A 70,885-nucleotide genomic window follows, 5' to 3' on the forward strand; every position below is an offset into this window, starting at 1 on the left:
TAGGCAAGTATGTATGTTTGTAACAATTGCACCCCCTTTGATTCCTCTAAAATTGTGTTAGGTATTAATTAAAGATATAATATTAATAATTCTCTAGAAATATTATTGAACTTTGAGTGTTCTATTAAAAAAAATATACATGCATTACTTATAAAAAATAACTAATTAATTAACTAATTTTTATTTGAAATAATACATGTATTTATCTATTAATAAATAAATATTTATTTTTCTTTGTAAAAAATATATTTTATATAATATTTATTAATTATATATAATATATTTATTTTATATAATATTTATTTTTAAAACTAAAAAAAGATTTAAAAGAAATATATATTATTTGTTATAATTGGAGAGTATAAAAATCAAATCCGAAAATTCTTACACAACATTGGTTTAAAAACTACTTTAGATGGTCTTATTTATAATTTGAAAAAAAAATAAAGATTTAAAAATATCAATAAATTTCTTTAAAATAATTTTTTATTAATCAAGTTATATTTTTTAAAAATATAAATTTAATGAGTTAATTTTAATGTAATATTTTTTATAAATAATTAAAATAATTAAACTGAAATTTTTTGTTATTATTTTTAATAATTATAAATATTAATAAATTAATATTTTTAATTTTGAATAAATAGTCTTGCTTGTAATCAACAATGCTTATTCTTTATCATGATTCTAAGTATATTCGTTTAAATAACTTAAATTAAAGATTTGACTTAAAAAAATTCTTAATTCAAGTTTATATATAATCTTATTTTAATTACGACTATGATATTTTTTTTCTTATTAAATAGTATAAGAAATGGGTGTAGTTCATATGTTATTTTTTCATTCTATTTTCTCTTCTTTCTTTTCTATTGCAAGGTTTGATTAATTTCTTCAATCTTTAAGCTTTTTCAGTTATTGCTCTTCTTAGCATTTTTTAGTGAAAATAAAAACACAAAAACCCTCCAAGTGTTAATTTTCTATAAAAATTTATTTAATATTGTATTTGAATAATCTTTATTTTTTTTCTGCATAGCTCTATATTTGGTATTTTCTGTTAATTTTAAGTAAGGTCAGTCTTACAATATAATTAATTAAGTTTGATCAAAATTCTAATTCTCTTATAAAAGATAGAGTAAAAAAATCATATATATATATATATATATATATATATATATATATATAATACTTGTATTAAATTATTATATAATTAATTATTTTGTATTATTATTATTTATAAAATAAATAAATAATTCATAATTTAAAAAAATTAGAAAGATTGGTTTGATTTTAAAATCAATGTGCTTCAAGTAGGAGACACTACATTTAGGATTTTATTTTATGAAATATTTAGTAGAAGAGAAATAATGGCAAGTCATGCAATTGATACACAATTAGCACCAACATAATGAAATCTTATTGAGCATGCTCAAAACTTGACCATTTTGTTTTTTTGTTTTTTTATTGTGTATGATTTTTCAATGTTTCTTTACATGTTTTAATTACATTCTGTAACATATATTTTTTCGGCTGTTTTTTGATAATTCAATATTCTATTTTAATCTTTAAAGTTTATAGTACGACAAAAAAACTCTTTTAAAGCCTAAATAAATCTTTTTTTTCATTGTGTACTTAAGTTCATCTGTTAAGACCAAATTCTACTTCAAAAGATTCATAAAAATGTATTATTAGTACACACGATGCTTTGTTAGGCCTGTAGTTCTAAATTCGATCTCTTCATGTTTGAATTAATTTCCATTAAAATAAATTATTTTATAATTTAGATTTTTTTTTTCTTTAATTCTATAAAAATCCTTAAATTTATAGTACCATAAGTCAAAATACCACAATCTTTATTTAAGAATCTAAAAAAAGCTATAGCTTATATTAATGGTAAGCCTACACAAAATAAATTTAAAAAAATCAAAAATCAAAATGAATTTCTTGGTGATAATAATTTAGTATAGAAAACAGAAAATAGTTACATTCTCTTCCAATAAGTTGTATATTATCTAAAAAATAAATATAAAAAGCATAGATCACGTATCTCCCCAGTCAAAAGCCTGATTTGCCTGGTTGACATCTAATCTTGAAAACTTTGGGTCTAATTGAAGCTTTTGGTGTGCACACGTCAACCATTCGGAAGTGGATTGGACAAACATTGGCGAGCATTCTCCATTGCTGGGTTTCATGTTCGTGGAGCAAGTCCTGTCACCGACGCTTTCGAATAGCTGAAAGATGGGACTCAATGAATCCGGCAAGAGAATGGACGGTGATAGAATGAGTGAATGATGCTGTGGTTGTTGGAGTCCACGAGCGAGTGTCAGCTTTTTGTATTTAGTAGCGATGCTTTCCCGGAGAATGAGGCACAGGCTCTGCTATAGCATGTCGTTCGGAAACGGCGAAACGCCAGCACAAAGACTATTGGATTCGTGTAGATACACAGCTGGATTCGAGCTACTCAGGATCAAAATTGAATTTTTATTGGCGTATTGAACTGACGAGCTCTATCTGTGAGTCGAGAGCAAGTTGGGCACAAAGCACTTCGATTCTGCACAGAGCATTCAGTCACGTTTTTTGTACATGTCACATGCTTGCTCCGGGAATTAAAAACAGAAAAAGGAAGGTCAGAGCGTGGGATGCGCGAGTTTACATCGCATCATGACTTCCACTCTAACAACAATTTAGTGAACGGTGATTGAGTTTGTATGCCTGACCTTTACAAAAACAAAAATAATGGGTGAAAATCGAGCCAATTTCAAAGAATCGACGTCGTGTATCAGGTCAAGTTAAATAATCAGGTGAATAATTTTCACAGGAAAAAGTCTCAGAACAATTTTGATTCCACGAAACGGAGAAGGATCAGAAGACTAGCCGTTTATTGTGAAAGGAACAATCAGGATAGCAGACGACAGGCAACGCTACCTGTTCAAGTATATAGGCTTGGTGATGTTCATAGTACGGTGTTTATACTTTCCCTTGCGTATTGAATATTTGGAGGGTGGTTTAAATTGTAGATTTCCAACCTCTGGCTTCTCCTCACTGACCTGCAGCGAGAAATCAACGCAATCCGAAGCAAGTGCACCTCGATGGAAGGAGTGGTCGCCGGTTAGTTGCCTTCCTCCAGCTGCTAAACTTCTGACGATGCATGGCTCAATATCCTATCAACGTTGCACCTTATGCACAAAGTTTGTAGAATCATTCTTGTTGTCAACGTTTTTTTCGTGCAGAAAGGTCAGTTCTTACTGCTAATACCTCCCTCTCTTTCGTTTGGGCCGTATCGACGTGTTCTTAGTGTTGAATTTACCTATGGAGATACTAGCCGGTGAAAATTGCGCTATTATTTTGCTGCGCTTGTATGTGCTTCTGATTGCCACGGTTGTCAAATTCGAACAGATAACCCTTTGGAACCTTCTCATATTACGTCTGAAGGCAAATGGGCCGGCAGCCTCAACGAGTTTCCGTTGGATTGCACTCTATACGCTGCATGGGATCTCTTCTCGGACTGGTCACATTGGGATAGATTTCGCTCTGGCAAAATCGTTGCTGAGCTGCGTGAAGGGGAGAACAGAAAGCCAGGCGCTGTCCGCTTCCATGATTACCCAGACGACGGATTCTGGATCACAGAGCGCTTATTGACAATCGACGAAGATGAACACACTTTGTCGTTCAACATCGAGAATCATACATTCCTCGGAGGCGCAATGACAGGCTACAACGGATGGGTTAAGGTGAAATCTGAAACAGCGACCTTCCTTGTTATTCACTAAACTGATACAATCTCTGATCACGCTTCAAGCACAGAACACGAACTGGCTCGATCCCACGCGCCATCATGAGTTAGTTACTTGCTCTGACGTGCAGAATCTGAAAACTCTAGGGTATATTGGCCCTAAATCGCGATGCCTGTGTTGTGCAGTTCAGAGAAACGGAGGACAAGAAGGCTATGCTGGAGTACTGGAGGTATGAAGTGAACCCAATTCAGATGGAGAACCAGTCTCCGGAGATATTCCATGCCACTGTGATGGGCCTATACAAGAGCTTCCTCGCCGATCTCGTGAAAGCAGGCCAAAAACTACCTGAACCTGATGCGGTGCCCACCGCTGAAGCTACCGCGGTGCCCACTGCTAAACCTGCTTGCTAGCCTGGCATTGCAACAGGGGGACCGTTGAACTCACGCTCTGCAGAAATGGCTTCTTAACTACGCACTCACTCACTCACTTCGAAGCCCCGCAGGCACTTCGGCGCTAGAAACGTCGGTGCTAGAGTCAGAGCGTTGATATTAATATTGTGAAAATTCCATCAATAAACTGAAACTTTTTTGCGATCATATCCACTCTATGTTGTTGACACTATGTTGTCTGTACTTGCTATCCTTTGACAAAAAATTCATGAGTTTTGCAAGGATGTGACAGGGCGTTTTGATAATTGAGAATGGATTGGAGAAAAATGGGTAGTAAATAATGCGGTGAGTATGCTGTGTGTGAGAACATCGAAGAACACAACATGTTGCGGTGAAGTGGGTGTCGGTTTTCTTGAAACTAAAGTTGGCATCTTTTCTTAGGGAGTGATCAATTCTAAAATCCTGCAACGACAATTTTTAAGGATTAAATCATGAGGGGGATACGGAGTGTTAAAAACGGGTGTAAAAAAATGATAAAATTATTTTGAAAAATTTGAACTGTAAGTCTGACTTTTTGGAATATTTTAAATTTTCAGTTCATGCCTCTCTTTTGACATTTCGACGATAATTTAATAAATGCGATATACAAAACTTCAATGAAAGCTGTACAATAAAGTCAAACTGCATTAACAACTCATTTTGGAGTTGCAACAAAAAGGACTAATCCATACAAAAAAATTAAATAAATCGTAGCGTGAAAGGGAATAAAAACATGAACGGTAAAAAGCAATTGACATACTGTTCCAAAACATACTCATAGAGTAAATGTTATTAATAAAATAATGTATGTACTTAGTCAATATGAAATTCTTTTGAAGGTATAAGTTTTTATTTTTGGCTTTGGTAATCAATCAATTTCATCCATTCACTGCCCCATATATTATGTGATTCCTTACCCCAAACAGTGCGTCCTTAGATGCAATACACTTTGCTAGAAGGTGGAATTTATATTTTTGGTATGGTCTTCCAGTCAATATTGTCTGCAAATGATACTATACGTCATGTAATTCCAAATATTATGTAATTCAATTATCACGTAATTCCAAATATAATGTGATTCCATGTATTCTGTGATTCCTATAGAATGTGATTCCGTCTTTGAAGGCATATTCTTTAGAACACCGTCTATTGTAATATGCTAAACAACTCATGATTGTTCATGGTTTAGCAACTTTCAAAAGTTGTTCAATAGTTTCTTTTGAAAGTTGCAGTTCCAAAAGAAACCCATGAACAACTTTTAAAATTGGATTAGCCAAACCAAAACATTACCAAAATACTTTTAAACATGTACCAAACTTTAAATTCATTTCTTTGTCTGAAGTTCATACCAATATTACAAGAGTAATTTATTTTGAAGTATTTTCTTTTCAGAAAATTAGAAGAAGAAAAAAAGGATTGGAAAAAAAAACAAAACAAAAACAAACAAACAAACAAACAGAACAAAACAAAACAAAACAAAACAACAAGAGAGAAAAAAAAGAAAAGAAGAAGAAAAAAAAACCTTCTTGGTCTATTTTATATATTAATTTGAAATCTTCAATATTTCATCTTTTTAAAACATTTAATAAACATACCTTATTTTTTTCTTCACATTGTCACCAAAATTTAGATGCAATAATTCAAAATCCATTATTATCTCAACAAAAAAATTTCGAAGTATCACAAAAACTAAATTCTGAAATTAAATTTTAATAAATATCTAATTTTTTTCAAAAAATATCTAAGGTTCAAGATGTATAAGATGTTATACTAGAAAAAAATTTAAATATGATATTAAAAATAAAGAAATACTAAAAAAAATTAAAACATATATTAAAAATATTAAATATCTTTTTAAAAATTAGAAACTATAAATATGGCTATTTTTATTATAAAAAAAGATATTTTAAAATTTAATTAAAATTTAAAATTAATTTTTTAAAAAAATTTATAAATTTTAAAGAATTCACATGATTTCAAAATAGCTCGAAAATAATCCTAAAAGCTTTTAGAAGTCTAAAATAGATATTTAAAAACTTTAAAGAGACATTAAAAGGTTTTATGAGATTTTAGAGAATTTACAGAAATAATTATAAAAATAATCAAAATTCTTTAGAATTTTCTACAAAACACTTAAAATTTTAGTTTATTTTATATTCTTAGTAACACTTCTTATTTTTAAAATTAAATATTATAATTTTAGATGTATATATATATATATATATATATATGTGTATGTGTGTGTGTGTGTGTGTATGTGTGTGTGCCTAAAATACATATGACCAACTTCTTGAAGCATAAAAAAGCTTTAGAATAATCTTAAAGATTTTTTTATCTCAAAGTTAATTGTAATAAGACTCATATTTATTAATTCATATTTGAAAGAATATACTTAAGCTTAAAATTAATTAAATAATAGAAAAATACTAAAACAATGGTTTTTATTGATATAATAATTGCAACAAATCAAATTAAGTTTGAAGATTTAAAGTTCCATTATGTTTTCACTTGATGTATCAATATTATAAAGAGAAGAAAAAGAAGCTTAAAATTTTAATACAAATATACACATAAAAATATTTTTTGACTTGTAATTATTATTAAAATAAAAATTTAATTTTATAAAAAAAATATTAAAGATATTTTATAAAAAATATTTATATAAAAATAAACTTTGAATTTTAAATACATTAAATATATAATTTATAAAAATATTATTAATATAATTAAATTATTTATATTAAGATCTTGATAAATTTTAATAAATTGTATTAAAAAATTAAAATAATATCATATATTAACTATTAAATTAATCTAAAAATCTGTTCATAAATCAAATTTTAAGATTTTGATAATTAAATATTTGAAATATTTTTTAATTAAAATTAATTTATTTAGTATCTTTATACTTTAAATTTTATGAATTATAAAAATAATAATGTGCACAATATATTTATATAATATTCTTAAAAAAAACCATATCAGTAAAAATCATATACTCTATCCTTAATGGATGCTTATATGTTTTGGAAGCTAAGGCACAACTATGTACTCTTCAAGCTTATCATGACTTTACAATTATATCACATATTAACTACATGATATTTAATATAATATAATTAATATCATGATATTTAAGATATAATAAGATATTGGAATTAATCTCAAGAAAATTTTGGTGGCCTAAAATATGGAAGAAAGTCAAACACTTTGTATAATCATGTAATATTTATTCAAGAGAAAAAACTCTTTGATATCAGTCTTAAAAATATTTAAAATCATAATTAATACTGGAATAGCAATAATCTTCTATTTCTATGCAATTTATCAAAAATCTCTTTGTGTCAAGTTATTACAATTCTATATTTGTGATAGTAGATTGTTTCACTAAAATAGCTCATTTTGTACCATATATAAAATCAATCACATGTAAAGAAATAGCTAAAATAATTTTCAATATTTATTGCTATTATGGATTTCTAAGAGATATTATATTTGATAGACGAACATAATTTGTATCAAGGTTTTGAAAAATTCATTTTAAGATTTTGAAAGTAAAAATAAAATTATCTTTGGTGTTTCATCTTCAAATTGATAGATAAATAAAACTTATTATTGTGTTATAATACATCCATAAGGTCAAAAAAGAAAAAATTACATATATATATATATATATATATATATATATATCTTATAGAAGAGCTTAAATGCAAATATTTTAGCAAATTATCTTAGAAATATAGATAATAGACAAGAATGTAGTAAAAATTAATAAGTGCTAATGTTATCTTTTGTACAAAAAGACTTCTATTTACTCTACAAAATTATAAATGAGATGGATCAAAGTAAATAAAAAAAATAATTAATAGAAGAATTTTTAGAAATAATAAGAATATTTTGTAATAAAAATTATCTTAAGAAACTAAAAATTGATACCCAAAAAAAAGTAGCTATGAATCAAAATAAAAATTAGTACAAAAAAAACCACTTACAATAATTTAGGAATTTTTTGGTTATTTAAATTGTAGGTTATAAGAGCAAACTAGAAACAAGTTCTTTGATTATTAATTTTGAGTGATTTGAATTTGTATTAACTTATTAAAGACTTTATAAAATTAGGATTGTTTTAGGATCACTTTGGGCTTTGAAAAATATAAAGAATTTTTATTTTAGAGAATTTTATAAGATTGATAAATAATCTATAGGTAAATATTTTTGATTTTGTGATCAATGGTTTACTTAATGTATATTATAAGTTTGAGCTTGATCTAATAGTTTCATGAAAATATATTAGGATCTCAAGAATTAGAGTTAGATCATCAATGAAGGTTTCTAAGATTTATGTCAATCCATTTATTGAATTGAATTAAAATTTTATAAAATATTAATTGCCATAGTTTGAAAAAATTGTGCAAAGTTTTAAAACCATTGAGTAGTAAAATTAAGAGATATTGGTATTGGAAGAATAGAATCAAGATTGGAAAAAGAAGTTAGCCAATACTTAAGCAGATTTTAGGATTTATCTTTTATTTGGTAAATTTTATATTCAATTTATTTAATTTTTACCTTTATAATTAAAAATATATGTAAATTTTGAACCAAAATTTATAGTTAGATTATTAATTATTATTTTTTTAATTTATTTTAGAACTAAATAAGAATTTATTTAAGATTTGATTAAGATTTTTTTAGTATTTTTTTAGGATTTTTATAAAATTATTTATAATTATATGTATTTTTTTTATAGATTTCTCAAGACTTTAATTGAATTTTGTTAAGGTTTTATTTGAATTTTTAAGTTTCATTTGAAATTTGTACATAATTTTATTAGAATTATTAAAATCTTTTTATTGCAATTTCTATTTTACCTTCCACAATCAAGTGTTTGGTGCATTCTCAAGCAAGTTTTTATATAATATAATAGTATGAATCAAGTTTATATATAGTTTTTAAGATGTATCATCAATTAATATTAAGGTGATTGAATTCTTTTGCCATTGTCAAAATTTTGTTGTATTAACTCAACACCTTATTTTACTCAATCATCACCTTTCTATACTAATTACGGTTAACATCGACAACTTGATACTCTTGACTTCTCAAGAAATTAATAATCCTTTAACAAAAGGTTTGACAAATTATTTTTCAAAGCTACATGCAACAATGAAGGCACAATTAAAAATAACTCAAAGGCGTCAAAATATCAATGCAAATGCCTATTGCATAGAACAACTTCAATTTTACATTGGCAACAAGGTATGATTATTTTGTTATAATATTAAGACTAGTTGCTATTGTGTCAAGTTGAACTACCGTAGCCTTGGGCCATTTTTTAATTGTAAATAAAACAATCATGTTACTTGTTGATTACATCTTTTAGAGTTTACAAAGATCTATTCTATATTCTATATCTATCTTGTTGAGCCGTACAAGATAGAAGATTCATAAAGATAAAGACAAATATCTCTTCTTTCTATAGAAGTGGACAACAATCAAGAATCTGAAATTAAAGAACTCCTAGACTTAAGGTAAGTCCAAATGTGTTGGAATATTTGGTACATTGGTATGGATGTAATATTAATAAATATATATGGAAGCCAATAAAGTATCTTGCAAATGCATCAAAGAAGATTAAAGGTTTTCAATGACAACAACTATCAAAAATAAGATATAAAATGATTTAACGAAGTTTACATTCTATATTTCTTTACTATAAAAGAAATATGATTTAACGAAGTTTACATTCTATCTTCTATCCTTGATATATAATTTCTTTGTATTTATGGTATTAATAAGATAAAAAAAAATATTTAACCATAGATTCAATGTAAGAGCTATTGTTTGTTGAGTTACCGAACAAGACATTACAATTGACACAACCTTCATGACAATGTAATAGAAGTGAAGATCCTCGAAAAGAACATGCTTGTCTTCAAATAAATGGAAAAAGACAATGTATTTGGTATTACAACCTTAAAAGAAACTTCAAATGTTTGGTAATATTATTAGAAGTAGAACCTACTCCTAATGGTTTTTTAAATATTTTGTTAGGATAAAGTTATAAAAATCTCAACAATGATTAAATATCAAGATGATCTTCCCACCCTTATATGTGATACTATCTTAATTGAAAAGGCCTATTTATTACTTTTGAAGAAAATAAAGATTACAATATGTGGCAAATATAATTTGTAACATCGTAGATTTTTTTAACATGTGATCACCTCTCCTTGTGAAACTTATTTCTACAAGGGAAGAGGGATAATATCACAAATATACATATTTATTTCAATAATTATCTTAATAATTTTTAAAATTTGATTTTATTTTTAAAAGAAATAATATAGTTTTGATAAAAATCAAAAAAATAAATAAATTAAACCAATACATATAGAAGTCATAGATAGTTGTCCTTTGTCTTTTAGAGATGTTATCAATAGAGCCATTTGTATAGAAGTAATAACAAATAGTCATAATAGCTTTGTATTATCTAATATAATTAGATCCCTTTTTAATCCAATAATTTGAAAGTTTTTGTAGTTAAAAAAATATAACCTTTTAGTAGATTAAAATTATTGAAGTCTTGATTATTTTTAGAGTATAAATAATGATATTTTTAATCAAGTAAAAATTATTAAATCTAGTACAACTAAATCCTTATTTCTAGATGCAAGAGCTTTTATGCATGCTACTTAAGAAGAGTCATCTTGTGTCATATAGGATACACTCATTTTTGATAGTAGAAAGTCTTTAAGTAGTATTTGAAGCTAATATTGAGATTATCAAGAAGTTTTTTAAAAAATAAAGTTAATAATCTTCTAAAGTATTATCTTTATGATTCTTCAATAAGTGTTCAAAAAAGAGCTTAACTACCATTTTGACTAATCTATAGCTTATTACAAAACAAGTTGGCTAAATTCAAGAAGCACATTGATGAAAATTTGGTCAAAAACTTCATATGCCATTCAAAAACTTTGAAAGGAACAAAGATTAGAGTATATGGCAATGACAATTTGTCGCATCTTAGACTTCTTCAATATATAATTACCACTCTTTATGAAATTCATTTTTAATAGGGAGGGAGGGAAAAGAAATAATTTCTCAAGTATACATATTTATTCAAATAATTATCTAAAGAACATAAATAGGTAGAAATAAACTTGTGAAAAAAATTCTTAGAAGCTTCATAAATGTGGCTTTGTCTTTAAACGTGTCTATAGGTAATTAATAGGTTGAAAACTTGGCCAACAAGTTGGACACGTAGCACATATATAGGAAGCTTCTTAAGCAAATTAGATATGTTTGTTGAAAGTTAGACATGTGTCAAAGGTCTTATAGAACATCACCACACATCTTGTAACTAAATAGTATATAGAAGAAAGAATGAAGTTATCTTCACTCTTGTCAATTCTTTTCTTGCTTATAGTCTAACTTCAAGAGTTTCTACTTTTCTTGTTTTTTGGCAGTAGTCATTTTAGTTTCTTCTTTAATATAAATATTTACTTATTTCTTTTTGTCAGCTTATTTTAAAAAACATCTAAGTTGTTTATTTATATTCTTTATATTTTTGTTCTTATTGCTTCCTTTGATATATATTACTTGGTTTTGATATTTATATCTTGCTAAAGTAACCAATATTATGCCATAGATGTTTTTTTATAAAGTCTTACTAATTAGATCAACTTAATGATGTAGAATAATAAATAAACCAAGTTAATTAATCTTTTTTTAGTTGATTAATTTTACAACCGATTGATTAAAAAAATTAAATAGAAATAATTAAAAAAATAATAATAAATTTATCAAAAAGATACAAAATAATAAGAAAAAAAATATGCATATATATATATATATATATTTCTTTTTTCTATTTATTTCTTTTATTCGAGGGCATAATTCATATTTAAATGTATTCTTCAAATTTAATAATAAAAATTACTAAACATATGTTTAAAAGTATAATTATAAAGATTCTATAGGTACATTAAGTAATAAATGATTTCAATTGTGTTTTTATTAAAATAAAAGAATTTTATAATTAAAAATTAGAATAAAAATTAATTCATATTTTATAGATCTTTAAAATATAATTCTCATATCTTTAATTAACATAGTTTTTGATTCTTAAATGATTGTAATTAAGCTTTTGTACTAATCTCTAATAAAAATAAAAATAAAAATCACAATATGTAAAATTATTAAAGAAATTTCTTCCAACTATATAATTTAATACCTAATTATTTTTTATGTTTAATATGGCTGTAAAAAAGTTATCATGTTATTAGCACATTATAAAATACATTCATAAATATTTGAATAAAAATAATTATTTTTGTACAAAACCTATTAAAAAAATAATGTATAGATATTAAACTAACATATAACTGTATATAACTGTATATATTAATGTATAGATATTAAACCTGTTTGTATACAAGACTAGAAAAACTGTTTTATTGATTTTTAGATTCTTTTGTTATAACTGTATATAACTGTATATAACATACTAATATCTATGGTTAAGCAACAAATTAACCTTAAAATTGGTGTAGGTTCGTAAACAGTGAAACTAAAATGGTGCATTTTATAGGTCAGTAGACTTCAAATGAATCACATATAAAGGAGATCAAGATTTAAAAGATTCCTCAAGTTTTAAAAGCATCAATCCACATTTATATATTCAGAATGTCTAAATAATTATAGAACGTTGTGTACGGATCCCATGGATTTGAAAGTAAAAATAGAAATATTGTCAAACTCGTGTAAGAATAAGCTTGGTCAAATGAAAAGATTTTACGTGCCATTTGGACAAAATCTTCATTGACCATGGGAGATTATACTGGTCACAATCCCAGAAGAAAATATCAGATTCCCCACCCAAAGAAACTTCCATCGCACAAAACTTTGATACAGTTTGTACCCAATATTAGGCTTTTTGTAGTAGAGTAGCTATCGAATATACTGGAATTTATATACTACACCTCCTTTAGATCTAGATTTATACCAACTGACAGTGATCCAGAGCTGATATTTGAGGCAACACAGAACCAGCTGTTGACGATTGCACTAAAATATCATCATGTAACAAGCAGCTTGTACGCCCCATGTTATAAAAAAACAATCAAAGAATTAAATGAGATCATGAGTTCAAATAATCAAGTAAGATTCGAAGTGGCCATTATTGACGGTTTAAAGCGCTAGAAGTTAAGGGTACAGGCACTGTTCAATTGGAACCACTTGTGCAACGATCTGACGAAAAGATGAGGCAGCAGAGTTCTGTGGGGTTTGAATCGGAAACTAGAGGCCCAGATTGTCGTAGAGCGAAGCTTGCTGTTAGTTAGAGCCTCTCCTCCATTGTGGGGTCCCTTTTTTTCTCCTCTGTAGGAAAAATGGTAAAACACATAAAAAGTATCGGTGCGGTGGCGAGCTCTCGGCGTCTTGGAACCCATGTGAGGTTCATGTGCAGCGATTCATCGAACCTCACAAGATTTCACCCTCCCGGACATCGCAGAGACTTTCATTGTTGTTGAAATCTTCTGCATGATCCGCTATGAGGTTGTGGATGACAGGCAAGTTCGAGCTAGAAATGCCATTTTCTTGTTCAGCGTTGTTTGACGTCGTGTCTGGTGAGATACTGGAGTAGAATGGCACTTGATGCCGGCGGTAGTCTTAGCGGGAGCCACCAGGATGCAGCGCTAGCAGGTTAGACGCCTATCCCTAGCCGCATTGTGCTTGTGCAAACTTGTGCAAACTAAGGCCCAATTTGAGGAATCGCTGTCATATTTGCTAGCGATGTTCGACAGAATGGATGTGAATCCAACGGTTTGAAGATAGCTTGGTTGAGTCTTAGTTCTCCTCTCCTCTTGCCCACGAAATCTTGTTATTGATGTGCGAGAAGAACCTCTGCTGAAATCTAATGTTTTTTCTAAGAATTACTGGCTGCTCTACAAATTTTTCTGAAGGTTGGCGTCCATTTTCAACTCGAAATGTGGGGCCTGACTTCCTCTGCAGCATTCTGTGATAATTGGGAAACTTTGAGATCACGGAGTTTGAATGGAGTGTCAGTTGTTTGGTGGTTGTTTTGAACTTGTTTGAATCATGTAGATTGACTGTAGATGTGCGCCGGGTGCTTCAGTTGCTTGTCCTTTGTATGGTCGGAATTCGCTGACATTTGGCGGGCGCAGAAGTAGCGAGCACTTCATGTGTGTCATCCGAAGGCAAGTGGACTGGCGGAATTACAGGCATGCTCTTGGATTGCCCGGTAGAGGCTGCTTGGGAGCTCGCTTCAGACCGGGTAAACTGGCATGGATGGTTTCCTGGAAACTCCAAGTTTGAGCTGCGTGAGGGAGAGAATAGAAAACCAGGATGTTTACGATACATCGCATCAATTTCTAACGTCCCCAATTACTAGGGCAATGAACGCCTTCTGGCAATCGACGACGAGAATTACTTCTTATCTTGTAATCTTGAGGAGAATGAATTATTTGGCGGACTTGTAGATTACATTGTTGAAGCTCAGGTAACCACTTTAGCTCTCCTTGAAACCGCCGTCTCCCATAATGTGTTTTTTTTTTTTTTTTTTTTGTTTTTGTGTTATGTTGTCCCTTCTAATTTTATGCTTCTTATTGATTAGGTTGATCATTGGTGATCGAGGTCTAATGTGATGCGATCTGTTGGCAACCCTCCTGAACACATAGTTCAGCTTGTGCGAGTTGAATCAGCGTTTATAGGGTATCAGCAGCCGATCTGACATTCATATCAAGTTTTTTGGAGTGCACACATGTTGCAATAGAACATCAATGACTGCTCAAGAAACCTTGAACCTTGAACTCTAAACTTATCGTTTGTTTAATAGGTGTTGCAGCTGCGGGGAACAGGTGACGGGAGGACTATGGTAGAGTATTGCTCGTACGAGATTGGACCAGTGGAGGACCAAACGCCCGAGACATTCTCGCTTACCATGAGGAACGTCTACAAGTGATACCTCAAGAATCTCGAAAGGGGAGCTCAGAGGCTTGCAGCAGGTCTCGATCCGAAACCCGATTGTGTATCGGTTACAAAGGAATCCTACAGTCATTACGTAACAAATAGCCCCTGAATCCTTTTGGACCAAGCCAGACAACAAAATCCGAAGAGTGATTGAAAACCCGTATTTAGGGAACACAAATTCAAGGACCCTGCGGCAGCCAGGAGTTTGATTGTTACTCTCCGCTATTGCCCTTTATCTGTAGTGTATGTGGTCAACTTTGGTCCAAACTAGGAATGTTGTTAACAAAACTCAGGCTGTTGCTGTGACAGTAAGATGTGGCGAATATTTTTTTTGCAGTTGTTTAGAAAAACATTCCCTATCATCCCTTGGTTATATGACTTTCTAGACAGTATATCAAAGCCTTAAGTGGAGGGCATCTTACAAAGCTTCAAAACGTTGCCAATGTGGGGATAGGATAAGTCCGAAAATAACTTGCAAGGGGTGCAGTGAACGCTGTCATGTGATCTGTATGTTAACGCACTTCTCAGTCCATAAGGCACTCGGAGTAGGAAGATATATTAATTGTACACTTACTACCACCGTATTCTAGCTTCGAGTAGTCCATCTGCACGCTCAATTGTGTCATTTCAAAGCTGATCATAGTTCAAGCTTTCAGCTCCTCGAGAGTAGGTAACAACACTACACAGCAGGAGCTACACTGCACCGACCCACTACAGTTGCACACAAGTTCCAATAACAAGCTGTCTCATGTTGTGCCACAACATATCTACGTTATGTTCACTACTCTGAATCGTTCCACTATGGTTCCTTGGCATTGGATGCAGACGTACTGGTAGGGGATGTGATACCCCAATCATCTAATCGTCCAGGGTTACAACGGTAGCGCTCCCGAAAGCTACGAGATCTTGGATTCTTCATGTAAAGGTGGAAGCTTTGAGAAGTTTTTTCAACTTGGATGAAGCCGCTGCCAGTCGTGTAATGCTCCTTGTCAATGGAAGTCATGTGCTTGTAGTACTCACTTTCAGTGAAGTCTTCCATCACTTCCCCAGAGCCCGTTGTTTCCAAAGGGACACCATTAGCGACAAGTTGAAGATACTTCACCCGCTCAGGTGGGTCGAATTGGGTGGTGTCGTCGCCTCCGTCATGACCATTAGACGCCAAGTCATCAGCATCACTACGCGCAGGTTTCAGCTTTCGTTTGGGCGTATTTGCCTCCAAAAAGGCTCGCACCTTGCGTTCATGCTCTTCTTTCTCCTCAGGACTGACAGAATCCTCACTACGGTCCGGCTTGCTGAACCTTGGCGAATCGTCTCTCACCATCCTGCATGTCGTAACAATCTTTTCGACTTAGATCTAGTGATCCAACTTCGGATGCCTCGTTATTACTCTTGTCTGGAGCCTCATCATTATTATCATCATCATCATTAAGAATGCAAACTTTATGATAACAAAGAATTTTTTTCATAAGAGCACTGTCTGCGATCCCGAAAGTTGATGAATGTCCATCACAACCTTGGTCAGCAACGTGATGTATGAGCGGTGATCAAGGTTGACATCTATTCAGGCAATTTGGGTTGCGACTCAAACTGCAATCTCTAGATCCTGTTTGCTAACTGGTATGAAGTGCCACTGCTCAGAGAAATTGTTTCTCTCGGCAAACCTCGATTGTTTTAACAACCACCATCAGCAAAAATTAAAAACTAAAAGCAAAATTAAAAAAGGTATAGATCAGCCTTGGATCGAGGTAAGTCAATTGATTCAAAGGATACGTTTGCAGATAAGAAAGCTCGATAAAACAAAAAACAAAAAACAAAAAACCAAAAAAAAGACAAAAAAAAAAAAAAACAAATATTCCACAAATGTCCTCCTGAAAAGGTAGAAACGATACTAAAAGTATTCCCGTACTCCGTAACGCCACATGTTCTCGAATCCAACCTATTGCTAAAGGTGATCCTAATTTCGGTGCTTCACTGCTTATCAGCTAAAGAGGATTCAACAACGCAGTGAGAGTAAAATACAAATACACATATATATATATATATATATATATATAGCATGCAGTGTACAGGAAGGTTTAATGAAGATATTGCTTTAGGGAAGCTTTTTGAGTCTCATAGAGAAGGGATCTAGTTAATGTAAGTATTGGCAGCTAAGCCAGCGAAGAGGCTCCAAAACACTAACCCAATTACAAAAGCGATCCAAAGGCGAGAACAAGTATTGCATCAAGCTGCGCAAACCTCAGAAAAAAGAAGCGATTCACAAGCAGGAATCCAATCCCTTCACCAACACCCTTCTCTCCGACACAATCAACCCCGACCAATATCACACACAAGACACCCCCGACGACGACTGGAACCAAACACTGCACACCCCCAAAAAGTTGAACAACGGAAAAAATAAAAACGACTGCGATCGGTCTCGCTAGCTGGGTCCGAAGCCAAACAATCCAAGAGCCGCAAGCTCGCGATCATCCACCTCACCTTGACTTAAGCAACGATTGACAAACAACGAGCGATCATCAAACCGATCCGCGCGTACTCTTCTTCACCCACCAAATTTAAGCGTCTAGATGCTGTTTAGCCTGAACCAAAAGCTCAACCGAGCGGTATCTTAGAAGGTTCGAGAGGGCGAGTGAGTAAGTGAGCTGGAGATCGACGCAAGAATCATGCAGGCAGCACTCCGAGATTAGCATGACTTGCTCGCGCAGCATGGAGAGGCAGCGATGATAAGACCATCCACGCCCATGTTTGAATGTTCGACGAAGTTCGTCGCTTCGTTGATGCTCGGTGCTGAGTCGGCTTCGGCCTCCTTCGCCATCTGTCGATGCTTTTAGGGTTTCCCTCCCACACGAAGAATGTATCCACCGCAGCAACATCAACAGTTCACCCACTGAAAAGTTCACCCAAAATCCATGTTTTTTCCCACACATGCAGTGAAGCTCAGTTTGCTCATAACCAATGCCTTTGACTCCACATAAAGACTGTGACAATCTGCTAGAATTTCTGTAATTGTGTTGGATGTTGTGCGTGATCAGGTTTTTTAAACCATTTTTTTTTTAAATCTCTGATGTTGAAGAAGTAATTTGCTTTTTCTGCACACATAATGACTATGTAGGGTTTTGAAGAATGATTTTAAAATAATGAAAAGATGAACTTGGTGAGAGTGTGGAACTGTTGTGGACATGATTTCACACTTCAATCATGATTAGGTGTTTTATTGCAGGAAGTGAGATAATTAGTAACATGTTTGTGTGTATGTGTGTGTGATTTAACAAATACGCTAAGAATGTATGGAGATTAAAACCCACAATACACATATGCTTCAACATGAGAGTTAACAAAAGGGATGATAGTGTCAACCTTGCTTTCATTGTATTGCAAGAAAAATTAGAAGGTTTATGTCCAACCATTAAATAAATGGTTGCACAATGTATAAAAGGAAAAGTTGAAACAAAAATAAAATAAAAAAAATAGAATAAAACAAATTGTCATGTATGCTTGAATGAGTTTTATTTGAAAATTAGTAATATCTTCATTTTATAGAGTCTTTTGTTTTATATATATATTTCCATTGATCAGAAAAAGGAATATATATATATATATATATATATATATATATGAAGGTTTTGAAAAATTAATAAGAAGTTATTTTTGAAACAAAATTTGGCTGAAAATATTTTCATAAAGACATAAATTATATGAATATGACATACGTGTGTAATATCAACTAAAAAAAACAAAAAAAACAAAGAAAACAAAAAAACTCTTACTATAAAAGATGTTTAAAACAACTATCACTGAAAAATAATGTTGGTCTTTAATAAATATAAAATTTTATTCTTTAATAATATTTTATATATAATTTATTTATAAAAAAAATCTATACTAAAAAAATATTATAATCAACTAAGTGATATAAGTCATACTTGTAACTAATTTTGTAATATATATATATATATATATATATATAAGGTTTATTAAATTTAAAATTTTATTTCCTGACATTTCAAATAAAAATTAATGTTTTCTAAAACATTAACTGAAATTGCATATAATGGTATTACAGCAAATAATATGTTAAAGCATTATTCAAAAAATGTTTTGATTACCACTAAAATGATTAAATATTTTGTCTGTTTCTTTGTTTTGTTAAAAGAAAAAAATCAATATGTTAAATCTTTAAAAATTAAAAATAGAAAAATCTAGTTATTTTGGCTGCATGCTTGAGTAAAATAATTTCTGTAAACTAAAGTTGGTATAAGATATTAGCTAATTGTTTCAGAGCAAAACAAATTCTTCTAGTACAAAAATGAAGTGGTATTTTTTATCATGGAAAATTCAAATAATCATAATTAAATAGTTTATTTATTTGCCATTTTAAAGCAAGTCATTATTGGAAAATTTAGATTGAAATTTCTAATATTAATAAATTTACATCCAATTTCAATATGTATAATAGACCACTTCAAAACTTTTACCTTTGTGAGTGGCATATGGAAAAACAAGACAACAATTGTCTTTTGTCTAATTGTCTTGTTACTTAAGCCCAATTTCTCTTATAGTTTGCAAATCATTTTAAATGTTGTATAACTATTTAGTTATTAGATATTAAATAATGCTTCAAACAAGCTTTTAACTTTGGATATTTCAAAATTTAGCAGAAGTATGTTTATATATATATATATATATATATAGTTTTGTTTTAAATCAACTAAATTGGACAAAGGTTACAATGTCATTTATTATTATTATTATTATTATTATTTAATACACATAAATAACTATACAGAATAAAAAGACAATCCAAATCACGGTATATATTTTTTAAGTGTTCGGAATTAACAGAAAAATATGAAATTGAAAATATTTTTTCAGAATACTACAAACATCAAACATCAAATCAGAAATAAAGTCATGTTTGAATTAATTTAATACTAATTGTAATAAAAATAAAATGAAAACTGTTCTTTCCAACCATAATGAATAGAAAAATACTAGAATGTCAAAAAACATAAAAACCGGTCAAAACCAACCTAAACTTTAAAATCTTAAACAAATATACAAAATTAACCTGCTCAAATACTTCGTCCGTTGTCGGTCATGATACTGGGGCAGGCCGATTTGATACACAGCGTGCGCGAGAACGCGGGTATACTATCCAGGTATATGATGCGGGTACAATCAGGGTACGTTAAGTATCCGGACATACAAGGGGTATGGGAAGGGTATGAATATTGGCAGGGAATGTTCAGGGTAGGATTCCGCCCTCGTCGTCATTCGATACTACACGCTTCTTCTTCTCCACCGTTGTCGTTGTTGCTGTTCAATTTTGGCGCCGGAGCGGGTCCGTGGGAGGAGTTCACATGCCCCTGCTGCTGCTCCCGGTGGTCTCTCTTCTACGCTTCCTCGTATCGCTCCCGATGTGTTGGAATTGAGCGCTTAGCAGTTTGCAAAATGTGGGAGTGCGGTAGTTTTGCTTAAGGAAATTTCGCGTATGCCGAATAAAATTTCGAGGGAGTTGTGTGGGGTTAGAGAATGGCTGCATTGCAATGGAGCGGGTGTTGTAGCTGCTAGTGCTTGTATTAGGCAGGGGGGCGCGTGAATTTTCGATTGGATCAGAGGTTCGAGATTCGGAGTTTTCTCAGGTTTCATATGCGGTGGATTTAAGAGGTTTCGAGGATGAAAGAACCAGCTCCGGCGACAGGGGACGTAGTGTTGAGCAGTAGGAAGAGGTTGAAGCCTCCGAGTAACAACAATGGCCAGCCTTCGAGGCGACCCCGGGAGGAAGAATTAGGGAGAGATGGCTTAGTGTCCATACCGCGGCTCTTGAGGACTCCTAACGTGAACCACAAGTCGGAAAACTATGAGGATTTGGAGGACTTGGAGTATCCGGCCGCATTGTACAGTACCATGGAGCAGCATTTGCCGTCCAGCTTCTTGAACGCCCCGCGTGAAAAGAAGTTGGCATTGCTTGATAGGATACTGTCAAAGTATCGCCCCAATGGAGAGCGCGCAAAGGTAATTCTATTATAGGGTTTCGCTCCCTGAATTCTGTTTTGAGTTTTCTGATTAGACCGGACGCTGGTCGAACACCTCAGCGCGGATCATGAGAAAAAAATAAAAAATCACTGAGTGCACTGAGTGGGATAAGCGAAATGAATCCGAGTTGGAATACTTTCCTCTGAATTTTTGTTAGCCTTAAGACCTGGGTAAAGATCCGGTGCACAAATAGCTCCAGCACTTAAAAGAAAGGTCAATCAAGCTGTTTTTGGATGGAAAAGTTCTGTAAATGTTCCCTGTTTAAAAGTTGAAGTCTCCTTTAACCCTAATTTTCGAATCATAGCAATTTTTTTTTTCCCTCCGCGCTGGTCGTTGATATGGATCATTTCGCGTTATAAGCAGGTGGACAAAATTTTGTTATGCTCAAACTTCAAAGTCAATGTGAACAATTTTATGATCATAATTTCTCAAAAATACTGCACAAGTGGCCGTGGTCGCGTCTTAATGAAAAGGTCTATGCAGTCTATTTGGTGTCACCGCTGCTCATGTCTGCTTGGATGTGCATGCAGAAGCATCGGGAGTACAGGGAAAGGATAAAGCATAATTATCAGGTATGCCCTAATCTTGTGTTGATTATTGCTCATCAACGCTGGTACTCAAAGTTTATGGTCACACATGCATATGCTGAAGTTCAACACAAAAATCTTGCAGCCGTTGCATGATGAGCTCTATACTCTCGATCCTGAGCGATTTTTTGTGAAGTCCTTCTTGGATGCGGTGAAGGATGGCTCTGAGGTTGCTCTTCGTCGCATTCTGACCGAACACTCTTCAGGGGTTTTTACTTTCAGCATGTTGAAACCTTCTTTCTGTTCAAAAATGTTGGAGGAGGTATGTGACTGTTACATTTTGTATTTCAAACATTTGAAGTTGCACACAGTAAGAGTGCTGTCTTAGTATCATGATTGTTTCCATGGTTATATACGTTTTTTTTTTTTTTTTTTTTTTTTTTTTTTTTTTTTTTCTTTTGATATTGGAAAACACATAAGAGGATAATTGGTCCAAGTTCTTGTGAAGTGATACCGTAAAAGAACAATTTATTTTTTCTCATTGGCTCTAATATAATAGTCCTTAACGAGCACTGAAAGAAGTATGTGCATGAATCTTGTGTCGGTGAGATCCGTCCAGGTAGAGCACTTCGAGAGATGGGCACAGGAAGCAAGAGTAAAGGTGATGCGTCCAAACACCATGAACAACTATGGAGCAGTCCTTGATGATATTGGAATGGAGGTCATGTTGAACCACTTAATGCTTCGCTATCTCAAACCCATGGCTGCGGGTACATCCCTTAAACTTTTCAGCCTTTTCAAGTGTCTTCCTGATCCTTTCCTTATCGTGAGTATCCTCATTTTTTCCGCACTGATTCTATGATAACATTATTGGCAGTGTTGTTCCTCAACGTTGGTGGATCGTCTTTAGACACTCACCATGGTTTTGTTGTGGAGTATGCAATGGATCGTGATCTTGATCTTGGTGAGATCGCTTAGACCATTAACTTCTCAGTCTTACATCATCCTAAGGAGATAAGTAGCCTTATAATTCTGTTACATACGCTTTCTAGTGAAGTTTGCACCTCTTTCTCTCGCTCTCTCTATCTCTCTCTACACACACCCACACATGCACACGTCCACACGCACACAAACAATATTAGATCTCAATCTTAAGAGATTTGAACAATTTTTTTCCCATCGAAATATCTTATACTTGGCTTCATCAAGATGGCTGAGTATTTTCTTTTCAATTTTGGTGGATAACACAGGTTTTCATGTTGATGACTCTGAAGTGACACTGAACGTCTGCCTTGGCAAGAAGTTTGATGGAGGCGAGCTTTTCTTCCGTGGTGTTCGATGCGACAAGCATGTCAACGGCGAAGCTCGTTCCGAGGTACTAGGAAGCATGGCCCACAGTCAATTCTCCTCGTGCGGGCAAGTCGTTAGTATTTTGATTTCTACAGCGTAAGCTTTTAAATATGCTACACTTTGCTGAGAAAGCCGTCAGGTGAATGAGTAACTTGGGCATCTATGCTAAATATTAGCAAAGTTACATTTTATTTTTGCAGGAAGTATTGGAATATTCTCATGTACCTGGTGATGCTATTCTGCATGCTGGTCGTCATCGACATGGTGCAAAGGCCATTACCTCGGGTCAGCGGACAAACCTGATTCTATGGTGTCGCAGGTAAAGTCTTGTTTAAACTGGCCTACCTTTTTTTTTTTTTTTTTTTTTTTTTTTCCTCCTATTTTTTCACATAACAAATAGCATGATTATTCCCAAACAATAAACTAAGCTTGCAGTGCTTTTCTTTTATTAAATTTTCCTCCCCATCGTTTTCTTACGTATGTATGGTATCCATGTGTGTCATATTGACATAGTGTGGTATGTATCTTTGGAGCAGCTCGGAATTTCGGGAGCTTAAGAAGTACCAGCGTGATTTCTCCAGTTGGTGTGGAGAGTGTTTGCTGCGGAAGAAAGAAGGAAAGAAAGAAAGAGGTCGTCGGCTCTCTAGTGCTAAGCGGCAATTGTCGTCTTGATGTCTCCATCAGATTCACTTGGTACAGAAAGCTCATGTCATAGTTCCTGTAAACTACGTTGGTAAGCTTGCAATTAGTTCCTCTTAAAGGGGGCGTCACAGTAGTTCAGTTGGATAACCTAAAACTGTCTGTATAGTGATAAGACTACTTTTCAACCTCAGATTCCTGAACGTCATGGGGTACTTCTCTGTCTATTTGTTGTGATTTCTATAGAATATTTTTTGGGGGGGTCATAAAATTACTCTGAAGTACAGTAGCTTTGTCATGGACGGATACCAGTCATCTCTGTTTTTCGCAAATTTAATTGAAATCATTTCCATGTTTTCTTTCACTTAAAAACATCTATTTCATAAGCTGGCTGTTTATTTTCCTGCCTGCAGGATACAAAAAACAACAAATTCTTTAGAGGAAATTTTATACCTGGGCTTGGAAGATGTGGATGCTGGAAAAGCGAAATTTTGGCATACGCTATTATCAAAAAATTAGCTGCTATGACGCTTGAAATCATCTCCATACACACCCTACCAATAGATAGGAGGTCCTGGTTCAAATATTTATGTAAAGGATTCAGATGAAGATGAGACCAAGTTATAAAATCCTCAAGCACATTTGTTATGTGGTCGTTTCACAAAAATGTTAAACGCTCAGCATGACCTTATTTATATTTGTAACTTAATGCTCTAGTTCGTTTGGAATGTTGTAGTCGACATTCTGCATCGTCAGCTCTTTTAACAATCTTCCAGAGAGGTCCGACGACTGCAGAGTTTCTTCGTGAAACTCCAAAATTTGGAACATTCTCTTGTCATTTTAACACCATTCAATGTGAACTTGTCCAAAACCTCAAACTGAATCTTAATGCAGCAGGAGTCTGTTGATACGATCAAGAAGAGAATGAAGGCGATCACATAAACGTAGATGTCCAGCAAACAGAGTATGGGAGATGGGTTGTGCAGAAATCTTCCATAGACGATAATAGCAACTAAAGCGTGCAGCAACACACCCTCTGTATGTGATATTCATCTGGCTCACCAGGGGCTTTCAAGGCAATAAGATATAGAATTTGCAAGGGTGGTAAGATGATGTTTTCTTTTCGGGAGAATTTTGATGGGTGTGTTTTGAGTAGCATCAGGTTTAGAAAGCAAGAGGCATGGCAAACATATGATATTACAACATTGTAACAATATTTAGTATCATAGTGTAGGGTTTTCATTATACAAAGTCCATATATAATTGTTTCATGTGGCAATCAATGTAAAAAAGAGAGATAACAATGTGACAAAAAAACCTACATTGTACCTTGTAATATATATTGTTTGTTACATTTTACAATGTATGGTTTTGTACAGAACTTTGTCGATGGTAAAATATGTTGTATAAATATGGGAATATACATAGAAAAAGCTCATTATGAGGTACAGCATATGCATAAGTACATAAAAAAATCTAATAGAAAGAAAATGGTATAATAATTCAAATAAAGATGCATAATATTTTGTATATCAGATTTTTATGACTTCCATGAAACACATAGTTATAAAATATTTAGAAGACAAATTATGAATTTCTATGTACATGTGTTTTATATATGCTATAAGATTATCACAATTTGTGTAGTTTTAAAGCATGTACCATATATGAATTCTATATAAATCAATATATGTTTTTCTTCCATTTAATTGAGTCATATTGAGCTCTTATACTAGGTAAGTATTCTAAATGTAATTAGAATTTAAGATTGCATTTTTTTGTTTATTTTTCTTGCAATTCTAATTTTTAATTCTAAAAGTTATGTTTTATTGAATAATTGTCTTGGTAATTGTCTTAGTATTTGTCTTGTAATATAATTTGTATAATATTTTTTTTTTCCACAATTTTTTTACTACTCTTTCTAATTGCAGCTAAAATTTTTGCAAGATGCTTAGGTTTTGTTTTTAATGTAGATCTATAAAATTTAGAAATTTAAGGAGTATTATTAAAAAATCTACGATTGGTAGAAAGAAGAAATATCAAACACTTGGATTCTATAGGTTCTTTTTCATCTAATATAACATGAGAGGTATAAAAAGTAGAAAAAAAAAATATGTGTGGAGATTAAAAAGTCAATTAGAGATAATAAAATAAAGATTCATGCACTACCAAGTGAAAAAAAAATGTAATAACAAGTATTGTGGATAGTATAAAAACTATCACTATTTTAAATTTATTATATTTTATTTAGGATATTAGTCATTAGTTTTTACTTTCAAAAATAAGAATAAATTATATAATATTTTGAGTTTTTTATTTAAATAATAAAATATCCATTATTAAAATTTAATTATTTAATCCATACAATGTCATATTTCTTTATACAACTAAAAAAATACATGGTCAAATATATTTCATATATTAATTATAATAGTATGTATGTATATGCATTCATCCAAAAGACAATATATGTATTTATGTATTTATACATTTATCCATATTGCAACTCTAAAAAAATGACAATTATTCAAAAAAGAAAAAAATATCATATGTACCTTTGAAATATATTGAAATATTAAGAATATCCTTGTATTCTTGATAATAGCAAATATATCCCTCATTTTTGTGATAATTGCAAATCCACCCTTGAGCTTAATAAGTTATAACTTTATTGTCATTTTAGGTGAATCCGAGGCCTAAATCATGTGCTGCATAGATTTTTGTGCATCAATTTTATGTATTACCAAGTAATCAATTGTCACATCATTGAAAAGTATTCATATTGAACATAAAAAAAAATGTAGTATACATGTGTGGAAACTCTATGTTGAGTGATTTCAAATGCTATAATAATCAATAAAAAGAAAATTGGGATATATTTCTTTTGATTCAAGTATACATTATCTTTCAAAGCTTGTTCTCATATAGAAAATTAAACACCTCTTCAGCTCAAAGTCATGTACACATGTAGTTCTCTATCCATGAACAAGATCATTTTTTTTTGTGCTTCTGCTATAACACATTTCTCTCTATTTGCTTCAAGTATTTGGTTAGCTTTAGATGGTCTCTAAGTAACAATTTAGTTTTGGTTACATTTGCTTCTAGCTTGAACCACCTGCTAAAGATACAATTCAAAAAGCTATACATTCTTAGCAAGAAATGAAACATGAACTAAAAGAAGTCGGTTGCAATTGGTTGCCTCCATTCACTCTATCCTAGGCCTTGGAGTAAGCAAGCTTGTACCATACAAATCTGTTGGAAGTGTTTCAATGATGGCAATGCCAGAGCTAGGGTCTGGTTTGTAGGGGGCCCAACTTGTGCAAAAAAGCCCTACACCAAAATTTGCAAGCCATGTAGTTTGGACCTTAGATTCACCTAAAATGGCAAGTAAGTTATATCTTATCATGCTCAAGGGTAGTTTTGCAATTATCACAAAAGTGAGGGGTATTTTGCTATTATCAAGAGTAAATGGATATTCTTCATATTTCAACATATTTCAAGGATATATTTGATATTTTTCTTTCAATAAATTATATATTTTTTTAAAAATTCATTCTTAACACCTTCCATTTTGAATTTCTTTTACTCTTGGATATTTCTATTTTATGTATTTGTTTATTTAAAAAAAAAATCAAATAATTATTCTTCCAAACATTGAGCTAAATTTCAAATGAAAACATGATTTTTTTATAGAGTAGTCCTACTAAAAACTAGTGCCAAGACATTAAATGCTCAATTGATGCACAATCTTATAAAGAAAATATTGGTCTCCATAGAACATTAGTCCTTCTACTTATTTCCACTCAAATAGATTCCTAGCCAATTCATCACAAATTTCTCAATAATATTTTAATGTACATTTTTATTATTATTAAAATATGCTTTAAAAGTTCTTCATTTCAACTTAGTTCTTAGCAAAGTATGAAGTACAAAGTATTTTTATAATTTTTTATAATTCTAATTTTAAAAATACTTAAGAATATGAAAAACCTTTATTATGTTCTTAAGAAAATTGGAATACTAAATGTTTCAATATATATATATATATATCAAAAGAGAATTATGCTTCAAATAAAAAAATTAATAGAAAAAAATTACAAAAACAATCGATGAAAGTCTTTCCATTAAATAAAAATTACTCAATAGTAATTTTACTCAATTAAATAGTAATTAGTGTGGGTTCACTATTAACATATATTCATTAGTAATATAATGCTTATAAAATGATAAACTAATATATGAATAAAAAAATTATTATTTAATGAAATAACAATAAAATATAAAATAAAATTACACACAATTTAAAGCATTACTTGTGAATAAGAGACTCATGTTCAATAAAATAAAAATATGTAAATAAGCTAACTTAGAGGTATGTATTTCTATGTCCGTCCAAATCATGTTCTTCATGACATCACTACGACTAATCAGAACTAGTTAATCCTAAAGCAAAACAAAGATCCCAATGGAGTATGTATGTAAATAAACATACACAAACATGTTTGATAACATTAAGGTTGGCAAACAAACCATCACACTGGGTCCATGCTGGAAATAGTAATGCCCATTAAACGCAAATGAAGTTGAACCTATCCTGGCTTCGCACCTCGAAGACACACCATTTGGGGTTCTTGTAAACTTATGAAATGTACGTCAGATTTATGTCCAATTGAACATCTTAAAAATTCTGTCTATTTTAGAGTGGAACAAGAAGAACCTTGACTTCTACCACCTTCAGAACATTGCCCCTCGATGAAATTAAGACTTACAGAAAAAATTGTACACAACAGATTGAATGCAAGAAATCACATTTCGTCTCAGCATCAGCTAAAATGTTAAGTTCGATTGGGTTATCAATCCCAGCTTTGTAAAAGGTTCTTTGACGTCTCCCAAGTCTCAAGTTAAATCCGACCCTTTTCCTCACGTACAGGCCTACTAACATAGCTCTTGATCTAGTAAACCCTTGATCTTGTAAACTTGAACTATCCTGTCCTTTTTGGGCTACAAATCGGTGGGCTCGACCTCTGTACGTAAAGTAATATTTTCTTAAGTGTGGAGTAGAAAGACTTTTAAGTTGGGGAATAGCCTCCGCAGTTCTTCCTTGGAACGCCGCTGCACCGGAACAAGATCCGACATCATTCAGAAAACTTATCTATTGGAGAACCAAAACCAAAGTCTAGCAGGTAGACTCGCAAACACTTTTCGGAATAGCCAATAAAATAACTAGAAATACACTCTAAAACCAAACTAAGACACTTCAGAGTTTGGACGATCTTGGAAACACATGCAATTTATGTCCATCGCTTGAAACACAGTACATGGCAACCCAAGAATCTCACCTTGACATTTATGCAACCATTGACGTCAAGGGCTATCAAGGAACTTCCACAGCATGCGGCAAGGCTTTCCAGGCCTTCGTCAGATACTCCAAGAAGTCCATGCAAGCTGCCCACCATAGAACAAGAATTGGTTAACACATAAATCAATTCCAATCAGACACAGATTTTTCTAACAGGCGAAATGAATCCCAAGGAAAAACAACATATCGGCATCGGAAACTGGATTTGTTGAGCTTAACGAGATCTTGCAACACTTACAAGTGAATAATCATCATCATTTAGTAATGTGAAGAGTTTCCAATTAAGCCTAATACAACAACATAGCTGACCTTAAACTCTGAAGACGAGAACAGTGCTGTGCAAGGGCCGTGAGTCCAACGTCTGTGATATTGATGCACCTGTTTGAGGACAATGCAAATATGTGAAGTCTTTAATATTATCGATGTATCTCAAACTCATGAGAAATATAGTAAACCACGAAGAAACCCGTCGACGTTGCATCCTATTAAATCAGTCATTAGTGTTGGAAGAACATACCAAGTCAAATTCAGGGTCTCTAATTTTGAGCACTCACTAATTGCCGACAATCCATCATCTGATAAAAGCTGTTCACCCAATGCCATGCCTTCAATGAGACATAATACAGTTGATAAAACTACAATTTGTAACCATCTTTTAGAAACAACATGGGATCAAAGCTCAAGAAAACAGAAAATATTATCGTAACTGAACAAGAAGTCAAACTAAAATTTTAGAGTGCGCTCTGCTTACATGAGCACCACAGAGATCAAGGACGCGAAGTTCGCTTAACTTGCTTAACGTTATGAAAGACGTGTCTGTGAAACTGCACACCCTCCCACAATAATGAAGTTACAACAACGAGTGATCAACGAGAGAAATAAATCATCGTCAAAATTTAGGTCTAACACAATCTGGGTTGTGCCACTAATTTAGTACAAAATCCAACCGAACAATAAAAGATACGCTAAGAAAAACCTAGAAAAAACTAATCATATTACACAGAAACGATTACTCATCGAAGAACTACAAACACAATTCTGTCTTGAATAAGGTCTAGCTCATACTTGGGACTCGCATAAAGATATAGTTCTACAATTTCCCGGCAAGCATTGATAACTTCCACCAGCCCCTCGTCTGTAAGTTTCACGCCTCTGTAGCACCCACAACGGTATGAGGTTCAAACATTGCCTACACAACTATGACAAGTGCAACAAAGCCAGCACTGCCATGCTAGACAGCAGAGACAACTGAACAATATGATTTACGCAAAGATAGGATGTGTACATGGATCGGCAAAGGTGAGCAACGTGACAAACTGAGACTCGACAGCGTACGAAACAGCAAATGCGACACGGTCAGATCGCAATGCTACCCCACCTAGTGAGATTGAGAATTTGAATTCTCTGGCCATGCTTTGCAACGGCTCGCAAGCTCCTATCTGTAAGACTCTGCAGAACCAGATATAGACACAAATGCACAACATAGAATGCAAGGGTCAGAATTTTAAGTTTCAACTGCACGCATTTGCAGCAAATAACTGGAAAATTAGCTTAGAGGATGTCGCGTTTCTATATTGCATGATTGAGTCGCAAGAATCAGTTTACAAGGGTCCACCACGCTTATGGGAAATTGAGCAAAGAATAATTGACTGAATGAAACTCAAGGCTTAATAAGAAACAACAAACCTTACACCCGCTGATGTTCAAACTTCTGAGATCCTTGCAAGATCTCACGACTGCTTCAATGCCAGCGTCAGTCACTCTGAAACATACCTCGCCCAAATTCAATCAATTTGAACAACCATAGCATATATTGATGTCGATTTTTGTTAGCACATGGTGGACAAACATGAAGAAAAGAGTTTCAAGAAACGAATAACATGACATCGAATCAAATTTACATGTCATACTAATCAACTGTATATGTCATCCAACGGAAGAGAGTAATATGACGATATCATACTTCAAATTCCAGTATATCGAGAATGATGTCAAACTTGGATTAGCCGAAGCTACGAAAATGACGCCCGAATTGGTGACCTTCTGGCACGCATTAAGATTTATTCGTCGAAGACTCTGCAAGGAATCCAACAATGTCCATTTAACGTCAGAGTGAACCTTACAAAACCTATGGGAAGTTACAGAAACAACAACCAATGAACCAATCTTAGCTAAGTTTCATAAGAGCCCTTGGCAGAACTATATCGATCCTCACATTGAGAGCCTAACATAGCGCTTCTCTAGGTCTCCATTAGAAAACTTACATTGATAGAATAAAATTCTTTCACCGCTCTCCCTTACAGGAGGAAGAAGGTACGGCTTAAATCAATCAATAGTACTGTATGTGAATAATTCCTCTCATAGAGGTTTTTCTGTGCGCATACCTTAAAGGCTATAGCTGTCAAATGCTTGTCTTCTACATCCTGTGCGAACTCAAGATTAATTTCTTCCACATTCCGGAAACGCTTCTGCATTCCACAGGTTGCGACATCTCAAGCAGCCGGACAATACAGACATACTTTCACTTCCATCATGCACATAACAATAAGAACACATTCGTGACTTGTTCCCAGCTAACTTCATATTTAAAGCTACAAGGCTTTGCACTTTCGACGTATCTGCCCCTACAATTGTATTCTAATGCAGGGACAAGTTTAGATGCCAGGTTTCAACCTGTACTCAATAGTTTCTTCCTCACGAACCACTGTAATATGCACTGAAAAACCGCATCATTGGATACGATAGCAACATGGGGAAAATAAGTGAAGATAGTAATACCTGAGCCAAAACAACAACTAAGGTTTCACCTGCATGCTTCCTGTTCCGTAAGTCCAAAATCTAGAACAATAGAAGACGAAATGGATTAGAGTAACTAAACTAACTTATACAATGGCCTCTAGAAGGCTTTCAACAGCTAACATGAGTTGATCACAAGAATCGACAAAGATTTTGAAGATCACTACATGAACAGGTGTGTGTGTAAATATATAACCAAACTATTGCATCACTTGCACACCAAAAAACTTTTGAAATGGACTATCCGTTTGTTCAGAATCAGAAGCTAGAGCAACAATTGACAGGAGAGCAGCAAAATGTAGCTGAAGGAAAATTAAAATCAGACCTTCCACAAAGGGGCGTGCGAGGTAAGCAGGTGGCGAATGGAGGTGCTAACGCACAGCAACGCGCAAACATCGCGCTGTCCCAAGTACGAACTGACAAGTTGCATAACATGAGGTACCACCTCCGTCCCCCATTGGTCACGGTCACTCTCTTCACTGCTTCTGGCTAAGTCCACCCCCATTGCTATACATCGAATTCAAACACAAAGAATTTTAAAAAAAAGAAATAAAAGAAAAAAGAAAAAAGAAAAGTGCTCGCGTATCAAAATTGGCAACACATCCAGTAATTAGTTAATTTACATACTCCGATCTCTATACCAATTCAACCCCCGCACCTCCTCCGATATATGACTAGTTCAACCAATGCATCGCATCAATTTGACTGATCCGAACAGCCAAACTCACCACGAATAGAAACCTCCGCCTGTTATCAATTAGTTGTGGTTTACCACCGGGACAGTAATTTGAAGTTGCTCGCTTCAAACGCTAGCTCTCTCCACTTCTATACACTTCAATTTCGCTCCAAAATCCCAAAATCACAACATCCTCAGAATCGCTGTTATAGCATTCAAAAAATGACTTCGAATTTTGGAGATGCAGAATACAGCAACATAGCAACCTCGCAGCATAAATAGGACATCGATCGACTGTGAGAAGTGGCAGGAGAATGGCCAAGAAAATCCCACCGATACACACCGTTGAAGCAGAATTCGGTGATTTCGATGAGTGAGAGCAATTACTCAAAAAAGCGTCGAGTAGAAGATCGAACGCTCCACAAATGAAGCCCTAAACGACGGCAGGAGTGAGAGAGGGAGATTGGGAAACGAGGGTTGAATAGCAGCCCGCTGGATGGATGAATTATTGCATATATTTGGTGGATGATAGATGAGGTCAGGATGCTGTTTGTTGCTCAAATTAGTTCATAATGACCAACTTGGGACGTAGTTAATAATGAAGAACATGGAACAACATTTAACTAAATATTTTTCGTACCAGTCGTCTGTTTGACGTAAGAAATACATTCTTTGTAATGTAACCATCCAGTATCATTTGTCCCATTTTTGTAATAATATTGAACCAACTCGCAGATCCAAAGCCAAGCAGTAGTCACACGAACTGAGAAAGCTAGTAGAACTGGCAGCAGGCTATATATACCAGTAGCAGGGCCAAAGCTAACAGTCGTAGTAGGAGTAATCTAAGTGGTAGCCGTCATGAGAGAGACAGGGAGGAGACGGACAGACAGACACAGATACAGAGTGAGAGTGGGAGAGAGATAAGCAGAATAGGAAGAGGAAGAAGCTTGAGAGAGGGAGCGGCGAGGAGCTTCACGGGAAGGGGAAGAAAATTGGGTAGTTGATGACTGGGGCAGGGCCAACCAATTTAGCAGCAGGTCCATCACCACTCTAATCGTAATCAAACACTCACCGAAGAAGCCCAACGAAGGAACACAAATCAAAAGAAAAAAACAGGCAGAAGAAACAAACTCGTGTGGAGGAGTGGGGGAGAAGGAAGGGGTACAAGAAAGGAACAGGGGCAGCTCTTTTGCTTCGGAGCTCTTGTAATGGAGACAGGAGGAAGGGCTTTGAATATAACGAAGGCGAGGAGGGGTTAGCTGGCTTGGCAGGGCCGTGATGGAGGAAGAAACACCTTCATGGCCTGGACGAAGAGCCTTGGAGAAGCCCTAGACGACGAGTTTGTCGTCGATATCGTGGCGTCTTCAGTGTTGAGAGGATGTGGGACGTGAAGTGCGAGGTGCCATGCTCGCAAGTGTGAGTGAGGGAGGTGATGGCTTGGACATGGTGTGGTGTGACGAAGTGTTAACGGAGTTGGTGTGAGAGAGAGAGAGTGAGAGTGAGTGAGGGAGCGAGGGAAGGGGAGGGTTTACCGAGGGCTGAGGTTCTATGAAGGCATCGCGTGGCCATGGGCCGGCAAGGCGCGTCTCCTCTGCCAAACACCGTCGGTTTCTGCACAATGCTAAACAGTCCAAACGCAAGAGCCGTAGTTCCTTGGCAAATATGCGGATAGCCAATGCTTTGCGTCAGAGTACTGGGATTATCGGCCACAGTAAGAATAGCAATCGCAGAAACGATCACAACGATAACAGTAACAACCACAATCTGCCGCTGCAATCTGCTTCCTCCCCGCAGGTGATGTGACTTATTCTTGGTCGAATTCTGTGATTTTCCTTCCGAGAGCCCGATGCTCCTGGATTCTGTTCGTTTTTCTGTCGCTGAGGCTAGTGGTTGTCTTTTTCGAATTCCCTTTTCATTGCATGTTTTGCTACTTTATGAACATTATGTTCTCTCTCTCTCTCTCTCTCTCTCTCTCTCTCGCTCTCTTTTTTTTTTTTGCATTTTAGAAGCTTGCTTGATTGGGAAATTTAGGGCAGGGTGGATTTCGTGGAGTCACTATGTTCCTCGTTGTTCACTGTTGCTTCTGGGATTGATCGCATGTTAGGCCTTGGAGACGGAAGCCAATCCCTCGATGCCATCTGATAACGTTCCCAATCAGGTCCGAATCTGTCCATGATATTCTTTGTTGTGGCATCTGAGCTCCCTGGTTTGTTTGTTCTCTCAATGTTGTCGTCTCGATCTCTCAATTGCTGGTAAAGTTTTATTTTTCCCAACCGAAACCATCTGCTATCGCGAGCATGGATGTCATGACATACGTGATCATGGCGCTAGTTGTAGGGTCGGGCACTGGCTTTTCAAGGTGCTCTAGAACAAGCTCTAATTCTGTTTTCGTTTTTATACTTTCAGAGTACCCGAGAGTGGCTACAGAATTTCCCTCACCTTTGTAGTTGCTAGCAACCTATCGTAGCTGGCCCCATGTTGAGCTAAGTTTTTGTTTAGGGCTTCTGTGAGGGTTCACGATAACACTCATCTAGTCCCCTAACCACTCAGCCGAACTCCATACGCTGATGGACAGTAAAGCAACTCCTGTCTATTTTTATTTTATTTTATTGAAGTACAGACTATTCCCACAGTACGATTCACCCTAAAATGGCTCGATGTTGCAGTACGCTGCTGATGCTGGTAACCTTCGGCGCTCTACAAGAAAAAGGCGTGTGTTGGTCCATGTCGACTACGATTCTGACAATAGTGAACATGAAGTATATCGAAGTCAAACAAGTCGGGTATTTACAACAATTACTTTCACAATCACTCATCTGTAACCACTCAGTTTGTTTGGAATTGGAATTGCAAAGCTGCTCGGTCTGCACTCTTATTCGAGAATGGTGTCTTCGTTTTAGAGCTTTCCTTGAATTCATTTAAGTACACCTTTTGTACTTGACGTTATCTCATATCAGCGGTTGTCGCGTACCTCAGCCCTCTATTAGCAATTGTGATGAAATCATCTTCGCATTGTCAGCTTAGGACTTTTTTTCGATCTTCTGTTTTATCGATTTTCAAGCGTTCGTGCTAATCCGTTGTCGCCTTTCTTCATACTTTTGATAATAGGATGGGTGCTGTGTGCATCTTAGTTGCTTCAGTAGTGAAGCACCTATATGTGTGGCGAGGTGTTTGGTGCTTGACCCAGTCATTTATCTATTTTAGAAGATGCTGGTGTTCGCCCAAGTGGAGTGATTTAATCGTCTTTGCGAGCTCCTTGAACTGAGCAGCATTCATGCGTTTAATCTTCCAAACACTGTCTGCTACATTTTGATCATATTGGTATGGCTCATTTACAGTTGCCAAAACATAGATATTCTTCGTCCCACACTACCATCCACACTACCAAAGCAGAGCATATTGTAGAGGAAGAGGGTAGTCCTGAGCCCGCAGAGCCGAAAAATATGGATGCTGCTGCTGCTCCTAGAAGAGAGGGATTGCGACCGCGGCAAGGAATAAGGCCCTCAAGACTAGAGCTTTCATCTCAAGATTTTGAAGATGATGATCGGAACTCATCTGACAGGGAGATGGGGGCGAAAGGTATCAACCCCAAATTTTAGCAATGTATTATTTGAAGTTGGACTGGAGACCGTATCATTCAGATTTAGTATATGTTTAGCGTTTTCCTGACAAGTAACATGAAGGAAGTGAGTTTTCTACATACCGGGACTGATTCCCGAAACATGCTAAAGTCGGCGTCCTCTTCATGTTAGTCAGTACCATGCCTAGATGTGGGCTACCTCAAGGATTGTAAAAACGTGGTGGATTTTTCTTTTAGCTTTTGTATCAAGTTTTGACAGTTATTATACCATTTTGGTTGCAGATGAGGGAGAGGAAGAAGAGGAAGAGGAGCCAGAAGAGGAGCAGGAAGAGGAGGAAGAAGAGGAAGAAGAGGAGGAAGAGGAGGAGGGGGAAGAAGATGAAGAGGCCGAAGAGCGAGAAGGTCGCCGTCGCTATGCTTTGCGAAACCGCACTGGTGTGCAGCGCTTTTCTCCTCGAAAGGAAGAAAGGACAACAAGGGCACCATCTCCCCGAAAAATGTTTCATGGAGGTGTGTCAGACATAACCTTTCAGGCTGTAACAAGAATAGTGGCAGTCATCTCATTTTCTGGCCATTAATATACGAGGGTCTGTGGGCACGGTATATTGTCAATAATCGCAAATTTCGCAATTGTTTGGATCCAGAAGGATGCTCAACAGCAGTTCTTATAAGTGCTTATTAACTATGTGATGAGTTCGTGATTCTTTTTCATCATTGTATATTTTTAATTTTAATTTTTTTTTATCGAAGTCCATAGTATCCATTAATTCTTGTAAACCATATTTAAAAGCATTGAGTGATCGTCTCAGCTTACCAAGTTTTCAACGATTTTTCGTTTTTGTCATTACAGCAGTGAGAATGTGGAATTCGTAGGCTTTTGAACCTGGATTATGTTTAACTTCGAGTTAATCTAACTCGTTCATTTATACATTTTAGGCAATGCGTCTCTGAGTTATCATATTCGTGTACAATGTACACATGAGTCCTCAGTACACCAATAGTGAGAATAGGGTACTCGAGCTTAAGTCAGGTATTGTTTCCTGATGATCTGGCCTTAAATTGCAGGGGGCAGCTCAAAGCGTGGTCGGGAAGGTCGTCGGTCAGGAAGCAGGGTGCATAAAAGACGTCGTTCGATGAGGGCTGATGATTCAGATGACTCATTGCTTGTGGATGAACAGGAGCAAGGTGCAGCTCCCTGGTCGCGATTAGTTCGAGGCTCTTCTCATCCGTGGCTACCTGCAGGTCTTGAGGCACCTGGTCTGAGTAATTTGAGCATGGCTGCTAGTGGTTGGAGTCAACCTGGTAGCCATTGGGCTTCGACTGCTCCAGGTATTGACATGTTGTGATGTTTACCTGTGTAATGACTTTCACAAGTGGTTTCCAATACTACAAAGAAGTGCCTCGCTGTATCAACTGTTGTAGTCAGGGAATGTTGGTTTCAGCCACAATGGTTCACTTTCATTTCTAACTAATGTATTATTTTACGTTGAATGTTGGGAAGTAGGTGCTCAAACAGCCGGGCCAAGCTCGAAGGGAGGAGCAGATATTCAGCCAGTGCAGGTGGACGAAACAGTTGGATTTGAACAGATAGGAGGATTAGCACACTACATTGACCAACTTAAGGAGATGGTTTTCTTTCCGTTATTGTATCCAGATTTCTTTGTCAAGTATCACATAACTCCACCTCGAGGAGTTCTTCTTTCGGGTCCACCAGGTACAGGCAAGACACTTATCGCCCGGGCCATGGCAAGTGCGGCATCCAGAGCAGGACAGAAAGTTAATTTCTACATGCGGAAAGGAGCTGATGTGCTTTCCAAGTAATGTATCCTACTCAACTTCATGTTTCGCATTGCAACCTCCTGTTCCACGTCTGAGCGTTAGAGAGCGTGGGTACGTTTTACTGATTATTGTGCTACTGCAACTTATGTTCGGTCGGTGTTTGCGTACTTTTCCCTTGCAGATGGGTAGGAGAGGCTGAAAGACAGCTACGGATGCTTTTTGAGGAAGCGCAAAAATGCCAGCCATCAATCATCTTCTTTGATGAAATAGATGGTTTGGCTCCTGTACGTTCTAGTAAACAAGAGCAGATTCACAACTCGATTGTGTCAACTCTGCTGGCTCTCATGGATGGCCTTGATTCCCGCGGGCAGGTGGTGGTCATTGGTGCAACTAACAGGATAGATGCTATAGATGGAGCACTACGGCGACCAGGGCGGTTCGACAGAGAATTAATTTTGAACCACCCTACATTTGAGGCTCGAGTGGAGATTCTAGACATTCATACCAGAAAATGGCAAAAGCCTCCATCAGAAGAGTTGCGTAGAGAACTTGCAGCTGCATGTGTTGGATACTGTGGAGCAGATTTGAAGGCTTTGTGTACAGAGGCAGCTATTCGCGCCTTCCGGAGAAAATATCCTCAAGTTTATAAGTATGTTCTAGATCTTTATTAGTGGATAGTTGCATTGTTGCTCTCTAAATGTCTACTAATGGCTATTTTTAGATGTTTTCTGTTTGCAACACTTACCATACCTGCTTTGATACATGCTTGGTCCTCGCACCATTTTGTCACACCTTGTGCTTTCGTTTTAATTTTCATTAGAAGACATTTTTGGCTTCTGGCATCCTCTGTGGTTTTTCTGAATTCTTAAGACTTTGTGGAAATTTTCTTCATTGGATAAAAGTCATTACCTGCATATCCATTTTGACGAAAAATAATTCTTGAATTTTTCAGGAGCGACGAGCAGTTTGTGATTGATGTGGAGTCTGTAGAGGTGGAAAGACGCCATTTCTTGGAAGCCATATCTGCCATTACACCTGCTTCTCATCGTGGGGCAGTAACGTATGCAAGGCCTTTTTCACCTGTGATCTCTCCGTGCCTAGAAGGACATCTTCAAATAATTATGAGAAGATTATCGGACATCTTTCCACTGATGATCCGGGACATCTCCAGCAGTAACCTGTCAGATAGCGAGGAAGATGAAAGCCCAGAACAACTGGCTCGTTTGTTTGGATTGGGATGCAGTGCTCCTCGGATTTATAGACCCAAGTTTCTTCTCTGTGGAAGTGAAGGAGCTGGCTTGGTACCTTCCGAAACTTTCCCAGTATTTGGTGTCACTTTGTGCAGCATTTGAGTTCCCAGCTTTTTCCAACAAATTCTCATGTACTCTAGCACTTCAGATTTGGCAAGCTCTTAGTTTATAGTTCATACTTGTACATCACATTAATTCCAAGTGGCTTGCTCACTTGTGTTGTACTTCAATGTCCTCTGTGCAAAATTTGTTTGTGGTCGCCTTTGAAGCTATGAAGATGCTGATATTTTGCCTATATTTTAACCCGATTTTGGTGTTGTAAAACACATCAAATCTCTAAGGTTTGTGTACTGTGGTCGTTTTGGACTGTATTGTATTGGTCACTTACAACTGTCTTTGCAGCTCTTGAACTTAGAGAATCATTCGGTTTCAGACCTGGTATACTTAATTGATCGATCGACTCTCTGGGTGTAGGATCATGTTGGACCAGCGGTGTTGCATGAGTTGGAGCGGTTCCCAGTTCATTCATTGGGGTTGCCCTCACTTCTGTCTGATCCAAGTGCAAAGAGCCCTGAAGAAGCACTGGTTCATATATTTGGAGAAGCTCGAAGAAACACGCCCTCAATACTTTACTTGCCTCAGCTTCATCTTTGGTGGGAAACGGTATGTTTGTATATTCCAGCTTGAATTACATGCGTTATTTTTATGTTACTATTCATATGCTTGACTTTTGTTGTAGATAGCATATCTATACAGCTGAGCATCGTTGTTTGGAGCTTGTATATCCTACAGTTGTTGGGTGCAGGATATAGTCAGATCTTGTCTTTCTGATTCTCGTATTTTCAGTTAAGTGTGGATTTGTGTTCAAGTACATTTTGCTTTAAATTCCATTATTCCATAGATCCCTATTCTGGTTGCTTAGAGCAGCTCCTGTCAAAAACTATTTAAGGGTATTGGCAGGGGTGCATATTAGAGCGATGTCAGCAGCATGTTTACAGACAGGAGGTTTGAGTCAATAGTCAATGCTCTGGTTGATTGGTACTTAATGACGATTCTTCCTTGGACCTTCGTAGGCTCATGATCAACTGCGAGCAGTGCTGAAGATGCTTTTAGATGACTTGCCTTCTGATCTTCCAGTCCTATTTCTCGGAACGGCCTCAGCATGTGGAAAGGATCTGGATGAGTGCATACGTGCCTTGTTTAGTCACAACTGGTGAGGAAAATGAGAGGTTTTCTGTTTGAAGAGTCCACAATTTATTATCTTTACTACTTGCTTAAACTCATCGCCTTACGTACTTTTTGATTCTCTATAAGCAAGAATACCAGCTCATATTTGTACCTTAGTTTATCCTAGCTTTGTTCTCATTTCCAACGTATGTTTTAATGCTTCTGTTGATTTTGTTGCAGTTATGAAATGAAGTTACCCAGCACAGAAGCAAGGTCTAAATTCTTTGCACAGCTCGTTGATGCTGCAGTTTCTGTTCCAAGGAGAAGAGCAAACAGCCGAAATAGGCAGGAGGAGATTCTTCATGATCTTCCGAAAGCACCTAAGATTGTTAAAGGGCCAAGTGAGACAGAATTACGAGAGCGGGCCGAGATGGAGGAAAACCATCTTAGGCGGTTGCGGATGTGTTTTCGTGATATTTGTAACAGGTTCAAGCCTCACTCTTCTAATTTTTCTTGTCACTCTATTTGTTTACGAATCGTTCTTTTATATACGTGCTTTCTCTGACAAACCGTTGTTGCAGTATGAAAGCAATTTGTCGGCAACTGCGTTCATTTTAGTTAGCATAGTGAGTTGAAGTAGGTCACGTTTATTTCTAAATTTTGATTTCTCTCGTCCGCTGTTGGGTTGTACTTGATTTTCAATGCAGACTTTTATGTGAAAGACGGTTTAGTATATTCCACTACCCAGTCATGGACGACGAGGCTCCTGACTATCGGAATATCGTACACAATCCAATGGATGTGGCCACTCTGCTGCAACGTGTTGATAGTGGACATTACTTAACTAAGAAAGCTTTTTTGGCTGATGTCGATCTAATTCCAGCTAATGCTCAAGTATGAGCTTTTTGTTTCGTTGTAGTTTGATTGCAATTGTTATCTTTTTCTAGATTCGGTTTAGTCCCTTAGGATTGCTTGTTGTGTTATAACTAGCATACTGAGTCAGCCTTCAATATGAGAAGGGTAGTTGTGCTGAGGAATTTACTGTTACAGTTGTCTTTAGTCCTTGAGTTGTTGACTAGAAGCTTGGACATTGCGCAGGAGTATAATGGGGATGATTATCAAGGAGGTCGAATTGTCAGTAAAGCATGTGCGTTACGTGATGCGGTATGAAGCGATCCTGCTATCCACGAATTGGCTATGTTATTCTGCACCATTCCATGAGTGTCAATTTTGGGTGCTATTTGTTCAATACAGAGGATAATATGTGGAATGGCTTCGACTTATTTACGTACTTATTGGATTGCCCAAGTTCGGAAATGTCCACAATTCCACTTAAAGGAATAATAATTCTACATTATGCAATTTTGGGTTGACGTACTTCTATGCCCAGTTGTAAGACTAATGATCTGCTTCTTACTAAAACAGGTGCTGGGGATGGTGTCCACAATTGATCCTGCATTAGTGAAAATTTGTGATGAAATTGCTGCTCGTGGAGGGCCTACAAAGCTTCCTGGAGTGCCCTCTGGCGTGCTAGTTCCGGCAGCTGCTCCTGCAACTGTGCGAGTTAGCGCTAGACTGCGAGGATTCCAGCCGGAGGTTGATGCTTTGAAGAATTCTGACGGAGGTGCCCGCCGGACACGGAGAAGCAGCGAGGGGCTCTTCCCTGGTAAGATCAGTGTTGGTGATCCTTACGTGTGCAACATACCTGCTGTAGTGTACTTGTTGTGGTTGTGTTCCTGTGTGTACACTAGCTCTTAATTTTCTATGATAGACTTCTCAATAGGTGAAGGGACAAATGGGAATTGCTCAGAGGGGACTCTTAACCTGGAGCCATCAGTGGAGGTGCGCACTGAAGCCGAAGAGATGCTTGTGGATAGACAGTCCTCACCAGCCCCAGAAACCTGTCATGGTGTAAGGTCTGAGACCACTGATGAACAGCAAGGAAATGGCAACCTCAATTTGCATGAACGATCTTTGGAGACAAACAATCATAGACAAAAACCTTGCGAGGAGCAGCGAAAAATGTCTTATGAACCCTCAAATGAGGGCGAAGATGGCTGTGAAGATTCACATGAGAAGGATGAAGAGGTACTCAAGTCCCTCAAGCCGAGAATCGATGCTGTGAAAGAAAAATTGATATCGCAGACCAAGGGATTTGGAGTCTTTCGACTGGAGATGCTCCATGCAAACATTTGCAGACTGCTCCAGCATAATCACGGGGATTCCTGTTCTTCAAGATTGGCTTCTCTGGAGGCATTCATCTCAGATGAATCGATCTTGACTTATTGACACGTCAATAATTAACAGGTTGGGCTTGCGATATTTGTCCATCCAGGAAACTTTCGAATTAGTCCCCCTCATTCAATTACAAAGGAAGCTGATTGGCAACTCGGCATTTTTTGTCGTTGTGGCAACAGGTATATCCTACTAACCTGAAAGATCGCTGGTAATAATCATCCTGCGAACACTTGAATCGTCATACAGTGAGTAATCTAATTGCGCGGATATTGGGATATAGCCGCAAATCTCTTACTTGCAAGGTTGATTTTTTAATAGAGTATGTTCTTTTTTTCTTTTTTTCTTAGGGGAATATACAGGAACAATTTAGTAGTACTGTCCCTTAAAAGGCGTTTTTGGCAAAGCTTGTGACACTATCGAGTTTGGAATAGAGGTAAATAGTCGGGAGGTGGTTCAGTACAGAAATCAAGCAGTCAGTGGGCATCTATTCGTCCAGGCATGATGAACAAGAGTAAGAGTTATATTTTAGAATCAAATTTATCCCTGTGATATAAGGCCATGTGGACTCCAATATGTTAAAGTTCCTTCTGATAATCAATTTATATTTTGATACAATTCTGAATCTCGATCTCTTCAGCAATTTCTTTTTGACATATACAGTTTGTTGTGCCCTAAATATTACGTAGTCATTTTAGCCAATTCCATGATGTATGTAGTTAACTATGTATACAATTCTTTGCCCTTGTTATTTTAGCCAATTTCTAGATTGTATTAAAAATTGTATTGGGTTCAGGAGTACAAATTGCATTGTGCTAGCTTACTACTAAAAATACAATTTTTAATCAATTTTTTTTAATAGTCTATAAATAAATAATAATATGTTAAATTGTAATAATATTATAATTTTAGATTTTTCAATTGAATATAATAGTTGTATAATTATTTGTCTATTACTTAATTAAAAATATTATTCAATAATTTATAATTGTAATAGTTTGCTATGCTTACATTAATTGTTGTGCATCAGTATATTATGTGTATACCATATTGTGTAGTTTAAAATCTATCTAAATTATGCATGCACTACTATACTTACAACAATAATAAATATCTCCAATGTGTTGGAGGCAATGTTGATAAATACACCACATGGCACCAATGTATTTATTGAAACATAGAAAGCAAACTCCACACAAGCAAGTTAGGACCAGCAAGGTTGCACTTCACAAATAGAATGTGGTATGAGATAACTCTTCCCATGCCAACACTTTCCTTATATACTAGTACCAAGGTACCAAGTACTACAACCCATATGGGATATCTTCTAGGACCAGCCCTCCCTTTGTACTCTAATGTACTATAGACCAGCACCTAACCTTATGGAATATTCCTAACAACACTTGTACTCTATTGACCTTTAGCAATTACTTAAAGAGTTCTTTTCTCAACACTCCCACTTTGCTATTGGTCAATTACCTATCAATCCTAATGCCTTATTCAACTTGTTGTGTCTTTCTCTAACTAAGGCTTTTGTCAACAAATCAGCCAACATGTCTTTGGTTTCACAATACATCATATCAATAACCTCCATCTCTATCTTCTCTCTTATGAAATGATGCTGAATATCAATGTACTTAGTTCTTGCATGACCCTTTGGATTCTTTGCAAAATCAAGACATCCTTGATTGTCTCACCTCAATGGAATGGCCTCTTTTTGCACAAGTCCAATATCTTCCAATAACAACCTCAACCAAATTGCCTCCATTGCTCCATGACTTGCTGCCATGTACTCCGCCTCCATTGTGGACCTTGCAATGGTTGGTTGTCTCTTACAATTCCAAGATATGGCTCCCACTCCAACAAAGAACACATAGCTCGTTGTTGACCTTCTATCATTTGCATCTCCAGCCCAATCCGCATCACAATATCCATGTAATGCAATACTATCTCCTCCAAGACATAATTTGAGGTTCAAAGAGCCTTTTAAGTACCTCATGATTCTCTTGATGGTTGCCCAATGCATAGGACCTGGTTTTGCCATGTGTTGGCTTACCACACTTACTGCAAATGCAAGATCCATCCTTGTGCCCACCATTGCATATATGAGTGAGCCTACTGCTGCCTTGTATGGTATGCCTTGCATTTGATGCTCCACTTCAGCATATTCTTCATCCGTGAGCTTCAACAACTTCAAGTTGGCCTCCAAAGGGGTTCCAATGGGGTTACAATCTCCCATGTTGAATCGTTTCAACATTTCTTCAATGTACTTGCTTTGGCTCAATGTGATGGTCTTTGACACTCTATTTCTTGTGAATTCCACACCCAAACAATAGTGGAGCTCTCCCAAATCACTCATCTCAAATTCTCTCTCTAATTTCTTCTTCAACCAATCCAATCTTACCATTGTGTTGCTTAAGATGATTAAATCATCTACATAGAGAATCACAACCAGCAAGAAGTCTTTGGCTTGCAACACATACAAAGAATGGTCAGCTTCACTCCTTACAAAACCTTCATTCACAAAGAATGAGTCAATACGTTGGTACCATGCTCTTGGTGATTGTTTGAGTCCATACAATGACTTCTTCAACTTGCAAACAAGGTTGTGTTTGTCTTGTTCAATGAATCCTTGGGGTTGCTCCATGTAGATGTCTTCTTCCAATTTTCCATTCAAGAATGCTGTCTTGACGTCCATTTGGTGCATCTCAAGGTCCATTGCTGTTCCAATTGCTACAATGGTTCTAATGGTGGTGAACTTGGCCACGGGTGCAAATGTCTCATTAAAGTCCACTCCAGCAACTTGTGAGTAGCCTTTGGCAACCAATCTTGCCTTGTACCTCACAATATTGCCCATAGCATCTCTTTTGGTTCTAAACACCCACTTACATCCAATTGCTGAACGATTTGGTGGAAGTGTAGTCAACTCCCATGTTGCATTGTCCATAAGAGATTTGTACTCTTCTTGCATGGCACTCTCCCACTTCATTGCATTACCACACCTCATTGCATCACACAAAGTCAATGGATCATCAAGAAGAGCAACATTGGCATGGTCTTCACTTACTTGTGGAAAGATGTGATTCTTCCACCATTCATCTTGTGGTCTTCTATCACGTGTTGGATATCTTCTTTCATGCAAAGAAGATGAGCCTTCATGCACCTCTTGCTGCCTTGTATGGCTCATGGAGTTCCTTCTCTCACTCCTTGGTTGGTATTCTTCATCTTCATTCTCTTCATTGTCTTTGTTGTATCTTGCTGGAATTGAAGTCTTTATAGAGTTGGGCTCTTCTTCAATGATATCTTCATTTCTATCTTCACTTTGACAATGCTCTTCTTCATCTTCTTCTTTGTTTGCTGAAATTGAAGATGTGTCCACAAACACACCACTACTCCCACTTGGACACATCTCCCACTTTTCACTTGCACTCTTATACTCCAAGAACTCTACATCACGACTTTTGATGATCTTTTTGGTGTCTAAATCCATGAGCCTATATGCCTTGGTGCCTTCACAATATCCAAGGAATGCACATCTTGTGCCCTTTGCATCAAGTTTGTCTCTCATACTATCTGGAACTTTAGCATATGCAATGCATCCAAAAATCCTCATATGAGATAAACAAGGTTTCTTACCAGTCCAAGCTTCTTCGGGATTCATTCCTTCAAGTGCACTTGTGGGACACCTATTTCTTGTATATACGGCATTTACCACAGCTTCCACCCAATACTCATATCTAAGCTTTTGAGCATGAATCATACTCCTTGCCATCTCCACAATGGTGCAATTTGCTCTTTCAGCAACTCCATTTTGTTGTGGGGTATAGGGAGTGGAGGTTTGTCTTGCAATGCCTTCATGCTTCAATAACTCATCAAAGTCTTTGGACAAATACTCACCTCCATTGTCCGATTTGAGCACCTTAATCTTGTGCTCACATTGCTTCTCCACAAGTGCTTTCCACTCTTTAAACTTAGCAAAACACTCACTTTTGGCCTTGATGATATAAATCCATACCTTCCTTGAAAAGTCATCAATAAATGTGACAAAATATCTTGCTCCACTCATAGATGGTGTTTCCATGGGTCCACAAACATCCGAATGCACAAGCTCCAGCAATTGATTTGCTCTTGTTGCAATTCCACTAGGAAATGGTGTCCTATGTTGTTTGCCTTGAATGCAACCTTCACAAGATAGATTCATAGTAGAATGGCCAAGGTCTAAGCCACTTACCATCGATTGAAGCTCCTTCATGCTTTTGGCATTCAAATGTCCAAGTCTTTGATGCCAAATGCCCACCTTATCTTCATTTGATGGAAATTCAGCAAAAACAGCAACCTCTACTCTATTGATGCGCTTGCAATTGATAATATAGAGATTGCCATCTCTAATCCCTTTTGCTACTTCTTTGCCTTCCATGGTTCTCACAAAACATCCATTCATATTGAATTGCACTTTGCACCCATGACTTACAAGTTTACTCACCGAAAGGAGGTTCTTCTTCATCTTTGGCACATGCAACACATCCTTGAGTGTGATCCTCTTGCTTATGCCCTTGACCACTACTTCCACTACAATGGTGCCCATTCCAATGGCTTGTACCATACCATTATCACCTAACCAAACCTTAGTTGCTGGAATTGGTTGATAAGTGTTAAATGAACACTTGTATGGAGTTATGTGTTTGATACATCCAGAATCCACGATCCATTTGCTCATATCAAGCATGGAAGAAGTTTGTTTTGCCATGAATGCAAAGTCATCACCTCCATGGTCATGAAAAGCATTATTGGCATTCTCTCTTTCTCTTCTCTTTGCTTTGAAACAATTCCTAGCAAAATGCCCTGGTTTTCCACAAATATAACAAGTTTTGGGAAGATTACGTTGAATGGAAGTACTTGCCTTACTTGGTCTCGTGAATAGTGCTGATTGCTCTCCAATAGACTCCTTTTGCTTTCTTTTGGTCACTTCATGGGCTAATCTTGCCGTGACATAGTCCAAAGTAAGATCTTTTCTTGAAATTGACTCCAATGCCACAATGAGGGAGGAATAGGAGTCCGGAAGGCTTGAGAGCAATGTCATCACAACATCTTCTTCAGGTAAAGGCTTGTCAATAACAACAAGTTGGTTTGCAAGTGCTTTTACCTTATTCACATGAGTCATGAGATCTTCACCTTCTTCCATCTTCACGGTGAAGAATTTTTGCCTTGACCATAGTACATTGGAGAGATTTCTACTCTCATAGACATTGCAAAGAGTCTTCCATGCCTCTGCTGCCCCTTTGCAAGAAATGACATGAGCAAAGTTGCTCTCATCTAAATTGGTGGCAATTATGCCAAAAGCCTTCTTTTCTCGTCTTTTGAACTCCTTATGCTCCTTGATACTTGCCTCTACCCCAGGTGCCTCTTCCTCCTCACATACAATCTCCCAAAGATCCAATGACGCCAAAAGTAGCTCCATTTTGGCCTTCCAGTGGTGAAAGTTGTCACCTTTGAACTTTTCAACCATTCTTAAGCTATCACCCTCAAAAGATGCCATCTCAAGCTACACGTAGGTCCAAAAAACTCTTGATTTGGAGTTGTAATGGAGAAGATATCACTACCCAAAGATTGCTGAACCACAAACCCAGAATTCGCTGTTTTGCAACTTTTTGTAAATTATGAGTCCAAATCACGTCTAAATGGTGGAGAATGAATTGTAAAGTAATTCTATGGCTCTCATAAGTCTCCCTCACGTCACTCCACTCAAAATGACTCACTATCTCATAAAACTTTCAAACACTAATGTTACTTTAGCAAAGACACTATCAAGGTCTTGCACAAAACTCATATACTCACAAATCCAGGAGTAATGACTTCAACAACACACTAGCAACACTCTACCATAAGATCCCAACCACCAAAGTAAGCAACAAAGAAATAATGCAAGAACAACTTACTTGGTAAGAGAGTGTGGGCCCATAACCTATTGAAACATAGAAAGCAAACTCCACACAAGCAAGTTAGGACCAGCAAGGTTGCACTTCACAAATAGAATGTGGTATGAGATAACTCTTCCCATGCCAACACTTTCCTTATATACTAGTACCAAGGTACCAAGTACTACAACCCATATGGGATATCTTCTAGGACCAGCCCTCCCTTTGTACTATAATGTACTATAGACCAGCACCTAACCTTATGGAATATTCCTAACAACACTTGTACTCTATTGACCTTTAGCAACTACTTAAAGAGTTCTTTTCTCAACAGTATTTGTTATACATCAATACATTGTATGCATACCACATTGTGTGGTCTATGATCTACATAAAGTATGCTTCTATTGTCACATTTACAACCATAATAAATATGTATCTCTAATGTATAGATGACAATATTGATAAACACACCATATAACAGAAATCTAAACTTAATTTGAATTATATCTCAATATTCATCACAATTAGAAAGTAGGTGGAACAATCATACATATACATCATCAAAACAAAAAATATAAGTGGCTCCAAGTACACAAATTTCTAGCAAAGTGAAGGCCAATTAAGCTTCTTTTATTTGACCATTGTGCTGTTAATGAAGTTTCTTTCATGATGGTGTATCCTAATCAACATCAATCCAATTAAAGAGTTGTATAGTATTATTTAAAGTAGCTTCAATCAATTTGTTAACTTTGTTTAGATCTTCTCTTGTATCATGGACAAATCCATCTATCAAAAGGAACTTAATCTAGACATGGTGTCAAATACTTTATATACTAACTTATCAAACAAACTTCACACAAGATTATTGTAGTAGTTCCTTGAACTCTCTCACATAACATGTACTTTAAGCTAGTTAGAATCATACTCAAATTGGCATCCATTGTGCCATCTACATTTGACAAATGATAAAGAATACAATTTTAAGAGTGATCCTTTCAAATTCATCTATCACAACCTTCCAACTCCAATACACCATTTGAAGTACTTTCTTAATCCTAAGAATAATTTGACCTCATGTCACATCCAATGTGGTTGGTGTAGTTTGTTGCAAGTAAACATAATTTTTTGGTACAAACCATTGTAGTTGCAATCTATAGCCTCTTCTTTTAGTAGTAGTATATTTTAAGGTATCAAAATATTAGAAAATAACAAGATTATTAAATGCTATTGGCATAATGCATTGAAACAACTTTAATTATATGTTACATACATCTACTTACATATTAAGATCATCTATTTTTATCAAAGCTTATATATCTTATTTAATTGAAGTTGGTGATATTGATTCTTGCCTATAAAAAAAAGAAATAAGAAAAAAATGTGGCTAAAGAAGCTTGCTTATTAGGCATATAGCCTATACTCAAATAAGGTAATTATAAGTCCTAATTTGAATGATGTTCTTTCTATAGATTATATCTCCTAAGAACCTCTTGATACTCTATGCCATGTATTTTGTCAAACCATCTGCCTCAAAATAATCTTGTAATGTGGTCCTATGATCAATATATGCTTATTTTAATAAAGCTTCAAACTCACCTAAGAACTCTTTGCCTTGGTTACTTAACACCTCAGTTGTTGTCCAAATTGACTTAAAATTTGATCAAGAAAAGCATAAGTTGATCTTTTACTAAATTTGTCAAGAAATGCCTCTAATTCTATTTATTTAGAAAAGTATTCAATAATAATTAATACATATTTATTAAGTCTCTTAGTGATTGGTAATGGTCTTATAAAATCCAAATTCTATTAATATCTTAAGATCTTGTCTACAATAGATAAAGATTGCAAAACATGTGTTAGTGCATTAAATGAAGCACACACTTTGTCACACACTTGGTACCTAAAATCAATCCATTGTGTTTCTTTCTATATACCATCCTACCAATACTAACCTTGTAGAAGACTATAATTTCTCCTTACCTCAAAATGTCTCAATTCTTCATAGATATAAAGTACCATCTTTGGAAGTTCTTGTGGCCTTAATACCACATTTTTCTTTCCACTTCATATCTTTCTAAGTAAATGAGCTCTCTTCTATTCAAACCATTTGACTTGTTATATGATCATATCTTTTTTTTTAGAAATTACTTCAAGTAATAATTCTCTATTCTTTAGATAATCAAAAATTGATCCATTTTCAAAAACATCCTTGGTACTCCTCTACTCTTATCTTCCTTTTATTTCATTAAAAATATTTTTTGATAAATCTCTATTCATTCTTAATAAATTAAGGCACAATAATGCATGCTATCCAAGTATCTCTTTTTTTATCTTCTCCAATATGTGACCTAGTTCATGTAGAATCCTTTTGGCTTAGACATGGATTCCTATTTAATTTATTGACATCCAAATTCACTAACCTTGTCTCATATACTACCTTCAAGTCATACTCTAATAACATCAAGGACTACTTTGCAAATATTTTAGTTAATTTGTTAGATTCTATTAGATATTTATACTATTGATGGTCCATTACTAAAAAGAATTCACTACCATACAAATAACATCAAAAGTGTATAATTATCTACACTATAATTAAATATTCTCTTTCATATAAACTATACTAAGCTTTAGAATTGTTTGATTTGCTATCATAAGCCACTACAAACTTCTTACCTTCATCATCTATTTAAGTGTAAACAACTCTAATGTCTAAAGTACTCTAGTCTATATCTAATTGATACAACATCTTTAGAATAAGCCTTTATAAGATTTATGCATTAGCCAATTTAGCCTTAAGCTCTATAATAGTTGCTTCTTGTTTATCACTTCACATACTTTTTTAATCATTTCTTATAAGTATAGTTAAAGATTTTGTTATGCAATTGAAATCTATAACAAAATTTTGGTAATAATTGGCTAATCCTAAAAAAACTCTTATTTGACTTATATCTTTGGATTTTGGAATTCTTGCCAAAAATTCTATCTTATTCTTTACAACATCAAAGTTTTATGGATAAATCATATCTCTCAAGTATTCCTAGTATGAATAAAAAAAATGTGCATTTACTTTGATACAGCTTCAGTCCATATTTTATTAAATACTCCAATACCATTTTAAGATCTTAATTTTTTTTTTTTTTTTTTTTTTTTTTTTTTTTGCTAAATAAAAGGATATTATTAATGTAATATCTAATAAAAAATAGTTCCACAAGTAGTTTTTCCATCATCGTTTAGAATTTAGTAGCATTCTTTAATCTAAATATTAGAAACTTTTATTGATACAATCTTTCAAAATATTGTCTTTCGTTTATTTCCTTCTTTCACCAATAATTCATGATATCTAGACCTCAAATCCAATATACTAAAGATCTTTGTATACCCAATAATATCAAATATTTCTTTATACATAGGCATGATATATCTATTTAACTTTGTTTATTTGTTGATAGGATGTAGTTGCTTTACATCCACTTCTCTATCCAATTGCCAAAAATATCTTTTTTAAAAGGCATTACAATAATTGATGCATATTTTTCATTAAAAAATTCTACAAATTTGGCATATACAAGCTCTTTAATTTGAACATTTATTAATTCTATTTCTACTTTATTATATTTTTAAGATTTGTAAAAAATAAAAGCATCATCTACCAAATCAATCTTTATTTTTTTTCTTTAAGAATCCTTAGATCTTTTAATCCAAAGAAATATAATTTTTAAATTTTTTCAAGAATTATTGCTCTTCTTGTCTTTTTACTCTTCTTTTAAGCTCCTCCTTTGAGTTTCAATTCTTTATTGCTAATGGTGGCTTATCTTCTTTTAGAACAGATAGTACCTTCTATGATCGCTATACAATTCTATTGGATATAAAATTTGTTTTTTTTTATGTCAGACATATTTGATAAGGATTTCATACCATCAATTGTTTTGGCATTTCTATTAAAAAATAATTTCTCTACATACTCATCTAAAGTCTCATACTTATTGGAAGATGTAAAAAAATGCCTTTCGAGTGGTGTTTTTGAATTCTACAATTTCCAAGGATGTAAGAATTGTTGCTCTTTGCCTCCAGTTATAGCATCATCTATCTTGAGATGCAATAGATTATGTATTGTAGCATGAAATTCTAAATATGATGATGTGGATGATTTTATAGTGTATAAATATTATTTTTCTTTTACAATAATAATTAATATCCATGTCAAACAATTGAAATCCATTGCATGTACAAGGAACATTCTTTGTTGATACTTTGAAATAGAATCATCAATCAATTGAGTAGTGTCAATGAAAAATCTTATGGAATGATCTTTTTTATTTGTATTGGTTTTTTTAGTGATATATTTTATACTTCTTATATTCAAAATGATACTTGGTTTATCTCTACAAAATATATATATAATTTGAAAAAATTAATAAATATGAGAAATGCTCTATGTGGCTTTTTAACTATATTGACTATTGCATAAGGTAGCTTATCATCTTACCTAACTTCACAAGGTCTTTGCTTAGGATCTAAAATATCTTTTATAAAAAAATGAGATAGTAGTTTAGTAAAATCATAAGTAATTTATAAAAAAATTGTAAGAATCAAATTAATCCATCACTAATAAGCCCTATAAGCTTGTGATTTTGTATTGGACTAAGATAATAATTTTTGAGCTTTTTAATATGTTCAATGGTTATTTTCTTAGCCACTGGATCTTTGCCGACATACAAGTACTTGCTAACCTTCATACCTACTTATAAAGCAATTGAAAATCTAATACAAATGCTATCTAATAACTTTATTAAATAAATACTTTTTTTAAAATATTACCAAGTTATTAGTGTTGTCATTAATAAAGTGGCCTTGGAAGTATCATATGCATCCTCAATTGCTTTAAATTGCAAAGATTCATCACTCCATATCTTAATTATGTATCAAGGACATGAATCTCAAAAAACCTAAGATCAACACATTCTTGTATCACTCAAAAATACTTCATAATCTCTCATAGATAATATAATATTAAACTAGAATGACTATTAATAAGTACAAAAAAATTAGAATCTCTTGAAATAAAATTAAGAATAAAAAAGACATTGATAATAGTAAAGAAGGCTTCACTTATGCTTCTATATATACAATCTAACTAGAAGCTACATGACAATGTTTTATAAAACCTCCAATATATCATTAACTTGCAAAATAAGTTTCTTATATGTATATTATATTGTTAGCTTGTACTATAAGCTACCAATATATATGACACGTGGCTAACTTATTGACCAAATTTTAACCTACCAATCAACTACAAATACGTCTAAAATCAAATTTGCATCTATAAAGCTTCTAAAAAGCTATGCCACAAGATATTATCAAATCTACCTACAATTATCCTCTATCTAATTTTTCTTATCTAGATAAATATATATGTAAATATATATGTCCATGACACTATGGTATCTTTGGCTTATTTTGAAAGATCTTTTTTAGACGTCTATAATGATGTTATTGAATACATTGTGGCCAAATAAGCCTTTCTACGACTAAAGGTTGTAGAGATAATAAAAGATGACAAAAGTTCTTCTTAAATACACTATTGATCCAAAACATTATTTGCTTTTGTTCCTCTTATGGCAAATTCACATTGTCGTGTAGTAACATGGCCATCAAATGAAAGAAGAAAGAAAGTGTTTTATTTTAAAAGAGAATAATTAAAAAGATATAGTAAAAAAATATAAATAAAAGATAGGTAGGTAATAAAATCTTATAGTACTAAAAATATTTTTTATGAAAATATATTCTATTTATTTTTTATATTTTTATAAATAAAAAAAGAAGGTAGATTAAAAAAATAAAAGATATAAGCATATGTAAGAAAAAATTAGAAGTTGATTTTAGCAAAAATTACCTAGAGAAAACAAGAATTGCTACTTCGAAAAGATCGGTTGCCAAGTAGGATCAAAATCAGATCTCAAGGTACAAAACCAAGTATCTATGCCATTTCTAAGGTTCTTTTTTCAATTAGAAAGTGGGATTTGATAGCTGATTAGAAAAAATATTTTTGAGAGCTGATTTCATATCATTTGAATTAATATTGAGGTTTTGAAGAATTTTCAAAGTTAATAGTATACTTGGTGGATTTACATTTTGAGAAATAAAAATATATTTATAAATTTGAGGATTTTTTTGAATTTCATAGCATATGCACAAGTAAAAATTTGACAATTTTTTTTTAGGCTTGTTATCATTGTGTGAGAAATTTGAGATTAATTGTGCAATTAGATTAAATAATACAAAAGGTTTTTGTAGGTTATGGTCTCAGATAATTGAGATTTAGGATCAATAAAGGATTTTTTAATTTGATGATATCTGCTAGTTCGATTGAAGCAAAAATTGGTGAGAGAAATTTAGACTTAAATATCTCAACACAATCCAAATTTTAGAACAATTGAATGATTCAACAAAGAGAAATCTTTATTGAAAGATTAATGTTCAAATTAGAAAAGAAAGGCGGCCAACAACCAAGAGGTTTTGAAAGCTTTTCTTGCAATTGGCATGTGCAATCTTCTTCCAAAATATTTTTGCTTGTCTTTAACTCAATAGTAATAAATTTAGCAAATTTTGAGTCAAAATCAATGGTTGAAGCATTAGTTATTGAATTTTTAATCTCCTATAAGATTTATTAAGTATTTATTTAAGATTTAGGATTTGATTAAAGATTAATTATAATTAGTTTAGGATCTAGGATTTAATTTAAGGTTTGATCAAGAATTAATATTTATGATTTAATTAAGATTTATTTAAGATTTGGTTTGAGTTTAGGATTTTGCTAAGATTTGATTAGGATTAGTTTAGAATTTAAGATTTGATTTGGATTTAGGATTTTATTAGGATTTGATTAGGATTGATCTAGGATTTAAAATTTGATTAGGATTTAGGATCTTATTAAGATTTAATTGAGATTTAATTAGGATTTTATTAAAATTTGATTTTGGATTTGGTTGGGATTTAGGATTTGATTAGAATTTGATTAAAATTTAGATAGGATTTCATTACAATTTCATTACAATTTGATTTATGATTTGGTTAGAATTGATTTAGGATTTTATTAAATTTTTTTGTAGGTTACATTAAGATTTGATTGGAATTCAATTAAGATATCTAATTTTGATATTTCTTTCAAATTTTTATATTATATATATATTTAATTAAGATTTATTTAATATTTCTTTATTTTTTTTTAAATTCTTAAAACTTCTTTTAGATTTAATTAAAAATTAATTAATATTATTATAATTTAATTCGAATTTTTTTAAAATTCTATTAAAATTTTTAGGATTATCTTGTTGCAAATTCCATTTTTCCTTCCATAGATAAGTATTTAGTGCATTCTAAAGCAAACTTCACATAATATAATAATGTGGTGACTCACTTCTTTATGTATAAATTATATTGGTTGAATAGCTTAGCATCCATTATCAACTTGCCATCTAGGTCTATATGAAATTGTTTCATTCCAAAAATCCTTAATAAAACCTAAAAAGTATAATATTGCAATACCTACCAATACATCATATGACTCAGTTTAGATAACAATAGTCTTAGTCTTAATGGTTGTTGCATCTTAATGGAACAAAATTTAATTACTAATGGCTGATCTTCTTTGATCCTTCTATAGATATAATAATTGTAAAAAGACAAGTTGCAAGCATACTTTTATATAAATTCAAAGATTTAATGGTAGACTTATTCAATATTAATGGTTGAGCTCTATAATCTAATAAAAAAAAATTAGATATAAATACTTGTTCAATAGATCCAACAATTTGTAACAAACTATATATTATCAACTACTACAATTCTTGATATAACAAAAGATCTTTCAATATCTAATCTTTGTGGCATAATTTGAACATATTATTGTATTATATAAAATCTTGTCTAAGAATGCGCCAGGCACTTGGTTGTGGAAGGTAAAAGAAAATTAAAACAATAAATTCTAATAAGTCTAATAGAATTATATTTTAATTATAATTAAAGATTAATAAACATAATCAAACATTATTCAAGTTCAATTAAATTTTTAAATAAGTTATAAAAAAACACAAAAAAATCCTAGGTGAATCTTAATTGAACCATAATCAAACTTTAGACAAATTCTAGGTAAATTCTAATAAAATTCTAAACATATCTTAGACAAACCTTAAAAAATTCTAATAAAATCCTAAAAAAAATTCTAATCAAATCTTAGACAAACCTTAGACAAATCCTAGACAAATCCTAAATAAATCCTATAGCAGATCGAAACCTTTATAACTAACAATCAAACTATTGATTTCAACTTAAATTTTACATATCTCTTAATATTTAAGCTAGCAATAAACAAAAATATTTTAAAGAAGATCAAACTTACCAAATAGAAGATAAATCCTAAAATTTGCTCAAATATTGGCCGGCCTACTTCTCCAATCTTGATGTTAATCTCTTTAAGCCAAAATCTCTTGATTCTATTGTTAAAAATCTTTCAAAATTCTTATATACATTAGAAATCAAGTCTACTATCTTTATACTTAAATTTCATCTTAATCCAACTAACAAAATACTGAAGATCTTAGAAACCTTCATTGACCCTCAAAACTCCATTTTTCAAAACCTCAACCTACTTGAATTTCAATAATCTTCAATCTAGCTATTTAATTATGCTCAAATTTATGGCATGCAATAAAAAAAATTATAATTACAATCCCACAAATTTTTACTAATAGATCTACTATCAAATCTACCAAATTCTTCCAAATATAAACCCTTTCTTTATTCTATAAAACCAAATTCATTGTAACAACCTTGACTTTGCAAAGGACTTATAAAGTCATTACAAACTCAAGTTGCTCAAAACCAATGCTCAAAAAAATCCTATAAAGTCTTCTCTCAAATTTCACTCTTTGATTTTCAAAAGAATTCTAGAATTGCCATAAATGAATGGTTTTGTGCCTTGGGGTTTAATTTTGATTCTGGTTGGCAATTGGTCCTTTTTGGATATCAATCCAACCTATCCTAGGGATTTTTAAGCACAACCCTATCCTCACCTTTATCTTGATATCAACCATATCAATTATTTACCTCATCTACCTTATTTTTACGGATTTATGGCCTTTCTAAGGTAGTAAAAGAGTTTCTATAGACTAGGAGGAAAATTAGGTCAAATTAGAATAATGTTTTGTCATTCACAATTCTTGGCCATGCTTTAATTCAATAATTGGAATCTAATTAAGAAGACAGATTTTCTTTTTTTTAAAAAAACTAACACAATTGAGATGTACAAGTCATAACCTGTGAATTGCAATGCCCTTGTTAATAATCTTAAAAATCTGATGACCCTCTGCTGAATTTTCACTTGTCAGTACGTGGTGACGAGGGCCTTCGAAAAGGACGCTCCAAAGCACCACAGTGAAATTTTGGGGACCGTGTGGGAGTAGACGGTGGTGCTAAGATGAATGCGCCTCAACAAAGACTAATTCTCTGAATTTGGTGTACAGTTGCGCAATCACCCAATGCACACATACGCACAAGCACTTAGATGTTCTCTTCCCTACTGCCACCGACAGCCAGTACCGCACCTGTTGCATCCGATCGGAAGATGACCTTATCACTGCCGATCTTCGAGTCCCAGCAAGAAAGAAATTGGATTTCTAATGCACGAGGTGTTCCACGGTTGTGAGTGGGAGGAACGGCTCACAGTAGGAGACGTTCCACCTGTAAGTTACTGTAGATGGGTTCGGGCTCACTCCAACGGCCACAGTGGTTTTGTCCACTGCAATACCTCCCAAACCGGATCAAGAAAGGAAAAAAAAAAAAAAAAAAAAAAAAAAATCGTCGGTGTAGCATTGGCCACAACAGCCACTTCGACAGTCAACAAGGTCTCAGGACTCACAAAACCAAAGTGCTGGTTCAGGGCTCCATAAGTGGCGCTACTTCGCTTTTAGATGATGGATCATGATGTGCCTGTATTAGATTTAAAAATGGAAAAAATATTTTACAATTTCCAATTTTATCTGCAAATCATGAGCACAATCGAGATTATCTATGAAGTGATTCATTATCAAGGATTAATGAGGAATTTAAAGATTTTTGCAAGGTACCACTATAGAGCAGGAATATAGTGGTACATCAAAGAAAGTATTTTCACATGGAGAGAATAATATCTTTTATATAGATAATATAAAATTATCTAGGAATAGATTTGTTGTACATACACAATTTAATGGGTTACAAAAATGGAAGCAAAGAGGTGTATAAAAACTTATAAAAGACCTAAAAAAAATGGATGTCCTTGATAAAGATGCTTTAATAGTAATATAAATATAGAGACATGTTCAAAAGATTTTTGGAAGAAATAAGCTAGAAATATAAGGACAAATATGATATGCGGCATTGATTAAGGCAACAAGGAATTTGTGAAGGTATTAGAAAAGACATATATTTCTTTACAAATGAAGAAGTGGAAGACATGGATAAAACAAAAAAGACAATATTGGAAAGGTAATATGACGCCAACAACAACTTTGGTTCTTTTTTGTGCATACCAAAGGATGCACAAGTTTGGAGGTGGTGGATGTCGTATTGTGGTTTAGCTACCATGTGAAAATAATGTGATTATATATTTAATGTAAAATTTACTCAACAACATGGTGAGAGCCATGCTACTAGATTTTAGTTGGTTATAGAGTATGATTAAATTACTACTTTAAAAGGAGGTTATTTAAAAGGATTCTTATTAGAATTTGTATAACTTTAATTTCTTTTGATAGTGGCTTTTAAGATTGGTTTTGATTGATAGTAACTTCTAAATATTTAGAGTCATCTTTGTCAGACATTGGTGACCTTTGAAAACTTATTTTGGTTCTTTTATTTAATATTTAGAGCATAAATTATATAAATCTTATAAGAAAAAATATTGAAGAAGGATTTTGGTAGCAAAAGGAATAATTAGTGTACCAATATGGATGAATGGAGATGGATGATATAAATTTCTATTCATATTGACTAAAAATCATATGTAATGGACTTGAAGGAGGCTGCTTTAGGCCATATTAGGAATTAGGATTAGTTTTTGGAAGCATTCAAACTTTGAAGACTAGGATTAAAGAGCTCAAGTTTTTGGCTATGGTTTTGGTACAAATCTTGTATGATTTGGAGTTTATATGAAGGAGATATAGGTGCTTAAAGTTAAGGTATTGATTTGGGAGCTACTATCACTCTTTTGACATAATGCATGCATATCAAGGGCAATTGAGGATCGGCAATGGCGACTAGAGAGAGCACTTTTGCAGCTATACTTTTTATATACTACTTGCTAGATTTCAAGTTGAGGTGAAGGAGATATTGAATTTTTAAGTAAGTGTATGCAATCTAAGGGTAGTAAGTGACCCAATTTACTAGTGGTTGTATCTTGAGCTATATCTTGAGCGATTTGACAAGATTTTGGCTCAAAATTTCAAAGAATGTGTATATTCATGTTAATAAACTTTATACATGAAGTTTGATGGTATTTGAGTATTAAGTTTTTAAGGTATTAAGAAAATAGTACTCAAGTACTTGTAAATAAGGGTTTAAAGTATCTATCAGGATTTCTTAGATACTAGAAGATCGGAAGTGAAGTTGTAGTTCTTTTTTCTTTTTTTTTGCAATAAAACTTAAAGGTAAAATCTACCTACTTTATAAATTTTAATCAAATTGAATGGTTGGATCAAGACTTATGAATTTCTAAAGTTTAGAATGAAAAAATCCTTTGTATAAAAAATATATATTTTTTGAAGGAATTTTGCTATATTTTGAATTTTATGCAAAATAAAGGAGTTTTGGGAGCTAAGACAAGATACATATGAAAGTTTAAGCTAAATTCTCTATAGCTAGATATCTTGTGTATTTTGAGATAGCAAATCATGCGATACGACATTGGAACAATATTCTACCATAAGAGAAAGGACATGATTGGATGCAGATGTTGAAGCAACTCCAATCATATCTATTTTTTTACTTCCTACTATTCTTGTTGCTCCTTGTGGTATTTAAGTAAATTGATGCATCACAAGTATTAACTTCTTCGATTGCTCTTATATTTGTGTTGTTGCACTCTTCATTTCAAGAAGCTCAACTATGATAATACTTAAAAAATAAATATCTAATATTATTCAAGACAAATAGAATAGAGGATTTGAGAACAAAAAAGATAGTAATAACAATGTAAGTTTGGAAGAGGATAATTTGTAACTTCTAATATACTTATGACTAATGAAGAAATAGGGGTAATCCACTCTTAATTAAGAGAAGACAAAGCTCTAATATTGTAAGTGTACTCTTGTTAATATGTCAAGCTCATGAATTGAAAGAAGATGCATAAACTTGAAAAATCTATGTCAAAGGAAAAGTCACAAATAGAAATAAAATAATATGTATATTAAAAAGAAAGTAGAATAGCTATTGCCAAATGATAAGGAAACTAAAGACTTTCAAATTTAGACTAGAAGTAAGAAAGAAATTGATAAGAGTGAAGAAGGCTTTACTCTTGCCTCTATATATATTATCTAATTAGGAGCTATGTGGCAATGTTCTATAGGACCTCTAATATGTGTTGACTTTGCAAGACACATATCTTAGCTTATAACACAAGTTTTCTATGTGTGGACTACATAATTAGCTTGTTCTTCAAGCTACCAACATATGTGGTACATGGCCAATTTTTTGACTATATTTTTAACCTAAAAAATTAATTATAGACACCTATAAAGTCAAAACAGTGTCTATGAAGCTTTTGTAGAAGATATTATAGAATTAATCTATTTTTATTTACTATTATCTAAATCATATAGATAATTATTGATTTACATGTGTATATCCATGATACTAGGTCAATTGGATGTTTTTAAATACAATGGTGAAGTCAAAAATAAAAAAATATTGTTTCTACTAATAGAAAATAGGGAGACTAGTAGCTAATATAGTCCTTATAGAAAAAGAGATGCACAAGTTCTATATGGATTGTAGCACCATTAAGGTAGTTATGAAAATAAGACTAAGGCCTTGTGACCTCTTTTAGATACCTATATAGACTACATGTGAGTCTTAGTGAGGTTTAAATCCTTGATCTATGAACAAGTTACTCTTGAGATAAAATATTTTTACTTATTTATTTATTTATTTTAAACTTCCATAATATATTCATATTAATTTGGATTTATATGTTTTTTATATCATTAGAAAGATAAAAAAAAAAATTGAAAATATATTTAAATATTTTAAATTTATTTTTTTAAAAGATTAAAACTTAATAAAAAAATCATGAAAAAATTTTAGATAGTATAATTTTTTGATTTTATTTATTTCATTTTTTTTATATTTGTTTTCTTTTGATCTTACTATTTGCTTCTTTTAATTCATACCATTAGTTATAAGCAACTCTTAATTAAGTCCATCTTATAGTTTGAATTAAAAGATAAAATTTATCTTCACAATCATGAAAAATGGGTGGTATTGGTGCAAAAGAGTGTCATTGTTACTTTAGATTTATTGCTGCTACTTCTTTGTTTATATCCTATTGCTTAAGAAATAATGAGATAATATATCTAACTCCTATGACTTACATCTTAGCATCATCAATGGCTCAATGCCATAGTCTATCTTACAACTTTGAATCTTCTTTGACCAATAATGGCCACATTCAAACTTACTCTATCTTTTTCTTCTACTTCTATTATTTCTTTGTAGAGCTAGTATAATTGCTACTGCTCTTGCTACTAGTATCTTAAATTCTCTCCTAGTTCATTAAATTTAAGAAGGTGTTAGATAAATAAAAGTTAAATATAAAAATAAGGAACTTTAAAATGTTTCAAATGCAACTTGTGTCATGTGAGAGTTCTCTTATATACTTCCTAAAATGTAATTTAAATACCACTAAGCTCTGTAATCATTAGCTATTCTTTGTTGTACATACAAAGCTAGATATAGATTGTGAATAAGCTTCCTTATCTATTTCAAAAACTAAGAGTACTTGCACCTAGATCTCTAATCTTATCTTTTCACAAAAAATTTCTAAAGATTGAAATTTATCTATTGCTTCTAGAACATTCAAAAAAGTACTAACTCCAAGAGTATAACATTCATATTTAAATACCTTTATAATTAAAGCTCAAGTTCTATCTTGACATAAGCAATGATGCTTGAGCAAAAAAAAATGGATAGAAATAATGAGCAGGTGTTATAATCAGAACATTCTTAGAATTAGCTTTTTAGAGTTAACAAACTATTGCATAGACTTGCTTGTGAACACTTGTGTATAAGCTCTACCTAGCTCCAATCATATTAATGGTATAATATTTTGAATTGAAATATTTTAATTTTCATCTTTTGAATATTACAATTGCCACAATTGTAGACGACCTTCTTTAAAGCTAACAATAAATTACTTAAGCATATCTATGACCACCCTATATACAAAAAATTATAGATTTTATTTTTATTTTTATTTTTATTTTTTCAATATACACACTCATTTTTACAAGTCTATGCATACTTTGTATAGACTTCCCTACAAAGAAGCTAAGTTATCTCAACTTTCTTTTTGTAGATAACATCTATCTAATTTGCATATAATTAATCAATCTTAGATGAAAGATGTTAAATCATTCATATAAGATATTATAAATAATCATTCATATAAGATATTCTAAATAATCATTTATATAGGATATTCTAAGCATATTTTATATATCCTAAAGTAAACAAATGAAAGCTATGGTGCCTTTGAACTTAAAATCTTTGCAATTCTAATACTTATGAACTTCCAAAAAATACACCAAAATTTAAGTTTTTATCTAAATTAAGTAAATAAATCTATTATATTTATACTAGATACATAATTGAATTTTTTTTCAAGTGATAAATAAATAATAAAAACTTCCAATAGAGTACAAAAATTCTACAATAAATATAATAAGTCAAGCCACTATAAATATTATAAAAGTGTATTAATCTACAATGAAAGAAGTAAAATATTCAAATTCTTCTTTTAAAGACTCAATTTAAAAAAGATGAGTCTTTTTAAAATTTTGGAATATTTAAATAGGAAGTTAAAGACCTCCAAAACCGTCTTTTAAGAATCCTTCTAAGATCTTTTTTAAGACTTAAGACTCAAGTCTTATACTCATAGTGGCTCTATATTCCACAATACACTCTAGTATAAAATCACTATGTTTTTGACGTAATATTATATTTGTATAAATAAATTAATTATACATATAATAATCATTTGATTGAATTACATAAAATAAAAATAAAATTATAACTACAATTATCATTTTATTTTAAAATTAAAATTAAAATATTTAATATATTAATAAAATAAAAAATTACAACAAACTACATACATCTAAAAGTAGAGTTAAAGTAATAGAAGTTCAAATCAACTAAAGAGAGTTCATTAGCACCTAAAAAAAAAGATTTATAATAATAGGTTATTACAAAGTAAAGGATTTTGTCATGGATATACATATTTATTCTAATAATTATCTATATGATTAAATAGAAGTAGATAAAAAAAATATATATATTTTATAATATTTTTTAGAGATACTTTTTAGAAGCTTCATAAAAATTGGTTTGATTTTATATATATTTGTAGCTAATTGGTAGGTTAAAAATTTTGTCATTAAGTTAATTACATATTGGTAGCTTATAGAATAAGCTAATTATGTGGCGCACATATAAAAAAAACTTACCTTGCAAGTTACATATCTTGCAGAGTCAACATATTTTTGAAGTTTGATATGAAATAGGGCCAATCTATCTTAGAAGTCTAAGACTCTTTTAATTACTAGCCATAGAAAATTTCATCACAAAGTAAGATAAAATAGACTAGAATAAAAATAAACAGAACTAAATAAAATAAAATACAAAAGACAAAACTGAGCAAACATAAATAGAAAAAAATAGAATTGAATAAGAAGATGTAAAATCAAACTTTACAAAGAGAGAACGTCCAAAGCTATATCTGGTTAGTCTTATTTATACTTTCTTCTACTACCCTAGACTTTCTAAAATATTTTTAGATAATAGATCCTACTTAGATAACTGCCTTAAATTCCTTCTAGAAGGTTTTATGGTGGACCCTTTCTAAATAATCATCCTAAGCTTTTTTTAAAATATTCTATGGTAGATTCTACCTAGATAACTATCCTAAGCTCTTTCTAGAATGTTTTCTACTGGGATCCTATATGATCCATTAATCTAGTCTTAATTCTAGAAAATTTCAAAAAATTTCAACCATAGTGCCAACTATCTATCCATATATGTCAACAATACAAATATCTTATTTATATTCCATTATATTATAGGACATTGCTACATAGCTCCTAATTAAGAGTATGTATAGAAACAAGAGTGAAACCTTTTTCACTCTTATCAATGCCTTTTTAGTCATTAGTCTTGTTTCAAGATTTTCTAGTCTTCTTGTCTTTGGCAATAGCCATTTTAGTTTAATACTATATCATCTTTGAATAATTTTTTAGTCTTTTTGAGTGACACAAGAATGTATTGATATTTTAGTTCTTTGAAATTAATATATTTGGCAATTTGATAAGAATACTAAGTTATTATTTTTGTTTTGTTTTAAAAGTGAGTATATTATCTCACTTCTATTATTATATTTTGAAGATTATAAATTATCCACCTTTAAATAAATTATTTAATTTTCTAATTCTATTTTTTTTTCTTAAAGAGAGCAAATTATTCCTCTTGATAGAAATTTTTATTTGATATTAGAAGTTATAGATTAGCCTCCTCTAATTTTACTTGTAAATTTGTTAAGTTGTTGAAATAGAAAGAAAAATCATGGATGCTATACTTGATAGAAATGAGAATAGATTTATAATTATTGCAAATCTTCACAAATTTGTCAATACTTTTAGAGTGAAAATTTCACACATCACCAATGCCAACCACAAAAATATTAATCCTATGCTTGTGGAAGAAATTCAAAATCTACCATGTCATGTTCAAAAATAGCATAATATGTAAAAATAATATAAAATTTTATGAAAGTCTTACCTTTGATATCATAACAAGTCCAAATCATTCAATCATTTTCTTCTTGAAAATTTGATTTAATTCTATTTCTTATATAAAACATATTAGGTACTTTGAAATATTCCTTCCATCAAATTGATCAATTTTATTGGCCATTTCTTGTAATGTTTTGTTTGCCAAAGCTTCTTTATAATTGTTGCTTTGCTGTTGCTACATAAATAATGAAAAATCTTGAAAAATATTTGCAAAGGTTGGATCCATGTATATACCTTGTCTTTTAAAAGAAACTCTACTAAAAGATCTACTTGAAGCTTTTCCTATAGCTCCTTCAAAATTCTTGCTCTTATTCTCTATTAAATAAAAATAAAAAAAATTAAACTCTAATACCTCCCACCTCAAGCTTTTACATTGAGTTCACCTCTTATATTATATTATGTGACGCCTTACTTGAGAATGCACTAAACACTTAGTTATAGAAGATAGAAGGAATATTGTAATAATAAGATTTTAATTCTAATAGAATCCTAAATAACTCCAATTAAATCTTAACAATGCTAATTAAGATTTAATCAAATCCAAAAAAACATCAAAAGAATTATGAAATAAGCATGAAGAAATCCTAAAGAAATTTAAAAGAAATATTAAAATAAAACTCAAAATATATCTTAAATAAATTTTAATCAAATCTTAATTTAATCTTAGTTAAAATCCTAGTAGTCTTTATTTAAATCCTAAGTCAAATCCTAACTAAATCCTAAACAAACTTTAAATCCTAATCAATTCATAAATCTTAAATCAAACTCTAATCAAATTAACTTAATCTTGAGGTAGTTTAGAACGTCAATATCTATCAATTATATCATTAATCCTTCTTAAGATTTTATACACCTTTCAACAACTAAGTTGGCAATAAGCATATAAAATTTGAAGGAAATCAAATCTCAATTCGACTCAGGTGTTGGTTGGCTTCCTACTCGAATCTGAATGTTAAATTTTCAATGCCAATATTTTCTTCTTGAACCATTGAATTGCCTTCAAAATATACTTAAATTGTGGAAAATCAAGTCTAGTCTCCATATAAAAATATTCACTTCAATCCAATCAACAGATTGCTAAAGTTCTTAAAAATACTCATTGGCCTAGAAATTCCAATTTTTGAGACCTTGATCCATAAAAACCTTTATATATTTTGACCTAACTATTTGGTTGACTCCAAAATTTGCACACATACTAACAACTAAAACACCAACACGTTATCCAAAATTCACTCATATATACACCATATAATTTAAAAAATCCCCAACTTTGTAAACATAATTTTATTGCTTAAAATCTAATCTAGCCAAGAAAATCACTAACTTTGAAAAACTTCCAAAAACTTAATATTAACTTGATTGATCTCAAACTAATGCTTAAAAATCTCTTTATAAGTCTATTATCAAATTCTACTCTCCAATGTCGTGTTGTAATGCGACTATATGGTGAAAGATGATAATATGGATCTTATTATAGAAGAGCCTCCTAAAAATGTATATATCAAGAGTAAATTCTAATAAAAATTACTTAAAAAAACTAAATGTTGATACCCAGAGAGGACCGGTTATGAACCAAGGTCGAAATCAGACCCCGAGGCACAAAACCGAGTCTTGACGACGACTTTGGGATTCTATGGCAAATTGTAGAGTAGAGTTTGATAAAAGATTGGATAGGGTTTCTATGGGCATTGATTTTGGGTGATTTGAAGTTGTAATGACTTTGTAAGAGCTTTGCAAAGTCAAGGTTTGTTTTGGCTGACTTGAGTTTTATGAAATAAAATAGGGTTTACGTTTTGGGTGATTTCAAGAGTTTTGTAATAGATCTATAAGTGAAATTTTGTGAGTTTATGGTTATAATTGTATTTTTTATGTTTGGTGAATTTGAGCTCGATTTAACGGTTGAATTGAGGAATATTGAGGTTCAAGTCGCTCAAGGTCTCAGAAAGTAGAATTTTAGGTCTAGTGAGGATTTTTAAGATTTCTTGCAATCTACTAGTTGGATTAGTGTGAAACTTATGTGAGAAGATATTAGACTTGTTGTTCTATGTGTATGAGAATTTTGAAAACAATCGAATGGTGCAAAGGAGAGATATTGGCTCTGGAAGATTGGCATTAAGGTTGGAGAAGGATGCCAACCAATACCCAAGCACATTTTTGAGGTTATTGCCTATTTAGTAATTCCGATCCTTTTCAAAATTTTTGTGATTGTTTTCAACTTAGTTGTTAAGAAATGTAAAGAATTTGAGTTAAGATTGACGGTTTATTCATTAGTTATTGAGGTTTAAATCTGTCGTAGGAATTATTAGGATTTGGTTAGTAATTGGTTTAGGATTAGGGTTCAGTTTAGGATTTGGATAGGGTTTGGTTTAGAGTTAGGATTCGGTTTAGGATTTGGATAGGATTTGGTTTAGGATTTAGGATAGGATTTAGGATAGGATTTAGGGTTTGGTTTAGGATATGGATAGGATTTGATTTAGGATTTAATTAGGGTTTAGTTTAGGATTTAGAATTTGGATTTAGGGTTTGATTAGGATTTGGTTTAGGATTTTATTAGGATTTTATTAGGATTTAAGATTTAATTAATTTTGGCCTAAAGTTTGAATGAAGTCCAATAGGATTTTAACTAGAATTAAATTAAAATTGAATTAAAATATATTTGAAAGATATTTGTGATTATTCTAATATTTCTTTAAGATTTTTTATTATTTCTTTGAAATTTCTTTGAGGTTTCTTTGAATTTGATTAAGCTTATTTAACATTATTATGATCCAATTAGAGCATTATTAGTATTCTATTAGAATTAGGGTTTTATTATTGCAATTTCTATTCTTTCTTCCACAGCCAAGTGCCCGAAGTATTCTCAAGCAAGACTTCATGTATTACGACACCGATCTACCAAAGAACCTTAAAGTTGCCATGTGTTTGTGGTTTTGTATCTTAGGATTTGATTTCAATTAAAGTTGACAACCAATCCTCTTGGAGTATCAATATTTGATAATTTGAGGTAATTTTTACTTGAACATATTAATAATTCCTTTCTAAACATGTCTATATCAATTACTTATCTTATTTATCTTGATTTGAGGCATTTATGTCCCTAAAAAGTAAATAGAAGCTCCTTCTACAAAAGACAATATTAAGACTAAACTTTTTATTATCTTTGTATCATTTATCTTTATTTTTCTACCACAACTTTCTACTAGGCTCTTCTATAATGACACCTATTTTTTTTTTTTTACCATATATTCATATTATTATATAATAATAAATATTTTTTTAAGAAATAAGAATAAAGATATTTCTTATACTAAATCTATACATAAAGAAGTCATAGGTGGTCGTTTGTTGTCTTTTGGAGATGTTATTCAAAAAATTATTCCTTTAAATTTAACAATTAGAGATCATAATAGTATAATAATATTTAATTTGATAAGTTTTTTTTTTTAATTTAGTTATTTTAAGATTATTATGATTAGAAAAATATAATTCTTAAATAGATTGGATTTCTTGTATTCTTATTTTTTTTTTGTAGTTTAATCCAAAATTTTGATAGTGAAGTAAAAATAGATAAGCCTAATTCATTCAAATCCTTATTAGTAGGTGCAAGAGCTTTTATACATGTGGCATAAGAAAGGTCATCTTTTGCTATATATGCCATATCCATTTCTAATAGTAAAAAGATGTCTAATAATATTTCTAATTAGAATCAAGATTTTTAAGATATTTTTGAAAAAAAAATATAGATATTCTTCTAGAGCATCAATTCTATGATTGTTCAATTGATCTATAAGAAGGAGCTTAACTACTATTTGGACCAATCTATGGCTTATCGCAAAATGAGTTGGCTGCACTAAAGGAGTACATTGATAAGAATTTGGCTAAAAACTTTATAAACCATTCAAAATCTCCAACAAAAGCTTCTATTTTGTTCATAAAGAAAAAAGATGGATCTCTACGGATGTGTATAGATTATTAAAGACTTAATAAGATCACTATTAAGAATAAGTATCTCTTACCTTTGATTTCAAGACTTCTTAATTAACTCAATCAAGCAAAAATCTACACAAAAATAGATCTATGAGGAATATACAATCAAATCCACATCAAAGAAGGAAATAAATAGAAGACTATTTTTTGAACTAGGTATGGACATTTCAAATATAATGTCATATCTTTTGGTTTCATGAATATATTAGTTATTTTTTAATATCTCATGAATGATATCTTTTTTGAATTTTTTGATGATTTTCTTATTTGTTATTTAGACAATATTCTAATTTAGTTGAAGAACATAGAAGTATTGAAGTAAGTCACTTAGTAAAAGGTATTATCTTAGGTAAGTTGCTAGTAGTTAAAAGGTAATAAAGCGTTTAAAAAAGTTACTATGGTGGCTTGTAGGATTTGTAAGTAGCGGCTAGGTTAAGAAAGAACCTAGGGTTTAGTTGGATGAAGTAGAAATGGATGTAACATCGATTGAAGTTGCCTCGTTGATTGGCAACTACCACCTATAAGTAAGAAGTATTGGAAGTAAGAGTTATCTTACTCCATACTCCCTTTTGTGTGCAACCTTGCTGATGCTAAGTGTTGTGACTTCAAAGTACTTGTTCTTTAATAGGTTATGGACCCACACACCTTTAGTTGTGAGTTTTGAAGTTCTTTGAGGTCTTTGCTGGTATTAAGAATAGATCTTATGATTGTTGCTGATGTTAGGATTTGATATCTTGTTAATCTCTTTTTGCATCTAGTTGTTGATGTAGTTTTGCTCTTACTTGTTGTTAAGTACATTCATAATCTTGGAGGTTGTTAGATACCTCAGATTGATGTTTAAAGATACTTGTGTTGTATTTCCTTACTAAGTTTCATCATTGGTGCTCTAACTTTGTACTTTTATATGTTAATCTCCTTAAGAAACCTACTTATTGTGATTAGAGGTGCTTTGAGAGGTTAGAAGTATTTTGTGAAAGAAGACAGGTGATTAAAGATAGGCAAAGCTTATTCAAGAGGTTATCAGACTTGTAAAAAGTCTTATAAGTAAAGTTGAGAGTGATTGAAGAGTGTAAATAATAATTTACTCATTAAGAGAGCATTCTAGGTTTTTAAGGCTATAACATCTTTTTGTTGATTTTGAGAATTCATTCTTCATTTTTTCTTAATTTTCTTTGATATACCTTTTTTTTAGACATAGTTGCAAGTGAAGGTGACGATTTAAGAGTAATTGAGAAGTTTAGGGGTGATAACTTCTACCATTGGAAGAAAAAAATAGAGCTCTTATTGGCTTCATTAGACCTTTGAAACAATGTTGATGAAAGTGAAGATC

At 33.0% G+C, this 70,885-nt stretch overlaps 6 protein-coding genes across 22 annotated transcripts; 4 read left to right on the top strand and 2 right to left on the bottom strand.

The window, feature by feature from the left end:
• The first annotated feature begins 2,974 nt into the window (after positions 1–2,974).
• LOC112275669 (uncharacterized) lies at positions 2,975–4,327 on the top strand. Of its 2 annotated transcripts, none has more exons than XM_024506223.3 (3): positions 2,975–3,231; positions 3,394–3,728; positions 3,917–4,327. In XM_024506223.3, exons 1-3 carry the CDS (start codon positions 3,177–3,179, stop codon positions 4,139–4,141), a joined length of 615 nt encoding a protein of 204 aa, XP_024361991.1. In that variant the 5' UTR covers positions 2,975–3,176; the 3' UTR covers positions 4,142–4,327. The 2 variants fall into 2 exon arrangements, with proteins under 2 accessions (XP_024361991.1, XP_024361992.1); XM_024506224.3 differs by having other exon boundaries at positions 2,975–3,105.
• Positions 4,328–13,537: 9,210 nt separating this feature from the next.
• Positions 13,538–15,582, top strand: LOC112276075 (lachrymatory-factor synthase-like). 7 transcript variants are annotated; one of them, XM_073530721.2, is made up of 4 exons: positions 13,538–13,861; positions 14,344–14,678; positions 14,793–14,890; positions 15,015–15,582. In XM_073530721.2, the coding sequence occupies exons 1-2, from the start codon at positions 13,804–13,806 to the stop codon at positions 14,568–14,570; spliced, it is 285 nt and encodes a 94-aa protein (XP_073386822.1). In that variant the 5' UTR covers positions 13,538–13,803; the 3' UTR covers positions 14,571–14,678; positions 14,793–14,890; positions 15,015–15,582. The 7 variants fall into 7 exon arrangements, with proteins under 7 accessions (XP_073386822.1, XP_073386821.1, XP_073386826.1 ...); XM_073530725.2 differs by having other exon boundaries at positions 13,597–13,861; positions 14,295–14,678; XM_090246482.1 differs by having other exon boundaries at positions 13,639–13,861; positions 14,347–14,678.
• Positions 15,583–15,616: 34 nt separating this feature from the next.
• Positions 15,617–17,669, bottom strand: LOC112276074 (uncharacterized). 2 transcript variants are annotated; one of them, XM_024507058.3, is made up of 2 exons: positions 17,630–17,669; positions 15,617–16,470 (listed from the first exon to the last, which is right to left on the bottom strand). In XM_024507058.3, the coding sequence occupies exon 2, from the start codon at positions 16,467–16,469 to the stop codon at positions 15,948–15,950; it is 522 nt and encodes a 173-aa protein (XP_024362826.1). In that variant the 5' UTR covers position 16,470; positions 17,630–17,669; the 3' UTR covers positions 15,617–15,947. The 2 variants fall into 2 exon arrangements, with proteins under 2 accessions (XP_024362826.1, XP_090102607.1); XM_090246481.1 differs by lacking the exon at positions 17,630–17,669 and adding an exon at positions 16,662–17,251.
• A 2,800-nt stretch (positions 17,670–20,469) lies between these two features.
• On the top strand, positions 20,470–24,581 carry LOC112276246 (2-oxoglutarate and iron-dependent oxygenase domain-containing protein CP2). 3 transcript variants are annotated; one of them, XR_002967948.3, is made up of 9 exons: positions 20,470–21,166; positions 21,718–21,759; positions 21,860–22,036; positions 22,334–22,484; positions 22,592–22,678; positions 22,965–23,089; positions 23,265–23,383; positions 23,601–23,797; positions 24,117–24,581. XR_002967948.3 is itself a non-coding variant. In XM_090246768.1 (9 exons), the coding sequence occupies exons 1-8, from the start codon at positions 20,828–20,830 to the stop codon at positions 23,734–23,736; spliced, it is 1,176 nt and encodes a 391-aa protein (XP_090102894.1). In that variant the 5' UTR covers positions 20,470–20,827; the 3' UTR covers positions 23,737–23,757; positions 24,117–24,351. The 3 variants fall into 3 exon arrangements, 2 of the variants coding, with proteins under 2 accessions (XP_090102894.1, XP_024363148.1); XM_090246768.1 differs by having other exon boundaries at positions 23,601–23,757; positions 24,117–24,351; XM_024507380.3 differs by lacking the exon at positions 24,117–24,581 and having other exon boundaries at positions 23,601–24,075.
• A 3,913-nt stretch (positions 24,582–28,494) lies between these two features.
• On the bottom strand, positions 28,495–33,009 carry LOC112275859 (F-box protein At3g58530). 3 transcript variants are annotated; one of them, XM_024506546.2, is made up of 14 exons: positions 32,878–33,009; positions 32,587–32,690; positions 32,184–32,365; positions 31,841–31,900; positions 31,447–31,530; positions 31,026–31,138; positions 30,749–30,824; positions 30,441–30,511; positions 30,128–30,214; positions 29,814–29,886; positions 29,580–29,647; positions 29,372–29,440; positions 29,043–29,148; positions 28,495–28,815 (listed from the first exon to the last, which is right to left on the bottom strand). In XM_024506546.2, the coding sequence occupies exons 3-14, from the start codon at positions 32,361–32,363 to the stop codon at positions 28,750–28,752; spliced, it is 1,053 nt and encodes a 350-aa protein (XP_024362314.1). In that variant the 5' UTR covers positions 32,364–32,365; positions 32,587–32,690; positions 32,878–33,009; the 3' UTR covers positions 28,495–28,749. The 3 variants fall into 3 exon arrangements, with proteins under 3 accessions (XP_024362314.1, XP_024362313.1, XP_024362312.1); XM_024506545.2 differs by having other exon boundaries at positions 32,868–32,988; XM_024506544.2 differs by having other exon boundaries at positions 32,587–32,985.
• A 650-nt stretch (positions 33,010–33,659) lies between these two features.
• Positions 33,660–43,163, top strand: LOC112275858 (ATPase family AAA domain-containing protein At1g05910). Of its 5 annotated transcripts, none has more exons than XM_024506542.3 (16): positions 33,660–34,328; positions 34,639–34,692; positions 35,201–35,317; positions 35,873–36,113; positions 36,397–36,624; positions 37,180–37,443; positions 37,619–37,931; positions 38,075–38,542; positions 38,846–39,194; positions 39,618–39,806; positions 40,217–40,356; positions 40,551–40,796; positions 41,018–41,204; positions 41,409–41,474; positions 41,736–41,976; positions 42,121–43,163. In XM_024506542.3, the coding sequence occupies exons 1-16, from the start codon at positions 34,083–34,085 to the stop codon at positions 42,597–42,599; spliced, it is 3,828 nt and encodes a 1,275-aa protein (XP_024362310.1). In that variant the 5' UTR covers positions 33,660–34,082; the 3' UTR covers positions 42,600–43,163. The 5 variants fall into 5 exon arrangements, 3 of the variants coding, with proteins under 3 accessions (XP_024362310.1, XP_024362308.1, XP_024362309.1); XM_024506540.3 differs by having other exon boundaries at positions 33,869–34,328; positions 42,082–43,163; XM_024506541.3 differs by having other exon boundaries at positions 33,869–34,328; positions 42,094–43,163.
• Positions 43,164–70,885: the final 27,722 nt, after the last annotated feature.

The sequence above is a fragment of the Physcomitrium patens genome, chromosome 23, assembly GCF_059467195.1.
Source record: "Physcomitrium patens ecotype Gransden chromosome 23, ASM5946719v1, whole genome shotgun sequence".
NCBI classification, from domain to species: Eukaryota; Viridiplantae; Streptophyta; class Bryopsida; order Funariales; family Funariaceae; genus Physcomitrium; species Physcomitrium patens.

Bases quoted from the DNA above. Each gene is read 5' to 3' on its own strand.
- LOC112275669 (XM_024506223.3), top strand. From the start codon at position 3,177: ATGCACAAAGTTTGTAGAATCATTCTTGTTGTCAACGTTTTTTTCGTG. The intron at 3,232-3,393 runs GTCAGTTCTTAC...AAATTCGAACAG, and splicing joins CGTTTTTTTCGTGCAGAAAG to ATAACCCTTTGGAACCTTCT. The intron at 3,729-3,916 runs GTGAAATCTGAA...TGTGTTGTGCAG, and splicing joins GCTACAACGGATGGGTTAAG to TTCAGAGAAACGGAGGACAA.
- LOC112276075 (XM_073530721.2), top strand. From the start codon at position 13,804: ATGGCACTTGATGCCGGCGGTAGTCTTAGCGGGAGCCACCAGGATGCA. The intron at 13,862-14,343 runs GTTAGACGCCTA...TGGCGGGCGCAG, and splicing joins CCAGGATGCAGCGCTAGCAG to AAGTAGCGAGCACTTCATGT.
- LOC112276074 (XM_024507058.3), bottom strand. From the start codon at position 16,469: ATGGTGAGAGACGATTCGCCAAGGTTCAGCAAGCCGGACCGTAGTGAG.
- LOC112276246 (XM_090246768.1), top strand. From the start codon at position 20,828: ATGAAAGAACCAGCTCCGGCGACAGGGGACGTAGTGTTGAGCAGTAGG. The intron at 21,760-21,859 runs GTATGCCCTAAT...AAAATCTTGCAG, and splicing joins GGATAAAGCATAATTATCAG to CCGTTGCATGATGAGCTCTA. The intron at 23,090-23,264 runs GTACTAGGAAGC...TTATTTTTGCAG, and splicing joins ACGGCGAAGCTCGTTCCGAG to GAAGTATTGGAATATTCTCA.
- LOC112275859 (XM_024506546.2), bottom strand. From the start codon at position 32,363: ATGGGGGTGGACTTAGCCAGAAGCAGTGAAGAGAGTGACCGTGACCAA. The intron at 30,215-30,440 runs GTGGGGTAGCAT...TGGGTGCTACAG, and splicing joins CAAATTCTCAATCTCACTAG to AGGCGTGAAACTTACAGACG. The intron at 29,887-30,127 runs GTATGAGCTAGA...GAGGGTGTGCAG, and splicing joins TATCTTTATGCGAGTCCCAA to TTTCACAGACACGTCTTTCA.
- LOC112275858 (XM_024506540.3), top strand. From the start codon at position 34,083: ATGAAGGCATCGCGTGGCCATGGGCCGGCAAGGCGCGTCTCCTCTGCC. The intron at 36,114-36,396 runs GTATCAACCCCA...TTTTGGTTGCAG, and splicing joins CAGGGAGATGGGGGCGAAAG to ATGAGGGAGAGGAAGAAGAG. The intron at 38,543-38,845 runs GTATGTTCTAGA...TGAATTTTTCAG, and splicing joins AAATATCCTCAAGTTTATAA to GAGCGACGAGCAGTTTGTGA.